At 44.2% G+C, this 72,089-nt stretch overlaps 3 protein-coding genes and 1 pseudogene across 4 annotated transcripts in view; all 4 read right to left on the bottom strand.

Moving 5' to 3' along the window:
* Window positions 1–16,852: 16,852 nt before the first annotated feature.
* On the bottom strand, window positions 16,853–23,095 carry LOC123043319 (putative F-box protein At1g47790). 2 transcript variants are annotated; one of them, XM_044465736.1, is made up of 3 exons: window positions 21,776–23,095; window positions 19,572–19,783; window positions 16,853–17,203 (listed from the first exon to the last, which is right to left on the bottom strand). In XM_044465736.1, exon 1 carries the CDS (start codon window positions 22,996–22,998, stop codon window positions 21,823–21,825), a length of 1,176 nt encoding a protein of 391 aa, XP_044321671.1. In that variant the 5' UTR covers window positions 22,999–23,095; the 3' UTR covers window positions 16,853–17,203; window positions 19,572–19,783; window positions 21,776–21,822. The 2 variants fall into 2 exon arrangements, with proteins under 2 accessions (XP_044321671.1, XP_044321672.1); XM_044465737.1 differs by having other exon boundaries at window positions 19,572–19,769.
* A 1,097-nt stretch (window positions 23,096–24,192) lies between these two features.
* On the bottom strand, window positions 24,193–24,331 carry LOC123047832 (uncharacterized; annotated as a pseudogene).
* A 1,834-nt stretch (window positions 24,332–26,165) lies between these two features.
* Window positions 26,166–30,368, bottom strand: LOC123043320 (putative F-box/kelch-repeat protein At3g22730). Its single transcript, XM_044465738.1, has 2 exons — window positions 29,021–30,368; window positions 26,166–26,546 (listed from the first exon to the last, which is right to left on the bottom strand). Exon 1 carries the CDS (start codon window positions 30,226–30,228, stop codon window positions 29,068–29,070), a length of 1,161 nt encoding a protein of 386 aa, XP_044321673.1. The 5' UTR covers window positions 30,229–30,368; the 3' UTR covers window positions 26,166–26,546; window positions 29,021–29,067.
* A 38,548-nt stretch (window positions 30,369–68,916) lies between these two features.
* The window catches only part of LOC123043318 (peptidyl-prolyl cis-trans isomerase FKBP62), a 4,952-nt gene continuing 1,779 nt past the window's right edge, over window positions 68,917–72,089 (bottom strand). The window contains exons 3-12 of the mRNA XM_044465735.1: window positions 71,334–71,594; window positions 71,179–71,253; window positions 71,013–71,093; window positions 70,746–70,940; window positions 70,390–70,655; window positions 70,181–70,306; window positions 69,936–70,082; window positions 69,713–69,840; window positions 69,359–69,470; window positions 68,917–69,256 (exon numbers count right to left, since the gene is read on the bottom strand). Of these exons, the coding sequence (XP_044321670.1) occupies window positions 69,062–69,256; window positions 69,359–69,470; window positions 69,713–69,840; window positions 69,936–70,082; window positions 70,181–70,306; window positions 70,390–70,655; window positions 70,746–70,940; window positions 71,013–71,093; window positions 71,179–71,253; window positions 71,334–71,594 (1,586 nt within the window). The 3' untranslated portion in view covers window positions 68,917–69,061. The remainder of the gene's footprint in view (window positions 69,257–69,358; window positions 69,471–69,712; window positions 69,841–69,935; window positions 70,083–70,180; window positions 70,307–70,389; window positions 70,656–70,745; window positions 70,941–71,012; window positions 71,094–71,178; window positions 71,254–71,333; window positions 71,595–72,089) is intronic.

Here is a 72,089-nt window from a genome sequence, read left to right as displayed (position 1 = left end):
GCCTTATCCGTCATGTGTTTTTCCAAAAGATGACAAAGAAGACCTGATTCCTATCCACTCCCATGTTCCTCCTTCTCCCATGTTTTTGCCTCATTATGAAAAATCTCATGGGCCTGTGTATCCTCCCTTGTTAGATTATGTGAGCTGGCCCTCTCTGCCTCATATAGTCCCTCTTGAAGAAGGTTCAACAGAGGGGGGAGGGGATTGCAGTGCTTACACTGTTGAATCGCCCACTGGGTCTCCTCTCAGGGACGTGGTGATGTCTGAAGAATTGACTTCACGAAGGCAGTTTGAGAAGCTGGAAAAGATGGAGGACAGGGCTACTAATAGAATGAAGAAGCGTGACCTTGAAGGTAAAAATATGCTCAACACAAAAAATCAATTCTCTGTGTTATCTAATACTGAAATTGTCGTGCGTGCTTCCCTTATGGGAGTACAAATTCCTGATGACAACTTTGATACTGTTGATGTTATCCGTGAGCTAGAAATATCTAGGAATTTACTCCTAGACAAGAAAAATGAAAGAGATCCCCCCAAGATTGTTATTAATGATGGGTTGGGCAACAGTGTTCCACTATCCTTAACTTGGGAAGAAGGTAAAGATGAGGAGGAACCTTTCATTCTTGTCCAATCCAAACAAAAAAAGAAAAGAAATCAGCGAAGACGAACAGTGGTCATTTCGCCTCATAAAGACCATGTTAGACCCATGACTAGAAGTCAGAAGAAGGAGGGGGAGGATAGGGCTGCTAAGAATCATGGCAGACCTACCAGGGTGAGAGATAAACCTGATCGTTATAAATGATTGGCCTTTTTTGGAATTGTAGGGGGGCAGGTAAGAAGGGCATGTCTACCTGTCTCACTGATTTGATTAATGCCAATGAGGTGGACTTCATTGGGTTACAGGAAACTATGAAGAGTAGTTATACTCCTTCTTTTTTTAGAAAATTGGATCCACACAAAAGATTTATGTGGGAATGGAATCCTTCTAGGGGAAAATCTGGGGGCATCCTCTATGGGGTCAATAGGGATAAGTTTGACATCATAGAAGTGAAGCATGGGAGATACATTTTGCAAGTTAATCTCCTTGATAAGAGCAAAAGTTGCAGTTGGGCCCTGCTGGTAGTTTATGGGGCAGCTCAGGATGAGAACAAACCGGAGTTTATAGCAGAGATGTCATCTATGTGCCACAAAACCTCTGTTCCTTATATAGTTGGTGGAGATTTTAACATCCTTTGTCACAGTGGAGAGAAGAACAAAAAAACTCCTTTGTCTCATTTCTCTGATGTCTTTAACTCAGTTATACACCTGCTGGGGCTAAGAGAGATTCATATGTCAGGAGGATGTTACACTTGGTCGAACAAACAGGAGCACCCTACTTTGGAAAAGCTGGATAGAGTTTTAATGTCTTCAGACTGGGAGGACCTTTATCCTCTTGTTTCTGTTAAAAAATTAGTCAAGGAGATCTCTGACCATAATCCCTTACTCCTGGATGGGGGGGTGGCTTCTCCTAGAACCCCTGGTAGTAGATGTTTTAAATTTGATAACGCCTGGTTGAACAATCCTGAGTTTCTTCCTCTAGTAGCTGCAATTTGGGCGCAGCCTGTTTACACTAGTGATCCTATTGATGTGTTAAATATCAAGTTGAAAAGAATTAAGAAATTCTTCACAGGATGGGGATCTAACATTTTTGGTCGGAATAAGATTAGGAAAAACCTTATCAGACTCGAGCTTCAGGAGCTGGAGAATATGGAAGAAGAAAATGACCTGTGTGGGGAAGCCTATACTAGGAAGTTGAATGTCCTAGTAGAACTTAATGACATGTATACTGAGGAAGAGACCTATTGGCACCAGTTTTTGAGTGGGAGATGGCTCCTAAAAGGGGACAACAACACTGACTTCTTTCACAAGGTAGCCAATGGGCGTCGTAGGAAAAATTCCATGGTTTCATTGGAGTGTGGTTCTATGGTTATAGAAGGGACTAAAAACCTGCTATCCCATGCTACCAATTACTACAGAGAGTTGTTTGGACCAGCCCCTGGCAACATTTGCCAAATCGATGCTTCATTATGGTCCCAGGATGAAAACATCATGCCTGAGGATAATGAGTACCTGACCCGCCCTTTCTCTCTTGAGGAAATCAAGACAGCATTGTTTGCGATGAAACCTAATCGCGCTCCTGGACCGGACAATATTCCTGCAGAATTCTATCAACATTGCTGGGACGTTGTGAGTCCGGAGTTGTTCAATCTCTTTGAGTGGTTCTATGAGGGAAAATTAGATGTTCAACGCTTGAACTATGGGGTTATCACATTACTCCCTAGATCTGCGGAGGCAAATAGAATACAGCAATATCGACCTATTTGCTTGCTGCGGTGCCCGTACAAATTGATCACGAAAGTTATGGATCTTAGAGCTACGAAGGTTGCTAACAAAATCTTTAGCATCCAGCAGAATGCTTTCATTAAGGGGAGACACATTATGGATGGCATTCTATCCTTGCATGAGGTACTGCACTATACTCATATAAAAAAGGATGTGGGAGTAATATTTAAGATTGACTTTGAGAAAGCTTATGACAAAGTCAACTGGGAGTTCCTACTGGATTGTCATGTTAAACGGGGTTTTAACTCAAAATGGTGTGGGTGGGTGGCTCAAATCCTTAGGAATGGCACGGTTAGTGTTAAAATCAATGATGAGATAGGACCCTATATCCAGAGCGCTAAGGGGGTGAGACAAGGTGACCCACATTCTCTGTTCCTTTTTAATCTTGCGGCAGAATGCCTAACTAAGATGGTCATTTCAGCGCAAAAAAATAATCTCATTAAGGGGCTAGCTTCTGGGCTGATAGAAGGAGGGGTAGGCATCCTTCAGTACGCGGACGATACTGTCCTGTGCTTTGAACATGATGTTGACAAAGCTGTCAACATCAAGCTGTTGTTGTATCTTTTCGAACTCATGTCTGGTTTAAAAATTAACTATGATAAGAGCAAAGTGTTTGTGGTGGGAGGGGATAATGACACGGACAGTATATATGCTGATCTGTTTGGCTGTCGTGTGGGATTTTTACCTATGAAATATTTGGGAGTTCCAGTTACATATTCCGCTCTTAAGAACATTGAGTTGGATTCCCTGGATGTTAAAATGGTCAAGAAATTGGATGCATGGGTAGCATATGCAGCCTCCTCTGGTGCTCGGCTCATCCTGCTTGACTCCAGTTTGGATGGTATCCCATCTTACTTGATGTCGATGTTTCTTTTTAACAAAACCTTTATAGAAAAGATAAACAAACATCGCAGACGTTTCTTTTGGAGGAGGAGGAATAAGAAGCGAGCTTATCATATGGTTAAATGGGCTAGAATTTGCCGATCGAAAAATATTGGTGGCTTGGGTATAAAAGACCTTCACAAACAAAATATCAGCCTACTTGTGAAGTGGTGGTGGAAGCTGGAAACTGGTGATGGGCTATGGCAGCACATCGTCCGTGCAAGATATTTCAGAAACAAAACGGTCGCGAACATTTGCAGTCGTTTCTCTAATTCTCCCTGTTGGGAATCTATCATGAAGGTCAAAGATGTTTATATGGCCGGGAGAAAAGCCAACATTAACAAAGGGGACCTGGCAAGGGTTTGGCATGACCCATGGGTGGATAATGGTATCCTGCGAGAACGCTTCCCTGTTTTGTATGACATCTGTCAAGATCAAGACTGTACTGTTGCCTCCTTTGTAGACACTGACTATAATCTTCCCTTCAGACGTAGGCTCTTTGGAGAGCTGGAGGATCAATGGAATTGGATGGTGTGTGAGGCTAAGAAGATGCCTCTGAATGAGAATCCTGATGCTATCTCTTGGTCCCTGAATAGTGGAGGTAGATTCACCACTAAATCTGTATATAAATGGCTGGAGAGAGATCTATCTGGCCCTAATTATAAATGGGTGTGGAAAGTGGCAATCCTGTTGAAAATAAAAATATTTCTATGGCAATTATTCCAAGATGCTGTTCTCACGCGCGATAACATGCGGCGGAGGAATTGGCCCGGAAATCCTATGTGCTCTTTTTGTACTAATGTGGAAACTGCTAACCATCTTTTTTTCGCTTGCCCTCTCGCCCGCACAGTTTGGGGGGTGCTGGGGTTGACTGTTGGGGCTTCCTGTGCTCCCAGATCAATCTGGCAAAGTCTGGCTTGGATGTACAATTTGCTTCCTGGAGGCAAAAAATTCTATATGATGATCATTGCTACAGTGTGCTGGGGGATTTGGTGCCTTTGCAATAAAACTACTTTTGATAAGTATAATGCTCGTTCTCCGCTGGAGGCTGTCTTCACCGCTTGCTCTTTTATGTTATACTGGGCAGGGCTGCTTAAGGAGGATGACAGGAGGAAATTCCAGGATGGTGTGAAGAGGCTGGCTCATGTGGCAGCGGCACTGGCGGACAGGCCTTATGCGCGTGGCAGGCTTCTTCTGGGAAATGAAGATGGCATACAGATTGGTTAGATCATGTTAGTCTCCATCTTAGCATGGCCTATATCCACTTGGGTTTGATGCCCGCTGGATTGCTTTTTTTGGTGTTGGTGGTCCTATCCTTTCAAGTTTAGCCTCTAGTCAGGTTAAGTCTGTAGCAAACTTTGGTTGATTGTGTCGCCAGGTTTTCGCCCCACGGCTGATAGTCTGTTACAGGGCTATCATGCAGTGGGTTTCCTGGCGATGCACCAACCGCTCTCCCCTTTCAGTCTCCTTTGCTTGGTAGTTGGCCTTATTCGGCTCGATGCTCATTTTGCGATACTCTCCAAAAACAGTAATAGACTGATGTATTTCCGTTGATTGCAAAATTAATGGAAAGGGGTGTGAGCCCGGTTGGAAAAAACTCCTGAAGATCTCATTTTTTTGTCATGTCAAATGGAAGTAAGTTATTTCTTTGTTACTTCTAAATTCCAACTAGCACATTGCGCGTGAAACGTCTTTAATCATCTCTAATTTATTGAGCACACATAGTTTATGCATTATCATGCTATTTGTAAGAACACCAACTTACAACTGAATATTCCGCTTGTATGTACTACTAGTTCATTAGATCGCTACTAAGTATTGAAGTTGAGATTACAAGCTAGCCAATGTAGTTGGCAAGAGCCTTTTATGCGGTATAGTTGTGCAAAAATAGTCTTCCTCTGCAGTATTGCAAGTATCACAACTTCAAAACTGACTTCAGATTTTCTTCCAACAAATTTCATCAATCGCAATCTAGGTGATGGATAGTTTATGTTGAACTTCTATCTTCTGATTTTGATCGTACCGCTGAGGCCTACCGATCCCCATATAACCTGATTTGTATCAGCAGGAAGATTGATACATTTGGTATGTTTTTTTGCAAATTCATACCAAATTGTTTTTCTTTTAATGGAAGACACAAATCTATTTCTGATTACAGATGCATCTCCATTTTCTTAAAAAACAAACGATTATATATTTTGTTTTTCTGCACATTCAGAATTTTTTTAGTTATGTTGTGTAGACCGTTTTGGTGTTGGTAGTACTAAACATCTTGGATGTTAGCAGGACATTCTCCAAAATGGGGCTTATTAACATAGTACTAGTATGTTCTGAAGTTTGAACCATGGAAAATTGATCTATGTACACTGGTGTTCTCCTGATTAATTTGCTTTCATATATTTTCATGGACCTGGCTTGGATGAATTACCAAGAAATAAAGTTATTATTCAAAGTGGTAATTCTGCATGTTTCACCTTAACACCAGTGCAAGGAACCTTACTTCCAGTACCAAAACAACTTAATCCTTTTCATCGATCCATTGCACAAGTATCTCATCCAGTACAACAACTGATTAACCCTGCATTCGATCCAAAATAAAAACTTGTCTAGCTAAATTCTCCAACAAACACGAGCCACAGCCCACAGACAGCGACTCAGTAGATGAGCGTGGTGGTGCTGTTGCCAAGCAGCTCCTGCTGCGCCCTGAACTGCTTCCACTCGTCGAGCACGCCGGCGAGTGTGTCGATCTCTTTCTGCAGACCGATGAGGCAGTTGGCATGGTAGGTGCACACCTCGTAAAAGTTCTTCTTGTTCTCGCACACGCCACTGAAGTAGACGGTGTCGATCAGCATATCACCGTCACCCCGTGCCGCGCCGACAGCTCTTTCTTCACCTCCCCGGGGTACCGGTTCCTCGCATCGTACCAGTCCTGGAAGAAGGCCAGTGTCCGTTCGTTAGGCCTCGCGTACACAAACCCGCCGTTGGCCGCCTTGTCGAGGTCATAGGGGTTGTCACCCAAGAACTGGTCACACGCCAGGGCGATGTCGGCGCCCACGTGGGAACCGTAGCAGCGGGTTCCGGAACCACACGATGTCCACGTCCGTGAACACGAAGCCGAAGCCCAGCCCCAGCACCCGCGCCTGGAACCGGTTCCGCGCCCACATCAGCTCCACGTAATCCTTGCTCATGAACGTCACCTCCCCCGCCGTCGTCGTTCCTCCAGGCGCAGGCGCGCCACCGCCGAGCGGGTAGCAGAGCGGGTGCATGTGCTGGCACGATCACCAGGTGCTTCAGCAGGGGCTGCGTCCGCACGCCCAGCCGGAAGCTCTCCAGGAAGAGCTCCAGCAGCGACCCGGGCAGCGTTAGCGCCTCGTTGACAAAGGTCAGTATCACCGTCTTGTCCTCCATGGCCGCGCTTCTCAGAAGCTCCGCAAGGCTGTCTTATTCTTTACCTTTCACGGCCAAAGTTCTGCAGAGTCAGACTTAAAGGAAAACTAGTATAACCAAGAGACAAGGATCAAAAGAAGAAGATAATGCATGTACCGTGCTGAGGTTATTTGTGCTCATGAGATGTGCTTGGCTTCCATTGTTGTCCAACGCCAGCTCGTGGCCGCACGGGCAGTTGGGAGCAGACGACGGCACCAGCAGGTGTTCATCAAACCCTAAAACGTCCGGGTTCGTCTATATAAAATAGGAACAGCATGTTTGTACGATGTGCGTGACAGACGGCGCCTTTGGGAGCAGACGGCGCCATATGGTTTTCTTTCAGTCAAATAAGAAAAACATTAGTCAGTTACTACATGACTTTCACCGCGTGATGCAGCTGATTAAGCACAAATATAAAATTAGTACTATGAACAGGAATCATTCGTGCACGCAGAAACCGATGAATCTCACTGAGCTAGATCCGTCAATTGCTGATCTGGATTGTTGTGAGATGCTCGGTTTAGCAAGTTTACTGGGAGCATATGGTCAGCTTATTCATGGCGTGACAGAGAAAAATCGAGGTCCTGAGGTAGAATTGGTCTGACCAATATAAAATAGGAGAAGATGCAGAAAACTGATAACAGGTTCACTATTATAACTGGGTTTCTGTTTAGTGTGGATTTTATGCTGAAATTTGCATGGAGGGACAATTCTGATGGATTAATTACACTACACTATGTTTCAGCTACTTTGTACAGGTTTTGTTCTTGAGTTGGTCAACTTGGCAAGTTATTTACTGGGAGTGTCTTCTCAGTTTATTCGTGGGATGGCAGATAAATCGAGGTGCTGACATTGAATTGGTCTAACTAGTACTCCCTCCATTTTTATTTACTCTGCATATTTTTTTGCGAAATAACTCTTTTATTACTCAATCATAAGGAATTACAATCTCGCGAGGCAATACATAAGACTTCATCACGAGCTGAGCCGAGCCAAACCATAGTTCGCCCCTGCCCACTACCAAAACTAGCCATAGCATGACTAACACTATTGCCCGTGTGGCGGATATGAGTAATACAAGAGTCCCGTTCCCCCATACTTTGCTTGATCTCTCCAATCATAAAGGCATATCTTGAAAAGTTGCGACCCGCATCCTTGATCATTTGGACGGCCTCGAGACAGTCAGACTCAACGTCTATAGGAAGAGAGCTCCATTGCAACGCCAAACTGATGCCCTCCTTGATGGCCAATATCTCAGACTCGAGTACATCTTCACAATCGCACACAAACCTACAAGCACTGAAGATAATATTTCCAGCATGATCCCGCAAAACCATACCAGTTCCGGCATTGCCATTCAAGACAGAACCATCCGTATTTAGCTTCACTCTTCCTTCGGTTGGGGGGATCCAAGGGCTAATGTTTTGTATCTGTACATCACGGACCACGTTCGCTTCTAGGAAGACCTGAGCAGGAACTATCTTGCCCTTGGCATAATCAGCATCTTGGTTAGCGGTCAAGCTTGCCAAAGAATTCAAATAACTTTCCAGGAACAGGGCAGATACATCCACAGGAGGAGTGGGCTTTGCATGGACAACTTCGTTTCCGACGTGCCAAATTCTCCATAAGAGCATAATTAAGCGGACACGCTGGTGAACTTCAGCTTCGCATATTACCTGGATGAACCAGTCATCATGCCGCTTTATATCTGTGAGCTTGGGCAGCTCCCACACCTTCGCCATTGCCCACTAGAGCTGCTGAGCATTATCACATGCACAAAACACATGAAACAAGTCCTCAACTTCTCTGCCACAGACTGGACAAGTGTCCCGTTCCTCCAGAGTTCTCTGTTTCTTATTCTTCCATGTCGCCAGAGAGTTCGTTGCTAATCGCCAAGCAAACGACTTAACCTTCGGCGGTGCCGGACAAGACCAGATATGCTTCCACACTTCTCTGCTACTATCCGCAACAGAGCACGACGAAGGGATCGATGGTTGTAGCATTTCGTTATCAGCAAGCCAATAAGCGCTCTTCACTGTGAAAACTCCACTCCTCTCCGGCACCCACGCCAGAAAGTCCTCCCCAAGCCGTGGCGAGGGTTTTATCTTGCAGATCTGTGCCATGTCAATCAGTAAGAAGAATCGTTGGAGCTTTTGCAAATCCCAGTTGCCATTATGATCAAGTAACTCAGCCACCCATTTGAGGCGGCACCGGCCTTTACTCGAAAGCAGAGAATTTGTGTTGCCTCTCATCAACCATTGGTCGCGCCATATTCTCACATTCTGGCCATTCGCAACGCGCCACACGAGCCCTTTCTTTAGCAACTCGAGCCCATGACAGACCCCTTGCCATGATTGGGATGGGTTACCCGAAAAAACAGTATCTTCAAGCCTCCCATTCGGGTAGTATTTTGCCTTTAGCAACCTTGCACACAGACTATCAGGATGGATCAGTAATCTCCACGCTTGCCTTGCAAGTAACGCTTGATTAAGGAATCTAAAGTCCCTGAATCCAAGGCCTCCTTGTGCTTTTGCTCGCAACATTTTCTCCCAAGCATACCAATGCGTTTTACGCTTTCCCTCTCTGAACCCCAAAAATAGTTACGGATCATGCGGTTCAAATCATCAGACCCCCAGTGGTATCTTAAAAACACTCATAATAAAGGTGGGGATTGCCTGCGCCAGAGATTTAATCAATGTTTCCTTCCCAGCTTGTGTTGGATGTCCATCAAAAGCAAACAACCTTTTACTAACTTTCTCCTGCAGGTTTTGAAGCTTGCCTTTTGTGAGCCGGCCATCCGGCGTTGGTAAGCCCAAATATTTCTCCTCAAAACCCGAGCTGGCCACCTCCAACACACCTTTTATCTCAGCTGCTATACTGGCCGGGCAAGAATCTCCAAAGAGGATAGATGATTTTGCCAGATTCAATAGTTGGCCAGTGGCTTGCTCATAAGTCTTAATAATCTGCTTAACAGTATTCGCCTGTTGCCCAGTGGCCTTAAAGAATAAGAGAGTGGCATCTGCGAATAATAGATGTGATATTCCAGGGGCTCTCCTCGTGATCTTCAACGGGGACAACTCAGCTGAGTTTATCCCATTGTCAAATAGAATTGACAAACCATCAGCCACCAGTAGAAATAAGTATGGGGATAAAGGATCACCTTGCCGTAATCCACAAGACGGTGCAAATGAATCAGAGATGGCTCCATTGAATTTTATTGAATATCTCACCGAGGTTACGCATGACATTATCCAGTCAACCCACCGATGAGCAAAACCAAGCTTTTGCATCATTTGCTTAAGGTAATCCCAATCAACTCGATCATAAGCTTTGGATAGATCCAGCTTATAGGCACAAAAATTCCTTGAGGGATCCTTTTCCTGCTTGATATGATGAATACATTCAAAAGCAATCAAAGAATTATCCGTTATCATTCTCCCTGGAATAGAAGTACTTTGCGTGGGAGAGATAATCCCATCCAACACCGGCCTCAACCGGTTAACAAGGCACTTGGAAACCACCTTATAGATTACATTACAGAGGCTAATTGGCCGGAAATCTATAATCTTAACAGGGTTTTTAATTTTTGGAACTAGGACTATATTAGTGCTGTTTACCTCAGCCGGCATTACTCCTGACCGAAAATACTCCTGGACCGCTGCCACAATACTCTCCTTAATAGTGCCCCAATTCCTCTGGAAAAACCGCGCCGGAAAACCATCCGGTCCCGGTGCCTTTAAAGGCCCGATTTGAAATAAAGCATCCGAAATCTCCTTCTCAGTAAAATCAGCACACAAAGATGCATTTGTGTCCTCATCAATAACAGATTGAACTAGATTAATGATTGGGCTTGGATCAACCGAAGGAACAGAAGTAAAGATGTTCTTGAAATAATCCATTGCTGCCCGGTCCACAGCTTCCTCCCCCGTGAAGACCCGACCACTAGTGTCTACTAGCTTTTTTATACGGTCTTTCTAGCTCTCCACACAGCCTTTGATTGAAAAAAAATTGTATTTCGGTCCCCTTCCTTAAGCCAAGTAATACGGGATTGTTGCATCCACATTAACTCTTCTCTGTAGAGTAACTCATTCATTCTATCTGTTACCTTACGAATCTCACATCTGTCTGCATTCATCAACATGAGTTCCTCAAGCTGAGTCCTTGACTTTTCAATTTCCCGAGCTACACCGCCAAAGTTCTCCTTACTCCATTTGCACAACGCTTTCATAGTATCCCGTAAGGCCGCGTGCACGTCCCCTAGGGAAGCTTACTCTCCTGCCCCCAGCCAGGCCTTCGCAATCAAGTCCTGGAGCGCAGGATCTCTTTCCCACATAATCTCATATTGCCCGCGCCTTGGCTTAGTTGGCCTATCACCCACATCATCACAACACACATGAACAGGCACGTGATCCGAACAGGGGGAAGCAAGGTGGTTTACTAAGGTGTTAAAGAAAATATTCCTCCAAGCCGGATTCGCAACCGCCCTATGCAGCCGAACTTTCACGTTTGCGTGCCCGCTTCTCTTGTTATCGTATGTATACGGGACCCCAATAAAACCCAGATCGGACAAGTCACACGTCTCCAGGACATCCAGGAATAATTGCATCTGAACTGGAGCTCTCGTGGTTAGAGAAAAATGCTCGGAGTCCCACATACATTCGTTGAAGTCACCCACCACCAACCATGGTAAATCTGAGTTTGCACACAGGTTCTGCATCAAAGACCACATAAGAGGCCGATCCTCCACCCGCGGTTCACCATATACACAAGTCAGTCTCCATGGTTGTTCATCCGGCCCAGCTTGTACATGAACATCCATACAGCGGGCATTTGAGAATTTAACATCCACTTTCAGATCCTCATGCCAAAATAGTGCCAAACCTCCACTATTACCAATAGGATCAACACCATCAAAACCCTTCAGGCCCAATCTTGAGCGATACCTCTTCATCTTGCTAGCAGATTGTCTCGTCTCACACAAAAAGACGAGAGTAGGGGAATGCAACTTGACCAAAGTCGCGAGATCTCAAACTGTCCGGGAGTCCCCCCCCCCCCCCGGGGCAGTCCCAACTTAGTAGATTCATTACTCCCGGCGGTCCTCCACCGAGGAGGCCGCCGATCCACTAGTTGATGTACTGTCAATAGCAACACCTTCATCCGTCTTAAACTTCTTGCGATTCGCATTATTCTGTGGTCTACCCATATCTGAGCTGCTAGGCATATCCGACCCCTCAAACTGAACCACCTTCTTTGATGTAAACCCCACGGGAACGATGAACCCCATCTCTGCTGGAGCCGCCTCCACAGCCACTGGTACTGAAGCCGTTTGGGCGTCGTCTGGGCCTCTTTTACGAACAATCAGTGCATCATCCCGAGTCTCCGGTAAGGATCCATTCAACTCAGGGATATACCCAGGTCCTGGTTCACTCTGTGAGCTAGAAGCATTATACCGCCAGCTCGTGTGCATGTGCTCACCACCTGAACTTTTAAACTGGGATTCTCTAGCCTGCACGCCCCTCCCAAAGCCACGGCCCGGGCCACGAAGCCCTGCTAATCCTCCTCGCCTTCCACCAGCTTCGGCATCATCATCCTCACCACCAGCGTCCGGGCCATGGCCCGAGCCACGCTCAGCACCTCTAGCCGGGTTCCTGCTACCACCAGCCACTCTGGGAGATGCCATAATAAAGGAACCCCACTCCATATCCTTTTTATCACGCTCCCCCGAACCGCACTCCTCATGTCAATGACCAAGTAGGCCACACATAAAGCAGAACACAGGGAGCTTTTCAAACTTGACTTGGTAATACTCAGTCTCGCTCCCTTTTGTAAAACCCACAAACCTCGTCGATTTCTTGGCTACATCAAGTTTCACTCTGGCTCTGATAAACTCACCAATAAAACCACTAGGGAGAACGATCTGAACCTCCACAACCTCGCCTATTCGTTGTGCCATATTCTTTACAAATTGTTCCCTCTTCAGGACCATATCCGGTAGCTTATGTATCTGGCACCAAGTTTCAATCTTGTCCAACTTGACATATTTCGGTTTCTTAAAACCATCGTATTCTGCTATGATCAAAGCCATCCCCTTGAAGTCCCAAGGACCCTGGTGCAATGCCTTATTCCAATCCGCCAGGCAGTTGAATTGTATCGAGAACAGGTTGGAATTTATCCTTCTCCAGACTACATCCCTCGCGGGATTCCATGCAGCTTTCATGTCTGCGATCAAGGCCCCCTGACCAAAAGATTTTGTGGTCAGAACCCTAGGCAGCGCAAGCCACTTCGGTTTCTCATCTGGATCCTCCGCCTTCTCCTCCCAGACAAGATTATCCCGCTCATCATCCTGCAGATGCAGTCATTCCAGCAACACACTTGGATCTTCCACGTTACTCGCCCGTGATCCACTCGCCTCCGTCGCCATTGCCGCAGCCCAGCACAAAGCCTTCCGTAACCCTAGCCCCTTGGTCAAGCGCCAATGAGTTCGGTCGAGAAGAGAGGGCCACCCTCCAAACCAGCGCTAGAAGCACGAGATCAAGATCGATCCTCAAGCAGAGGAATCGGATCTACAAGAAACTCCCGGCGGCGATGCCTGGAGGACAGGGGAACCCTAGGCCTCGAGCGCTAGGGGAAAAAAGACAGAGAGTTATAGAACAGTACATGCATGTAAAAAAACAAAAATATTAGCTTTGATCAAAGTCAAACTTCATAAACTTTGACAAAGTTTACAGACAAAAATATTAACATATACAATAACAAATCTAATGGTTAGATTCATTACTGAATACACTTTCCCATCTTATAGATTTGCTATTGTAAATGTTCATATTTTTTCTATAAACTTGGTCAAACTTTATAAAGTTTGACTTCAGTCAAATCTAATATGCAGAGTAAATAAAAACGTAGGTAGTAGTATAAAATAGAGTTGCAGAAAACTGACAACAGGGTAAAAACTGACAACGGGGTGAGTAGCTTGTTGTTCAGTTGAGACTTTATGCTGTAATTTGCACGATAGTCAGTTCTGATGGATTAATTCCGTTACTCGTTATTCTGAGCCTCCTGTGCTGTTGATGTCTCCTTTGTTTCAGCTTCTAATTTGTACAGATTTTGTTGTTGTTTACAAACTGTACTGCAGCCTGAGTGAAATTTCATTCCACGGTTTGTGTATCGCTTTGTTAGCTGACCCCTGCACAGATCTAAGCTCCTATGGATATAAACGACTTTAAGCTTCAATTCATTGATCTGTGCAACTTACTCTCTGTTTGCTGCTTTCAGGCAATGGTGGAGTACCTCAATTGTTGACTTTGTTTGCTACAGTGAGAAGATCAATCTTTATGTTCACCTGCTGTGCTTACCAATTGTTGACTTCTTCACCCTTGTGCTACCAACTTAAAGTACATTGGTAATCATGTACGTTATGCCCGTAAGTAAATGGCCATGAATTCATGAACACAAAACTTTGTACCTTGCTGATCGCTTCCTAAGGTAATGTTACCGTGCTTGGCAGTAAGGAGAAGCATGCAATGCACATTGACATTTCAAATTATAATTGCATTTCTTTATCATTCATCCAAGTCAGTTACATAGACCAATTCCCCATACTTCAGACTTCAGAACATACATGATAGGGAGTAGTTAATGAGCACCATATGATGATACTACTCCCTATCGTATCTTAGATGATAGGGAGTATGCCAGATGCTACTGCAAACATCTAAGATGTTCAGTAGTACCAGCAACAGGAACAAAAGAAAACGGCGCTGGAGCCTTATGAGAAGAACAACATCCCTAAGAGTAGGAGGCTAGGATAAATGGATGGGGCTTGCTCACACCATCTTCTTCTTGCATCTCAAAGGATGGAAGGGGAAACATGCTCTCTCAGAGTAAATGCGGAGTAAGCAAACATTCATCCCATGCAGAACATCCCACAGACCTACAAGTGAACCCCAAGTAATCGACATCTTTACTTTCCACACTTCGTAAGAACTTGCCATCCGTGTCACAATGCAACAGACATCCATCCCCGGGAAGCTTCATCAGCAGCTCAAGATCGTTGACCGCCGCCACCTTGGGGCCGTTATATTCACTTGATGATGAATCGGGCAGGTGTAGCGAGGAATGGACCGGTAATGATGCTGCCATCTCCGACAAGTTAATTTGGATGATGAACGCCCATACCTCAACCTCGTAGTCCTGCATCACCCAAACATCTACAAAAGGCCAAATTTTCAATCGTGCTGGACAAAGCTAGTGCGCCGTCCATCTCTAGCAGCCATGCCGAAGGACCTAGCGTTGCGGGGCGCTGCATCCACCGGAATATCTCTGCCATCGTATCAAAAACCAATATGTTGTCGCATACGGTGTCGGTAGACCCGTAGGACCGTCCCATTTCCCAGTGCAGGTTGCCATGGTATTGTACTGGTGGATCACTGCAGGAAGGGGTCAATCCCAACCACAACGCTTGGTCTACATGACGTAACATGAGTGTTGATCCAATGAATGAAAACTCACCTGCCTTCTTACTATTTCCTTGGTAGATGCATCTTGGCTCATGGGATCCCACCGCTAGGATGTAGTAAAGCGCCTGTTGTCCCTGGTCCAACATGGTCCAGTAGAATAGCCGGTATTCTCCGGATGGGCGGTGTCGGTAGAAGCCGGCTATTGAAGGTGCGGAGAGAGTACCGTGGAAGCTCCGGCAAAGGAGCACACTGGCGAGTGGCCGGGTTGCGGACTTAGAAGACATTGTCGGCGAAAGGGTCGGTGTTGGAGACGAGGAGGATGCCGTCACAGGGTCCGCAGAGCACAGGCCAATTCGTGGTAGGGCTGGTACGGAGGGCCGGCCAGAGCTTGCAATCGGCTATGACAGCGTCGATGCGAAAGGCGTGTAACTGTGGCGGACATCCCCATTCTTTGGATTTGGAGAAGTGGGTGCAATTGCACTGCACATTGTTTGGAGAGGTGTCTATGAGCGGGAGCGCAGGCTGGCGATGGTGGTGCGCGAGTATGAAGTCGTTGGTGGAGGTGGCGCTGCGCCATGACTTGCGGATGGCTCGGCAGTGGAAGACATCCTTGGGCAGCAACCACACGAGTATCGCTTCCATGATGATTGACTCCGGCAGGTCGTCGAGGACGGTTTTACCGCTGCTGCCCGGCATGGTGACTGAGCGCCATCTTGCCGGGTGCTCCATCAGTCCGATCAACTGAAAAGACAACATATATGCAACCATTAAGCAAGAACACAGTACAAAATTAGTACCTATGTTGAACAAGATCGAAGAGAAGACTACGTAGTAGGATCTTCTAGATTCCATCCGGTGCGGCGTGATTGTTGTGCGATGTAGAGTAAGTGAAGTGGAGCATGTATAAATTGGGAGGGAGGGAGGGAGGGTGCATGTTTCTTCTTTGTTGTGGAGATAAAACGGGATGGGTGGAAGCCTAAGAGCTTATAAATACGGCTTTAATCTGTACGAGTCTTTCAAGGAGGGCACTTGCATGCGGCGCAACCGTACCTACTGACGAGAAGAACAAAAACAGAATGGTTCCGCTTACTCACAACTCAGAGGGTATGCCTCTTACTACACAAATCCACGTAAATGCAAGAGTTGCGCTTTTATATGCAAGAAGAAGACTTTGAAAGAACAAAGAAATTTGGATCCGTAAAAATATGCTTAGGCAGCTCCTTCGCCGAGCACAACAGAATGAAGAGGAATTTGTTTCATTTCCATGGTTCTGCTGGGACTATCGTTGCTAGTGTAGTGCATGCAGGCAAGAGGACTTGGACCCAACAGTAGTACTACCAAGACAAGCATGTCCATCACAGAGAACAGAGAGCTAGTGCTGTCCTTTTCGTTTTGGAACCGGCAGAAGAGAACTGTCCCATCTCTCTCCCGTTAGCTCCTCTCTTTGCTTGTATCCCTTTCTTGTTCTGCCCTAAACCTTTTTTTTCAATTTCTCTCTAAATCACCACCAATTACTTATGTGGTTTGTATCTACTAAGCAGCCCCAGCCCGTACATTTCAACTTTTCACTTGGGGCAACATACACCAGAACCCTGGTAACATAGGCTGATAAACAAACACACATCACATATATGGCAAAATAGGATCATAGCATGGCAGTGCCTAAACCTTTCACATAAGTTGATAAACAGGAGAGTTGAACAACAACAAAACATTTTGTCCCAGGCAAGTTGCGCTGGGCGAACAGGACAGTTGAACATAACTGGAGCAGAGGACACCTACACATAGGCGCGAGAATTGAACTACTTCAACATCGCCAGTGCCTCGACCTTTCACATGAGTTGATAAACGGAAAAGGTGAACAACAACAACCACGACGACAACAACAACGACAACGACGACAACCACGACGATGACGACAACAACAACAACAACAAGAACAAAAATGACAACAACAACAAAGCCTTTTGTCCCAAGCAAGTTGGGGGAGGTGAACATACAGATCAATCTTCTCATCTCCTAGACATATTGCACAATTTGAGGTACTCCAGCATCGCCTGAAAGAAGCAAAATAGAGCCAGACTAAGAATCAGGTTCACTAAGTTAAACAAGATGAATGTGTTGAAGCTTAAAAGCCTTGAAGTCAAATTTATATCCATGGACAGTTTAGGTCTATGCAGGGGTAAGCTTAAAGCAAGATATTCATATACTGGGAGGATATCTCACTGAGGTTGTAGCACCAACTGTAAACAACCGAAATAAATATTTTTTTTGCATAACACTAACCCAACATTCAAATATCATCTCAACAGTGGGATTGAATAGCCGGCTCGAATAAGAGTACACACTGCTGCCCGCCCTAAACCAAACAGCTGAACAGAGTGGGACACAGATCGCGGTACTATTTCCTATTCCTAATCCTTTATTGCCCTTATTGGTCTATCTGCATTTAAGGAGTTGAAACAAAAGAGGCATCAACCCGCAAGAGGCTCAGATTGATGATAACGGAATTAATCAATCGAATTTGTCAGTCTTGCAAATTACTTGCAGCATAGAGTCTGGACGGAACAACAATCTTGTTTATAACTATAATAGTGCACCCAGTGATCCAAGTGTTCCCACATAACAATTCAGTGAAAGCTTCAAAGCTAAGGTTAGCTTTATACATCATGAACGGCAAAGTAACTGACAAAAATTCTGAATGTGCAAAACACAAAAGATATAATCATTTGTTTATATGAATAAAATGTAGATGTGCCTGTAATCACAAACAGATGCATGTCTTCCATAAAAAAAATCATATGAGTTCGCAACAACATAAACTGAATGTATCAATTTTCTGGCTGATATGAATCCGTGAATATGGGGATAGGTAGACCTCAGCGGTACAATCAAAATCAGAAGATACAAAATGAACAGACAATATCCATTATCTATACTGCGTTGATGAAAATCCAAAGCCAATTTCAAAGTTTTGATATTTCCAATATTGCTATGGAAGAAAGTTGCAATAAATCGACTTTATTGTTGTAATGGTCCAGCAGGTTTCGTCCCACATAAATGGCTGCCCACTATTGACTGCTTCTATAATTAGATGACAACTATAAATCTCACTAAAAGAGTGAATGATACCACAGAAAGCTCTTGCGTGAAAAAAAAAATCTTAGTAATAATTAAGATCCATCTGGTCAACGTGTTCGGACTCCCTCACCATTATCCCGAACAGATGACAATTGATAAATCATAATAATAAATATTTATAAGCTTACAGCCGAAAGACCTTTTTTTACGGAAGCCCATAGACCTTCATAAGTAGACACAAAAAGATATTATCGCTTAGCAGCACAATGCCATAGGTTCAAATTATGCTACTAACAAATAAAGATAACAACTCAGTCAAAACACACTGTGAACTAATTATTAAGTATATTGTGCTTAGGGTTTTTACAAAGTTAGGGTAGTCGATAGTCATCATTACCAATAGATTACCTAAAATCACACCAATAGATTTTCATAATTGTAATCACACATATCATAACCAATGGATCATCAATAAGTGCTCTTGAACATAGCTGATAAATCTTCATAACTACCAAAGTAGGTCATGACCGATAAATCCCGTAACTACACCTAAAGATCCTTAAGCATCTGATCTGGTAGGTCCTTATTATGATAAACCCCAAATGGTGGATTGCCATAAGTGTAATTAACATTACCTGATAATCAATCTTTTAGACCTTAAATATTATCGACTGATACACATAATATTTGTAACTTCATACTCATTCAATACATAATAGGGGTTTAAGTCCAACAACCCATGATATGTACCTTAACTCCGTATATTGATATATATAGTATCACACGTACGATGATGAATCGCGTAATACACAAAACATCAATTGACCCGGTAGTGCAATCTTTATCTACGTGTACTGATCCATTATATATATATCACGTATAAACAATCGGCCGGCTCCTATTCTGAACTCTATTTCCGTGCAGTGGTTTGATATCATACACACGCAAAAAGAATGTAGGTTCGATACAGATAACCATCCAGCCCGGCTCTATAACATATTCAGAAAATTGTGGGCTCTATTAGTTATTCATATTAATATATCAACATCACGTGCAAATGAGCAACCACTTAAATGATCCAAAGACTAATTTTGCGTAATTATACCACATAAAAGAGTCTTCCCAACTACATCAGGTAGCTTTTAATCTCAGCTTTAATTCTATGTACGGATCTAATAATCAAATAGCAAATATGAGTGGCATGCATATTCATTTCTGAGCTTGTTATCTTATAGATAACATGATAATGCATAAATAATAAATTAAAGATGATTAAAGGTGTTTCCCGCACAATTGCATGGACACTGTGCTAGTTATAATTTAGAAGTAGCTTAAAAAACTTACTTAGATTTAACATGACGCGAAATCAGATATCCAGGAGTGTGTGCGAATCAATTCTTCTTCTTTGTCTTTTGGAAAAATGTATGCTGGAGAAGACTCTCTTTGAACTTGTGAGGAATGACCATCGGCATGTCATCATCATACTTGAACTTAGCTACCAAATTACCCTTCTTGTCACATTGTAGGAGATGGCCACAGCAGCTGACAAGTGAAAGCTTCAAACCTAATGTTAGCTTCATACATCATGAACGGCAAAGCAACTGACAGAAATTCTGAATGTGCAAAACACAAAAGATGTAATCATTTATTTATATGAATAAAATGTAAATGTGTCTGTAATCACAAAAAAATGCGTGTCTTCCATAAAAAAATCATATGAGTTCGCAACAACATAAACTGAATGTATCAATTTTCTGGCTGACATGAATCAGTGAATATGGGGATAAGTAGACCTCAGCGGTACGATCAAAATCAGAAGATACAAAATGAACAGACTATCCATTTTCTATAAGTCCAAAGTCAATTTCAAAGTTTTGATATTTCAATATTGCTAAGCAAGAAAGTTGCAATAAATCGACTTTATTGTTGTAATGGTCCAGCAGGTTTCGTCCCACATAAATGGCTGCCCACTATTAGCTGCTTCTATAATTAGATGACAGCTATAAATCTCACTAAAAGAGTGAATGATACCACAGAAAGCTCTTGCATGAAAAAAATAATTCTTAGTAATAATTAAGATCCATCTGGTCGACGTGTTCAGACCACCTCACCATTATCCTGAACAGACGGCAATTGATAAATCATAATAATAAATATTTATAAGCTTACAACCGAAAGACCATTTTTTTCAGGGAAACCCATAGACCTTTATAAATACACACAAAAATATATTATTGGTTAGCAGCACAATGACATAGGTTCAAAGTGTGCTACTAACAAATAAAGATAATAACTCAGTGAAAACATACTGCAAACTAATTATTAAGTATATTGTGCTTAGGGTTTTTACAAAGTTAGGGTAGTCGATAGTCATCATTATAGTACCTAATAGATTACCTAAAATCACACCAATAAATTGTCATAATTATAACCACACATATCATAACCAATGGATCATCAACAACTGCTCTTGAACATAGGTGATAAATCTTCATAACTACCAAAGTAGGTCATGACCGATAAATTATGTAACTACACCTAAAGATCCTTAGACATCTAATCTGGTAGGTCCTTATTATGATAAACCCCAAATGGTGGATTGCCATAACTGTAATTAACATGATCAGATAATCAATCTTTTAGACCATCATAACTATACCAAAGTAGGTCACGACCGATAAATCATCATAACTATACCAAAGTTATAAATCTTCATAACTATACCAAAGTAGGTCACGACCGATAAATTCCATAACTACACCCTAAAGACCATTAGACATCTGATCTGGTAGGTCCTTATTATGGTGAACCCCAAATGGTAGATTGCCAACTGTAGTTAACATGACCAGATAATCAATCTTTTGGACTTAAATTAAATATTATTGGCTGATACTAGTAATATTTATAACCTTATACTCATTCAATACATAATTGAGGTTTAAGTCCAACAACCCATGATATGTACCTTAACTCCGTATATTGATACATAGTATCACACGTACGATGATGAATCGCATAATACGCAAACCAACAAATGACCCGGTAGTGCCATCTTACGTGTACTGATCAAATATATATAGCCCGTATAAACAATCGGCCGGCTCCTATTCTGAACTTTATTCCAGTGTAGTGATCTGATATCATACACACGCAAAAAAAATGTAGGTCCAATACAGATGACCATGCAGCCCCGCTCTATAACATATTCAGAAAATTCTGGGCTCTATTAGTTATGCATATTAATATATCAATATCATGTGCAAATGACCAACCACGTAATGATCCAAAGACTAATTTTGTGTAATTATACCACATAAAAGAGTCTTCCCAACTACATCAGGTAGCTTTTAATGTCAGCTTTAATTCTACATACCGATCTAGTAATCAAATAGAAAATATGAGTAGCATGCATATTCATTTCTGAGCTTCTGTTCTTATAAATAACATGATAATGCATAAATAATATAATAAAGATGATTAAAGGCGTTTCCCGCACAATTGCATGGACACTGTGCTAGTTATAGTTTAGAAGTAGCATAAAAACTTACTTAGATTTAACATGGCGCGAAATCAGATATCCAGGAGTGGGTACAAATCAATTCTTGTTCTTTGTCTTTTGGAAAAATGTATGCTGGATAAGACTCTCTTTGAACTTGTGAGGAATGACCATCGGCATGTCATCATCATACTTGAACTTAGCTACCAAATTACCCTTCTTGTCACATTGTAGGAGATGGCCGCAGCAGCTGACAAGCACGTCCCCCTCCTCGGAGACAACCTTCGCCCACCAATCACCTTGCTCCTGGAAGCGCCTGATTTCCATCACGGGCAGTTTGATCCGGTACTGGAACGACCAGACATCGTGCTCGGGGTCCTGCAGCACAAAGATGGACATCCCAGTCATGCCATCGTTGCTGGTGGACGCAGCAAGCTTGCCACCCTGGTCAAGCAAGTGCATAACATGGCAGGGGTTCACAGGAGGCGGAATCATTAGCCGCGACGTCTCTGCCACTGTGTCAAACACCCGTATCCTGTGGTAGTGGACACCTGACCGTCTCCTCCAGTGTATGTGCAGGCTGCCGTTGAGAAGGACGGGCGCGCCAAAGATGGATGGTTCCTCGGCCAAAACCTCTGTTAACGGACAATCGACGCGCCATGAATTGTTGGTTCCCACCGTGAGCATGTAATACTCCTGCCGACAGATTAACTCCATAGAGTTGTTTCTCCAGTACATCACACGGAACTCCCCTGAAGGTTGGTGCCGGAAGAGGGCGATGAGATTTTCTATGGGCTTGCCGTCCTGCCGGAGGGTAGCCCACTCACGCGTGGCCGGGTTGCAGATGATGTAGTTGAAGACGACGAAAAGGCCGTCGCAGGAGGCGCTGATGGCGAAAGAGCCACCGAATGGGAACTGGAAAGAGGGGCCGAGCTTCGCGGACCGGAGGTGGATGGCGTTGAGGCGGGATTCAAGGCCGCGGCCGGACACGTCGGAGATCCGGCAGGACCTGATCAGGGGAAGCGCCGGCTGGCGGCGGTGGTGGTCGAGGAGGAAGGCGGGGTCGGACGCGAGGCTGCGCCAGGACCGGCAGACGGCGCGGCAGCGGAGCACGGACTTGGCCGGGAGGCGGGGCAGGATCTCCTGCTGCAGGATCTCATCGGGGATGCCGGCGAGCCGGTGCCGGTCCGACCTTGCCCTGCTTCTCCTCCTCGGCGAGGCCGTCCGCCCCGGTTCTTCCTGGGCGACCAGGCGCCGCCCAGAACGGAGGAGCATCGGCGAAGTGGTTTTGGTGGAGTCGAGGAGAGTGGAGACGGGATCAGCGGCGGCGCCCGGCAGGCCCAAGCGGAAATGGAATTGGAAACCCTAGACGGAGTACTACTCTGACAAATGGGTCCACTGAAGCGTGTGCGCCCGCTGTACGCACCTACACCCTTGCAAACTCATCAGCATCCCCATTGCAAAAAAAAACACATCAGCGCCTAAGGAATTGAGGATGTTTTTTTTAATAATAATTGTTTAAAAGAAAATTAAGAATTGTGATCCTCAATTTGGTAAATTTCACATATGCAACCTTAGAGCATCTCTAGCAGATCCTGTCGCGGCACCACAAATTTTCGTTTTAGGAATCCTGCAAAATGAATTTATGGTACCGCGGAACGCCCGGCAGAACAGATCCGATATACAAATACTGCATAATTTAAACTTAAACTCCATGTCACCATAGTTCGCCGGAGTTCATGAGACACAAGCTTAAAAACATAGTATAGATAAACCTAACTCTAAACTACTCTAGGGGTTGACATTGATCAGGTAGTACTTAGCGGAGCGGTAGAGACTACACGCGAGCTGGTACCCCTCCTTGGCCACCTCGAGCCGCACAGCGGCGCCCTCTTCTCCTGCCTCGAACGCCTCTTTTGCCACGTGGAGCTCGATCTTTGCCTCGCGGAGACCCTTGCTGGTCGGCCAAAGGTTCTCCTCGATCTCATCGAACTTGCTCCATGCCCTCCGTCCACTGTTGCGGGAGAGGGCGCGACGCTCCCTGGCCTACTTCAAGCGCCATGCCTCAATCGGGTTGCTGGAGCTGCCGGCCTCAGCGTCGTGGCGGGCTCGCTTGTATGGTGGTGAGCCGTCGCGGCCCCCCCGACCTCTGCTCGAAAAGGGGTTGTGCGTGTGAGAAATGGTCACCGGAGTGGAGGGATATGCGACGGAGGCAGGTCCGCTTGGCAGAGGGATTGTTGGTGTAGTTCCCACCACCGCCGCCATTGTCATTGTTGCCCCCGTTCACACGGTTTGGTGGGTTGGGCGGCTTGGGGAAGTTGCCACGGGCGCGATCACCACTGCCTCTAGTCTGTTTGTTGGGGAAGTTACGGCCGCGGTCACCACCGCCGCCATTGTTCTTGTTGAAGCGGCCGCGAGTTGCGGCGTTTGCAGATGACCGGGAGGATCCGCCGCGCAGACTCATGTGAGTCTCGAAGCTCAACATCTGTGAATACAGCTCCGGGACAGTGACCGGTTCGACCCTGGAGCACATGGCCGAGACCACGGGGTCGAACTCCTCGTCAAGTCCAGCAAGGATGTGAGAGACAACATCTTCTTCATCGACCTTCTTCCCTGAAGCCATTAGTTCATCACACAAAGCTCTAATCTTACCAACGTAATTAGGGATGTTGTTGTTGCCCTTCTGAAGATTCGCCAATGCGATCCGGACATTGACTGTACTTTCAGGCGTGTGTGATGCGAGCATGCCTTGCACCGTGTTCCGCAGCTCTGCTGCGGTGTGGCATGTAGCCACCTGAATTGCCATCTTGCGCGGGAAAGAGGTCAGCGGGTAAGAGAACACATGTTGATCCCTCGCGTACCACGTGGAAAACTCCGGATTGGGAGCTTTGGACTTGGTCTTGCCGTCGGCGCCGGTGACCTCAATGGTCTGGGGCGGCACCGGCTGCTCGACTTCGAGGAACTCTGCCATCCGAGCCCCCCTGATTGCCGAGAGAACGGTGGCACACAATAGAGCTTCGTTACCTCTCGTAAGCTTATCTATTGCGGCGTGCACAAATGGAGAGGATAGCAAGGAAGTGGAAGAGCTTGTCATGGATGATGTCGAGGCCTGCTCTGATTACCATGAAAGAATCTGGTGGGAGCGTATACCTCTCTGGCAGGGACGCGTACGTGTTAAATAGCCATCACAAGATACAGGGGTCGGCCGGTGATTACTAGACTTGACCTCTACTCCAAGCTAAACACAAGGAGATAAAGATCTATCTAGCCTAACCACCTGCCATGTACAACAAGTCACACGCATACACCACAATGTTTACAAGTTGACACGACACAACAAGCCTATCGTCTAACACAACCATTCCAATGTTCATCCTTGTTCTTGTCGTCCATTCAGTTCAAGATGTCCCAGCGATGCCTCTACTGCTCTGTGTCCTTTGCGCCTGAGAGTGCGGTCATCTACTTCTGCTAGTTGTGCTTTATCTCTGTATCTCTAGTTACTAGCTTTCCGATGTGTTGTAAATGGTGCAGAGTGCCCCCTTGTATCTTTTTTCGCGAAATACGCAAAGCTTGCGTACCATTCCATTGATAGAAGAAGTTAACAGTGAGTACAGGGGGTACGACACATGACACGAATGCAAGAGGTGTGAACATGGTGACCGGAGCAGAGAAACATGGGATGCTCAGCCCAAAGAAGAAAAAACACGCCTAAACTCGCCACACTGGGACGCAACCCAAACCAAACCAACAAGACGATTGACATCTTCGAATCTACCGCCGAGGACACCGCGAGCAAAATAGTACGGCGCCTTCACGAAGGAGAACGACGCCGGGGTGCCGTCACCGTCTGATCCGCAAAACCGGATCTAGGGTTTCCCTTGATGCTCGAAGATATCCCTTGTATCTTTCAGGTGTTTCGTGTTGTTTCTTGTCGTGTGTTCGTATTTCGTTCGTGTAAGCATGGCTGGTTGATGGCTTTGTTAATTCAAAGCCGGATTAGGTCCAAACCTACTTCAGACTCAGGCTGAGCCTTTTCTCTAAAAAAAGAGGAGTCGCACCCAACTACTGTCCTTTTCGTTTTGGAACAGGCACCCATGTCTTAGATTGTATCCCTCTCTTGTTCTGCCCTAAACCTTCTTTTTCTCAATTTCTATCTGAATCAGCCCCAGTTACTTGTGTCGTTTGTAGTATCTACTAAGAAGCCCCCCGCCCCGTACCACAACGTTTCAACTTTTCACTTGGGGCAATATACAGCAGAACCCTAGTAACATAGGCTGATAAACAAACACACAACACATGTATGGCAAAAGAGGACCATAGCATGGCAGTGCGCCAGTGCCTAAACCTTTAACATAAGTTGATAAACAGGAGAGGTGAACAATAACACAACATTTAGTCCCAGGTAAGTTGAGCTGGGCGAACAGGACAGTTGAACATAACTGTAGCAGAGGACACCTACACATAGGTGCAGCAATTGAAGTACTCAAACATCACCAGTGCGTCGAACTTTCACATGAGTTGATAAACAGGAAAGGTGAACAACAACGACGACGACACAACTATGACGACAACAACAACGACAACCACGACGACAACAACAACAACAAGAACGACAACGTCAACGACAACAACAACAACAACAACAACGAGGATGACGACAACCACGATGACAAGAGCAACCACAAGAACGACAACGTCAACGACAACGACAACAACAACAACAAAGCCTTTTGTCCCAAGCAAGTTGGGGCAGGTGAACATACGGATCAACCTTCTCATCTCCTATAGACATATGTGCACCAATTGAGGTACTCAAGCATCGCCTGAAAGAAGCAAAATAGAGCCAGAGTAAGAATCAGGTTCACTAAGTTAAACAAGATGAATGTGTTGAAGCTTAAAAGCCTTGAAGTCCAAATTTGTATCCATGGACAGTTTAGGTCTATGTAGGGGGGTAAGCTTAAAGCAAGATATTCATACAGTGGGAGGATATCTCACTGAGGTTGCAGCACCAATTGTAAACAACTGAAATAAATATATTTCTTAAATAACAGTAACCCAACATTCAAATATCAATAAAATAGTCAACGAAGCATCTCAACAGTGGGATTGAATAGACGGCTCGAATAAGAGTTCACACTGCTGCCCGCCCTGAACCAAACACCTGAACAGTAGGAGTGGGACACAGGTCGCGGTACTATTTCCTATTCCTAACCCTTTATTTCCTTTATTGGTCTATATATCTGCGTTTAAGGAGCAGAAACAAAAGAGGCATCAACCCGCAAGAGACTCAGATTAATGATAACGGAATTAATCCATCGAATTTGTCAGTCTTGCAAATTACTTGAAGCGTACAGTCTAGACGGAACAACCACCTTGTTTATAACTATAATAGTGCACCCGGTGATCCATGTGTTCTCACATAACAATTTAGTGAAAGCTTCAAAGCTAAGGTTAGCTTCATACATCTTGAACGGCAAAGTAACTGACAGAAATTCTGAATGTGCAAAACACAAAAGATATAATCATTTGTTTATATGAATAAAATGTATTCACTCCATCCCATAATGTAAGACGTTTTTTGACTAGTGTAACTTCAAAAAACGTCTTACATTACAGGACAGAGGGAGTAGATGTGTCTGTAATCACAAACAGATGCGTGTCTTCCATAAAAAATCATATGAGTTCGCAACAACATAAACTGAATGTATCAATTTTTGAGCTGATATGAATCAGTGAATATGGGGATATGTAGACCTTAGCGGCACGATCGAAATCAGAAGATACAAAATGAACAGACTGCCCATTATCTATAAATCCAAAGTCAATTTCAAAGTTTTGATATTTCCTATATTGCTAAGCAAGAAAGTTGCAATAAATCGACTTTATTGTTGTAATGGTCCAGCAGGTTTCGTCCCAAATAAATGGTTGCCAACTATTGGCTGCTTCTATAATTAGATGACAGCTATAAATCTCACTAAAAGAGTGAATGATACCACAGAAAGCTCTTGCATGAAAAAAATCTTAGTAATAATTAAGATTCATCTGGTTGACGTGTTCGGACTACCTCACCATTATCCTGAACAGACGGCAATCGATAAATCATAATAATAAACATTTATAAGCTTACAACCGAAAGACCATTTCTTTCCAGGGAAACCCATACACCTTTATAAATACACACAAAAAGATATTATTGGTTCACAGCACAATGACATAGGTTCAAATTGTGCCACTAACAAATAAAGATAATAACTCAGTGAAAACAGACTGCTAACTAATTATTAAGTATATTGTGCTTAGGTTTTTTACAAAGTTAGGGTAGTCGATAGTCATCATTATAGTACCTAATAGATTACCTAAAACCACACCAATAGATTGTCATAATTGTAACCACACATATCATAACCAATGGATCATCAATAAGTGCTCTTGAACATAGGTGATAAATCTTCATAACTATACCAAAGTAGGTCACGACCGATAAATTCCGTAACTACACCTAAAGATCATTAGACATCTGATCTGGTAGGTCCTTATTATGATGAACCAAAATGGTGGATTGCCATAACTGCAGTTAACATGATCAGATAATCAATCTTTTGGACCTTAAATATTATTGGCTGATACTCGTAATAAATACTAGTAACTTTATGCTCGTTCAATACATAATTGAGGTTTAAGTCCAACAATCCATGATATGTACCTTAACTCTGTATATTGATATATAGTATCACACGTACGATGATGAATCGCGTAATACGCAAAACAACAGTTGACCCGGTAGTGCGATCTTTATCTACGTGTGCTGATCCAATATATATATCACGTATAAACAATCGGCCGGCTCCTATTCTGAACTTTATTCCCATGAAGTGGTCTGATATCACACACACGCAAAAAAATGTAGGTTCAATACAGATGACCATGCAGTCCCACTCTATAACATATTCAGAAAATTATGGGCTCTATTAGTTATGCATATTAATATATCAATATCATGTGCAAATGGCCAACCACCTAACGATCCAAATTAAGACTAATATTGCGTAACTATACCACATAAAATAGTCTTCCCAACTACATCAGGTAGCTTTTAATCTCAGGCTTAATTCTATGTACCGATATAATAATCAAATAGAAAATATGAGTGCCACGCATATATTCATTTCTGAGCTTGTGTTCTTATAAATAACATGATAATGCATAAATAATAAATTAAAGATGATTAAGGGCGTTTCCCGCACAATAGCATGGACACCGTGCTAGTTATAATTTAGAAGTAGCATAAAAAACTTACTTAGATTTAACATGGCGCGAAATCAGATATCCAGGAGAGGGTACGAATCAATTCTTCTTCTTTGTCTTTTGGAAAAATGTATGCTGGATAAGACTCTCTTTGAACCTGTGAGGAATGACCACCGGCATGTCATCATCATACTTGAACTTAGCTACAAATTTACCCTTCTTGTCATACTGCAGGAGATGGCCATAGCAGCTGACAAGCACGTCCCCCTCCTCGGAGACAACCTTTGCCCACCAATCACCTTGCTTCTGGAAGCGCCTGATTTCCATCACCGGCAGTTTGATCCGGTACTGGAATGCCCAGACATCATGCTCGGGGTCCTGAAGCACAAAGATGGACATCTCAGTCATGCCATCCTTGCTGGTGGACGCAGCAAGCTTGCCACCCAGGTCAAGCAAGTGCATAACATGGCGGGGGTTCACAGGCGGCGGAGTCATCTGCCGTGACGTCTCTGCCACTGTGTCGAACACCCGTATCCTGTGGTAGCGAAGACCTGACCGTCTCCTCCAGTGTATGTGCAGGCTGCCATTGAGGAGGACCGGCGCACCAAAGATGGATGGTTCCTCGGCCAAAACCTCGGTTAACGGACAATCGACGAGCCATGAATTGTTGGTTCCCACCGTGAGGACGTAATACTCCTGCCGACAGATCAACTCTGTGGAGTTGTTTTTCCAGTACATGACGCGGAACTCCCCTGAAGGTTGGTGCTGGAAGAGGGCGAAGAGATTCTCTATGGGGTTCCTGTCCTGCCGGAGGGCAGCCCACTCGCCCGTGGCCGGATTGCAGATGATGTAGCTGCCGACGATGAAAAGGCCGTCGCAGGAGGCGGCGACGCCGAAAGAGCCGCGGAATGGGAACTGCAAAGAGGGGCCGAGCTTGGCGGACCGGAGGTGGATGGCGTTGAGGCCGGATTCGAGGCCGCGGCCGGAGATCTGGCAGGACCTGATCAGGGGAAGCGCCGGCTGGCGGCGGTGGTGGTCGAGGAGGAAGGCGGGGTCGGACGCGAGGCTGCGCCAGGACCGGCAGACGGCGCGGCAGCGGAGCACGGACTTGGCCGGGAGGCGGGGCAGGATCTCCTGATGCAGGATCTCATCGGGGATGACGGCGAGGCGGTCCGACCTTGCCCTGCTTCTCCTCCTCGGCGGGGCCGTCCGCCCCGGTTCTTCCTGGGCGGCCAGGCGCCGCCCAGAACGGAGGAGCATCGGCGAGGTGGTTTTGGTGGAGTCGAGGAGAGTGGAGACGGGATCAAGCGGCGGCGCCCGGCAGGCCCATGCGGAAACCCTAGCAGGAGTACTACTCTGACAAGGGAAACCCTAGACGGAGTACTACTCTGACAAATGGGTCCACTGAAGCGTGTGCGCCCGCTGTCCCCACGTTGCATAAACTCACGCACCTACACGGTACACCCTTGCAAACTCATCAACGTCCTCATTGCAAACAAAAAAAAAACATCAGCGCCTAAGGAATTGAGGATATATTTAAAAAAAATTCTTTAAAAGAAATTTAAGAATTGTGAACCTCAATTTGGTAAATTTCACATATACAACCTTAGAGCATCTCTAGCAAATCCTGTCGCGGTACCACAAATTTTCGTTTCAGAAATCCTGCAAAACGAATTTATGGAACCGCGGAATGCCCGGCAAAACAGATCCGATATACAAATACTGTATAATTTAAACTTAAACTCCACATCACCATAGTTCACCGGAGTTCATCATACATTTACAGACACAAGCTTAAAAACATAGTATAGATAAACCTAACTCTAAACTACTCTAGGGCTTGACGTTGAGGTAGTACTCGGTAGCGGAGCGGTAGAGACTACACGCGTGCTGGTACCCCTCCTTGGCCGCCTCGAGCCGCGCGGCGGCGCCTTCTTCTCCTGCCTCGAACGCCTCTTTCGCCTCGCGGAGACCCTTGGTGGTCGGTCAAAGGGTCTCCCCGATCTCGTCGAACTTGCTGAACACCCTTCGGCCACTACTGCAGGAGAGGGTGCCACGCTCCCTGGCCTGCTTCGAGCGCCATGCCTCAATCTGGCGGCTGGAGTTGCCGGCCTCAGCGTCGTGGTGGGCTCGCATGTGCGGCAGTGAGCCGTCTCGGCCACCGCGACCACCACGCCCACGACCTCTGCTCGAAAAGGGATTGTGTGCGCGAGAAACGGTCGCCGGAGTGGGGTGATTTGCGGCGAAGGCAGGCGGGGGGAAATGCCTGATAGGAACTCTAAATCGGCCTCTATCTGGTAAATATAGCAACAGAGCATGGATTTTATGGGTTGCTCGTATAATTTTTACAGGTCGTGCTTTTATTTTACTGGGTCTGCTCGAGCTGAAATTTTACCAAATCCTGTAAATTGGCGGGAAATTATAAGGGCCCGCGAGGTTTTATAGGATCTACTAGAGATGTTGTTATATTGTATCCAACTGCAACAATTACCTAGTTATCATTTGCATCCGCAAGGGCAGGAAGTTGGTCCTTGTCACCCCTATGTCGTTGTTGCTTCAAGTAATAGCACCATGTCGGCGACGTCCGCCGGCGGCGGCAAGGGGAGGAGCGGGCGGCCGAGACTGAGCAGCGGCGGCTAGGGTTCGCTCCCTGGCCGCCCGCAGGGTTTTCCTCACCTCCGGCTTTGGCGGGGGTGGCGCGGGCCGTTTGCTCCGGCGGGAGCTCGCGCGGATCTGGCGGGAGTGGCCGCGGTCAGGGGCGGCGCGGCGTGCTGCGGGGTTCTCCTCATCTGGCGGCAGGCGCTCGAGGTGGGGGAGGCTCGATCCTCTTTCTGTTGCGCGTCTCGGCGGCTACAGGCGGGGTGGTGGCCTCGGCAGCGGCGCCAGTAGGCCTTTGGGGCACGTCCCCGTGGCTCTTCTCCGGCTTGCCGGCCTATAGCAGCGTCTCTCGCGGGTGCCAGCCGCGGTTTTCTTCGTCGGCGGGCCCCGGTTCTTCGACCGGATGCCCATCTCTGGCGAGTCGGGGCGGGCGCGGCCCTCCCCTTCCTGCTATGAGGGGCTCGTCTTCGCAATGGCTGGCGGCGTGCTGGCCTTTGGAGGTCTCTGTGCTGTTGCAGCGGCAGTGGGATGCCAGATCTGGCCGTTTTCTGCCGGATCAGGCCCGGCGGCGTCTTTCTGGCCGTCGGTGAGGTATGTGGTGGCTTCTACTTGGTCATGGCGCGATGACTTCGTGGGAGGTGTGCGGGTCAGCGGTGCAGTGCTTCGCATGTGGGTGTGGTGTTGGAAGGTGCTTCGGGCGAAAGCTTGCCAAATCTTGCTGGCCGTTGGCGTCTGCAGACGTCGTGTCACCTCCTTGGAGGCGCCACCATGGAGTTCACCCCCTGCACACCCTCGGTTCCAGCTCTTCGGGTGAAAGCCTAAGGCCCTGTCAGGTCGGACGACGGCGTCGACATCGTCGCTTCCTTCTTTGGGGTGTCGTCTTGAAGAGCTTTGGATCCCGTTTGCGTGCTCCATGGGCTGGGCGCTCGCGGCATTGCGGTCGGCAGGTGTGCGTCCGGCAATGGTGATGTGGCGTGACTTCTTGTGTGGCAACGACGGCGGCTTCAGGCGGAGTTAAGCTCCTGCTGAGCTTTGGTAGTCGGTCTCATCCGGCGTGTTCGAGGGGTTGCCGAGCCTCACTTGTCTTCCTGAAGTCGGAGCTGCAGAGGAGGTGCTCCCGAGGTGACGATGACACGAGACGGGTGGTCAGTTCCGGCGCTGGCTCGGCGCAGGTACAGCGCTTTCCCCCTACAATGCTCGTCGCCAGAGTCGGAGCTGCCTGGTCTTCGGCGCGTGCGGTGGACTATTTGGTGTTGTCCGGTGCAAGCCTCGACGCTCGTTTTTGGTGAGGGCTCCATCGGTGGTCGTTGATGGTGGAGTCAGAGTCGCCCATGACAATGACACCGGATTGCTACCTTGACGCTTTTCTCCTCGACGGCGTGTGTGCGTTCTTATGTGGGTTGCCAGGTTGCCCTGTGTGGGCATGCTGTAACGGTTTTCGTCCGGTTTTCCGTTAATTAACCGGGCAATTATCTTCTTCTTTATTAATGAGATGAGGCAAAACTTTTGCCTCCGTTTCAAAAAAAAAAGATAGCATCATGCCGTTGCTGCCAGGAACATGACCATGGTGGCCTACACAGTCGCTTAACATCACCATGAAATTGTATGTCGTCTCCACCACCAACGTCTAGCATATTGTTGACGCTACGAACGACAATCCAATTTTATTCATTTTTCTTCGACGTGACTAAGACTCATCACTTCTCTCCCATTCTTTTTCCGCCACTTAGCTGCCACTCATTTCCCCCCATCCGAAGCGAGCAAATAGCCAAAAACTATCAAAATTGGGGCGATGTGGCAAAAAAAAACTACCACAATTTGGAGAACTAACAATAAGATACCATTTTTGGGGTACAATTTTTATAAATAGCTACCATTTCGCGTTAGTGACCAATTGACTCGAGATAAAAACGATTATAACTGGGATGGCCCACTCATAAGCGCTGACGTGGCATTGAGGTGTTTGACCGTTTAGTTGAAGGTAGGCCTCACTCATTAGATTCAACAATCCTCTCTTTTGACCGTTTTCTTCGTGACATTATAAAAGATACTTTGTGGGTACCCCGGCACCTTGTGTCACCGACGAGGACGAGGAAGCCGACCTCGGTGGTGGCCTAGAGGTCAACGTTGCAGATGCCCACACCATTGTGGCCGACGACGCGGAGCCGCCCACGCACCGCCTTCAAGACCTCCTGCGTCAACCCCGTCACGTTGCGCACCACCAACGCGTCCACCAGCGACACCTTGGTGCGCAACTCCGCCGCCATGAGCTTGTACAGGGGCGGAGTCAGGCTAGCCCTAGGCCCCGGGCCTGCTTCAGAGCTACAATAATCTACAGTGCAAAACAGTGCAGAAATTGCTACACTGAACAAAGACTTTCTATGCCACGACCCGGGCCCAGGCCCCCCAGGCCTGGGGTGTAGCTCTGCCACTGAGCTTGTATATGCACGCAAATAGCTCCTTGTCACCTGCGGCCGTCCCGGAGCACTGAGCCGCTCCATGGCCTCCACGTGGTTGGCGCTCACCTTCTCTACCACCACTTAGCTGTTGCTCACCCCTCCCCCCACGCCCTTTTACCATGCCATGATCAGCACCATTATGTTGTGTTGCATCGGTATTGTAATTGTGCTTAGAATATTATTAGACATGTATGGCGATGCTTTAGTTTGTGGTTTTACTCCTCTTATCCCACAAGGATTTTGAAAGGTGCCATCAAAGTAGAGGGTATTCAATTAGGGAGGGTGTGCCCCCCCCCCCAAACATAATCTATAGTAAATGGACGCGACTAGGGAGCACACGTGTGCTCCCTAGCATTACGGAGCACACACCCAAAAAAGGTAAGTTTTTGTCCTAGTGCTATGATGCTTCTGAAGGAAATATGTCCTAGAGGCAATAATAAAGTTATTATTTATTTCCTCATATCATGATAAATATTTATTATTCATGCTAGAATTGTATTAACCGGAAACATGATACATGTGTGAATACATAGACAAACATAGTGTCACTAGTATGCCTCTACTTGAACTAGCTCATTGATCAAAGATGGTTATGTTTCCTAACCATAGGCATGTGTTGTCATTTGATTAATGGGATCGCATCATTAGGAGAATAATGTGATTGACTTGACCCATTCCGTTAGCTTAGCACTTGATCGTTTAGTATGTTGCTATTGCTTTCTTCATGACTTATACAAAGTTCCTGCAACTATGAGATTGTGCAACTCCCGTTTACCAGAGGAACACTTTGTGTGCTACCAATGTCACAACGTAATTGGGTGATTATAAAGGTGCTCTACAGGTGTCTCCAAAGGTACATGTTGAGTTGGCATAATTCGAGATTAGGTTTTGTCACTCCGATTGTCGGAGAGGTATCTCTGGGCCCTCTCGGTAATACTCATCACCTAAGCCTTGCAAGCATTGTAACTAATGAGTTAGTTATGAGATGATGTATTACGGAACGAGTAAAGAGACTTGCCGGTAACGAGATTGAACTAGGTATTGGATACCGACAATCGAATCTCGGGCAAGTAACATACCGATGACAAAGGGAACAACGTATGTTGTTATGCGGTTTGACCGATAAAGATCTTCGTAGAATATGTGGGAACCAATATGAACATCCAGTTTCCGCTATTGGTTATTGACCGAGAATAGTTCTAGGTCATGTCTACATAGTTCTCGAACCCGTAGAGTCCGCACGCTTAACGTTACGATGACAATTTTATTATGAGTTTATAAGTTTTGATGTACCGAAGGTTGTTCGGAGTCCCGGATGTGATCACGGACATGACGAGGAGTCTCGAAATGGTCGAGACATAAAATTGATATATTGGATAACTATATTCGGACACCGGAAGTGTTCCGGGTGTTTTCGGAGAAAAACCGAAGTACCGGAGGATTACCGGAACCCCCCGGGAAGTAATGGGCCTTGATGGGCCCTAGTGGAGAGAGAGAGGGGCCGGCCAGGGCAAGAGACGCGCCCCCTTCCCTTGAGTCCGAATAGGACAAGGAAGGGGGGGGCGCCCCCCTTGCCTTCCCCCTCTCCCACTCCTTCCTTCCCCCTCCTTCTTGGAATAGGAAAGGGAGGGGGCAAACCTACTTGGAGTAGGTTTCCCCCTCCTAGGGCGCGCCTCCCCTTAGGCCGGCCCCCTCCTCCTCTCCCCCTTTATATACGGGGGAGGGGGGCACCCCATAGACACACAAGTTGATCTACGGATCGTTCCTTAGCCGTGTGCGGTGCCCCCTCGACCATATTCCACCTCGGTCATATCATCGCAGAGTTTAGGCGAAGCCCTGCGTCGGTAGAACATCATCATCGTCACCACGCCGTCGTGCTGACGGAACTCATCCCCGACGCTTAGCTGGATTGGAGCCCGGGGAACGTCATCGAGCTGAACGTGTGCTGAACACGGAGGTGCCGTACGTTCGGTGCTTGGATCGGTCGATTCGTGAAGACGTACGACTACATCAACCGCGTTGTCATAACGCTTCCGCTTAACGGTCTACGAGGGTACGTAGACAACACTCTCCCCTCTCGTTGCTATGCCATCACCATGATCTTGCGTGTGCGTAGGAAATTTTTGAAATTACTACGTTCCCCAATAGTGGCATCCGAGCCTAGGTTTTATTCGTTGATGTTATATGCACGAGTAGAACACAAGTGAGTTGTGGGCGATACAAGTCATACTGTTTACCAGCATGTCATACTTTGGTTCGGCGGTATTGTTGGATGAAGCGGCCCGGACCGACATTACGCGTACGCTTACGCGAGACTGGTTTTACCGCCGTGCTTTGCACACAGGTGACTAGCGGGTGTCAGTTTCTCCAACTTTAGTTGAACCAAGTGTGGCTACGCCCGGTCCTTGTGAAGGTTAAAACAGCACCAACTTGACAAACTATCGTTGTGGTTTTGATGCGTAGGTAAGAACGGTTCTTGCTCAGCCCGTAGCAGCCACGTAAAACTTGCAACAACAAAGTAGAGGACGTCTAACTTATTTTTGCAGGACATGTTGTGATGTGATATGGCCAAGACGTGATGCTATATTTTATTGTATGAGATGATCATGTTTTGTAACCGAAGTTATCGGCAACTGGCAGGAGCCATATGGTTGTCGCTTTATTGTATGAAATGCAAACGCCCTGTAATTGCTTTACTTTATCACTAAGCGGTAGCGATAGTCGTAGAAGCAATAGATGGCGTAAACGACAATGATGCTACGATGGAGATCAAGGTGTCGCGCCGGTGACGATGGTGATCACGATGGTGCTTCGGAGATGGAGATCACAAGCACAAGATGATGATGGCCATATCATATCACTTATATTGATTGCATGTGATGTTTATCCTTTATGCATCTTATCTTGCTTTGATTGACGGTAGCATTTTAAGATGATCTCTCACTAAAAATTATCAAGAAGTGTTCTCCCTGAGTATGCACCGTTGCCAAAGTTTATCGTGCCCAGACACCACGTGATGATCGGGTGTGATAAGCTCTACGTCCATCTACAACGGGTGCAAGCCAGTTTTGCACACGCAGAATACTCAGCTTAAACTTGACGAGCCTAGCATATGCAGATATGGCCTCGGAACACGGAGACCGAAAGGTCGAGCGTGAATCATATAGTAGATATGATCAACATAGAGATGTTCACCATTGAAAACTAATCCATCTCACGTGATGATCGGTTATGGTTTAGTTGATTTGGATCACGTAATCACTTAGATGACTAGAGAGATGTCTGTCTAAGTGGGAGTTCTTAAGTAATATGATTAATTGAACTTAAATTTATCATGAACTTAGTACCTGATAGTATTTTGCTTGTCTATGTTTGTTGTAGATAAATGGCTCGTGTTGTTGTTCCGTTGAATTTTAATGCGTTCCTTGAGAAAGCAAAGTTGAAAGATGATGGTAGCAATTACACGGACTGGGTCCGTAACTTGAGGATTATCCTCATTGCTGCACAGAAGAATTACGTCCTGGAAGCACTGCTGGGTGCCAGGCCTGCTGCAGGAGCAACACCAGATGTTATGAACGTCTGGCAGAGCAAATCTAATGACTACTCTATAGTTCAGTGTGCCATGCTTTACGGCTTAGAACAGGGCCTTCAACGACGTTTTGAACGTCATGGAGCATATGAGATGTTCCAGGAGTTGAAGTTAATATTTCAAGCAAATGCCCGGATTGAGAGACATGAAGTCTCCAATAAGTTCTACAGCTGCAAGATGGAGGAGAATAGTTCTGTCAGTGAGCATATACTCAAAATGTCTGGGTATAATAATCACTTGATTCAACTGGGAGTTAATCTTCCGGATGATAGCGTCATTGATAGAATTCTCCAATCACTGCCACCAAGCTACAAGAGCTTTGTGATGAGCTATAATATGCAAGGGATGAACAAGACAATTCCCGAGCTCTTCGCAATGCTAAAGGCTGCGGACGTAGAAATAAAAAAGGAGCATCAAGTGTTGATGGTCAACAAGACCACTAGTTTCAAGAAAAAGGGCAAAGGGAAGAAGAAGGGGAACTTCAAGAAGAACAGCAAACAAGTTGCTGCTCAAGAGAAGAAACCCAAGTCTGGACCTAAGCCTGAAACTGAGTGCTTCTACTGCAAGCAGACTAGTCACTAGAAGCGGAACTGTCCCAAGTATTTGGCGGATAAGAAGGATGGCAAAGTGAACAAAGGTATATGTGATATACATGTTATTGATGTGTACCTAACTAGAGCTCGTAGTAGCACCTGGGTATTTGATACTGGTTCTGTTGCTAATATTTTTAACTCGAAACAGGGACTACGGAATAAGCGAGCACTGGCCAAGGACGAGGTGACGATGCGCGTGGGAAACGGTTCCAAAGTCGATGTGATCGTAGTCGGCACGCTACCTTTACATCTACCTTCGGGATTAGTTTTAGACCTAAATAATTGTTATTTGATGCCAGTGTTAAGCATGAACATTATATCTGGATCTTGTTTGATGCGAGACGGTTATTCATTTAAATCAGAGAATAATGGTTGTTCTATTTATATGAGTAATATCTTTTATGATCATGCACCCTTGAAGAGTGGTCTATTTTTATTGAATTTTGATATTAGTGATACACATATTCATAATGTTGAAACCAAAAGATGCAGAGTTGATAATGATAGTGCAACTTATTTGTGGCACTGCCGTTTAGGTCATATCGGTGTAAAGCGCATGAAGAAACTCCATACTGATGGACTTTTGGAATCACTTGATTATGAATCACTTGGTACTTGCGAACCGTGCCTCATGGGCAAGATGACTAAAACACCGTTCTCTGGTACTATGGAGAGAGCAACAGATTTGTTGGAAATCATACATACAGATGTATGCGGTCCGATGAATATTGAAGCTCGTGGTGGATATCGTTATTTTCTTACCTTCACAGATGATTTGAGCAGATATGGATATATCTACTTAATGTAGCACAAGTCTGAAACATTTGAAAAGTTCAAAGAATTTCAGAGTGAAGTGGAAAATCATCGTAACAAGAAAATAAAATTTCTATGATCTGATCGTGGAGGAGAATATTTGAGTTACGAGTTTGGTTTACATTTGAAACAATGCGGAATAGTTTCACAACTCACGCCACCTGGAACACCAGAAAGAAATGGTGTGTCCGAACGTCGTAATCATACTTTACTAGATATGGTGCGATCTATGATGTCTCTTACTGATTTACCGCTATCGTTTTGGGGTTATGCTTTAGAGACGGCTGCATTCACATTAAATAGGGCACCATCTAAATCCGTTGAGACGACGCCTTATGAATTTTGGTTTGGCAAGAAACCAAAGTTGTCGTTTCTTAAAGTTTGGGGCTGCGATGCTTATGTGAAAAAACTTCAACCAGATAAGCTCGAACCCAAATCGGAGAAATGTGTCTTCATAGGATACCCAAAAGAGACTATTGGGTACACCCTCTATCACAGATCCGAAGGCAAGACATTCGTTGCTAAGAATGGATCCTTTCTGGAGAAGGAGTTTCTCTCGAAAGAAGTGAGTGGGAGGAAAGTAGAACCTGATGAGATAACGGTACCTGCTCCCTTATTGGAAAGTAGTTCATCACAGAAATCAGTTCCTGTGACAAATACACCAATTAGTGAGGAAGCTAATGATATTGATCATGAAACTTCAGATCAAATGTCTACTGAACCTCGTAGGTCTACCAGAGTAAGATCTGCACCAGAGTGGTACGGTAATCCTATTCTGGAAGTCATGTTACTTGACCATGATGAACTTACGAACTATGAGGAAGCGATGATGAGCCCAGATTCCGCAAAATGGCTAGAGGCCATGAAATCTGAGATGGGATCCATGTATGAGAACAAAGTATGGTGCCCGATGATCGGCAAGCCATTGAGAATAAATGGATTTTTAAGAAGAAGACTGACGCTGACGGTAATGTAACTGTCTATAAAGCTCGACTTGTTGCGAAAGGTTTTCGACAAGTTCAAGGGGTTGACTACGATGAGACTTTCTCACCCGTAGCGATGCTTAAGTCTGTCCGAATCATGTTAGCGATTGCCGCATTTTATGATTATGAAATTTGGCAGATGGATGTAAAAACTGCATTCCTGAATGGATTTCTGGAAGAAGAGTTGTATATGATGCAACCGGAGGGTTTTGTAGATCCTAAGGGAGCTAACAAAGTGTGCAAGCTCCAGCGATCAATCTATGGTCTGGTGCAAGCCTCTCGGAGTTGGAATAAACACTTTGATAGTGTGATCAAAGCATATGGTTTTATACAGACTTTTGGAGAAGCCTGTATTTACAAGAAAGTGAGTGGGAGCTCTGTAGCATTTTTAATATTATATGTGGATGACATATTGTTGATTGGAAATGATATAGAATTTCTGGATAGCATAAAAGGATACTTGAATAAAAGTTTTTCAATGAAAGACCTCGGTGAAGCTGCTTACATATTGGGCATTAAGATCTATAGAGATAGATCAAGACGCTTGATTGGACTTTCACAAAGCACGTACCTTGATAAAGTATTGAAAAGGTTCAATATGGAACAGGCAAAGAAAGGGTTCTTGCCTGTATTACAAGGTATAAAGTTGAGTCAGACTCAATGCCCGACCACTGCAAAAGATAGAGAGAAAATGAAAGGAGTTCCCTATGCTTCAGCCATAGGCTCTATCATGTATGCAATGTTGTGTACCAGACCTGATGTGTGCCTTGCTATTAGTTTGGCAGGAAGGTACCAAAGTAATCCAGGAGTGGGTCACTGGACAGCGGTCAATAACAACCTAAAATACCTGAAAAGGACTAAGGATATGTTTCTCATATATGGAGGTGACAAAGAGCTAGTCGTAAATGGTTACGTCGATGCAAGCTTTGATACTGATCCGGACGATTCTAAATCACAAACCGGATACATATTTTTATTAAACGGTGGAGCTGTAAGTTGGTGCAGTTCTAAACAAAGCGTCGTGGCGGGATCTACATGTGAAGCGGAGTACATAGCTGCTTCAGAAGCAGCAAATGAAGGAGTCTGGATGAAGGAGTTCATTTCCGATCTAGGTGTTGTACCTAGTGCATCGGGACCAATGAAGATCTTCTGTGACAATACTGGTGCAATTGCCTTGGCAAAGGAATCCAGATTTCACAAGAGGACCAAGCACATCAAGAGACGCTTCAATTCCATTCGGGACCAAGTCCAAGTGGGAGACATAGAGATTTGCAAGATACATATGGATCTGAATGTTGCAGACCCGTTGACTAAGCCTCTCTCACGAGCAAAACATGATCAACACCAAGACTCCATGGGTGTTAGAATCATTACTATGTAATCTAGATTATTGACTCTAGTGCAAGTGGGAGACTGAAGGAAATATGCCCTAGAGGCAATAATAAAGTTATTATTTATTTCCTCATATCATGATAAATGTTTATTATTCATGCTAGAATTGTATTAACCGGAAACATGACACATGTGTGAATACATAGACAAACATAGTGTCACTAGTATGCCTCTACTTGAACTAGCTCATTGATCAAAGATGGTTATGTTTCCTAACCATAGGCATGTGTTGTCATTTGATTAATGGGATCGCATAATTAGGAGAATAATGAGATTGACTTGACCCATTCCGTTAGCTTAGCACTTGATCGTTTAGTATGTTGCTATTGCTTTTTTCATGACTTATACGAAGTTCCTGCAACTATGAGATTGTGCAACTCCCGTTTACCGGAGGAACACTTTGTCTGCTACCAAACGTCACAACGTAATTGGGTGATTATAAAGGTGCTCTACAGGTGTCTCCAAAGGTACATGTTGAGTTGGCATAATTCGAGATTAGGTTTTGTCACTCCGATTGTCGGAGAGGTATCTCTGGGCCCTCTCGGTAATACTCATCACCTAAGCCTTGCAAGCATTGTAACTAATGAGTTAGTTATGAGATGATGTATTACGGAACGAGTAAAGAGACTTTCCGGTAACGAGATTGAACTAGGTATTGGATACCGACAATCGAATCTCGGGCAAGTAACATACCGATGACAAAGGGAACAACGTATGTTGTTATGCGGTTTGACCGATAAAGATCTTCATAGAATATGTGGGAACCAATATGAACATCCAGGTTCCGCTATTGGTTATTGACCGAGAATAGTTCTAGGTCATGTCTACATAGTTCTCGAACCCGTAGGGTCCGCACGCTTAACGTTACGATGACAGTTTTATTATGAGTTTATAAGTTTTGATGTACCGAAGGTTGTTCGGAGTCCCGGATGTGATCACGGACATGACGAGGAGTCTCGAAATGGTCGAGACATAAAGATTGATATATTGGATGACTATATTCGGACACCGGAAGTGTTTCGGGTGTTTTCGGAGAAAAACCGGAGTACCGGAGGATTACCGGAACCCCCTGGGAAGTAATGGGCCTTGATGGGCCCTAGTGGAGAGAGAGAGGGGCCGGCCAGGGCAAGAGACGCGCCCCCTTCCCTTGAGTCCGAATAGGACAAGGAAGGGGGGGGGGCGCCCCCCTTGCCTTCCCCCTCTCCCACTCCTTCCTTCCCCTTCCTTCTTGGAATAGGAAAGGGAGGGGGCAAACCTACTTGGAGTAGGTTTCCCCCTCCTAGGGTGCGCCTCCCCTTAGGCCGGCCCCCTCCTCCTCTCCCCCTTTATATACGGGGGAGGGGGGCACCCCATAGACACACAAGTTGATCTACGAATCGTTCCTTAGCCGTGTGTGGTGCCCCCCTCCACCATATTCCACCTCGGTCATATCATCGCAGAGTTTAGGTGAAGCCCTGCGTCGGTAGAACATCATCATCGTCACCACGTCGTCGTGCTGATGGAACTCATCCCCGACGCTTAGCTGGATTGGAGCCCGGGAAACGTCATCGAGCTGAACGTGTGCTGAACACGGAGGTGCCGTACGTTCAGTGCTTGGATCGGTCGATTCATGAAGACGTACGACTACATCAACCGCGTTGTCATAACGCTTCCGCTTAACGGTCTATGAGGTACGTAGACAACACTCTCCCCTCTCGTTGCTATGCCATCACCATGATCTTGCGTGTGCGTAGGAAATTTTTGAAATTACTACGTTCCCCAACAGCTTCCACTTCAAAAAAATGAAAGATTTTGTCCCATGTGTAATTATTTTGTGTTTTCAATTTTTTTAAAAAGTCATAGCTTTTGAACGGAGCATCAAAATTAAGATCCGTTTTCACCGTTAGATCCCTGGCAACGAGCTCTTCAAAACTAGATCCAATATCGATATGTTTCGACGAACTTTTTTTCTTCAGGCAACTTTGGTGTCACGGGGAGGCAACTTATGTACTACTGTAGGCAACTTTCGGTTAGGGTGTGCATCATGGTCACCTATCACTCCGGATGTTCTTTTGAGTTGGTTATGATGACTACCAAATTGCCTAGCATCACGTGTAAGTTGCCTACCATGACTAGCTATCAACTTTGCTGCTATATGAAGCACTTATTGCTAGGTTGCCTATCATGACTACGTATCGACTCAATGCTCTTATAAAGTTGGCTATCAGGATTGTCAAGTTGCATGGCGTCACCTATGAAGTTGCTTTTGATGAACTTATCTTCTCAAGCAACTTTTTTGCCACAGAGAGGCAACTTTTGAACTACAGTAGGCAACTTTCATCCCTAATGTTCTTTTGAGTTGGTTACAATGACTACCAAATTGCCCTAGCATGACATATAAGTTGCCTAGCGTCAACTATGAAGTTGCTTTCGCCGATCTTTTTTTCTCAAGCAACTTTGGTGCCACAGAGAGGCAACTTTTGGTTAGGTTGTGTATCATAGTCATCTATCATCCTAATGTTCTTTTCAGTTAGCTATGAAGACTATGAAATTGCCTAGCATCACTTTTAAGTTGCCCACCATGACTACCTATCAAAGTTGTTGCTACGTGACCCACCTTGTTTCTTCTCAGGACTACCTATTATCAACTCAATGCTCTTATAAAGATGGCTTTCATGACCTCAAGTTGCTTAGGTAGACAATGAAATTGCTTCTGATGAAGAAAAATCTCAAGCAACTTCATGCCACGGAGAGGCAACTTTTTTATTACAGTAAGCAACTTTCGCCTAGGTTGTGTATCATGGTCACCTATCATCAAAATGTTCTTTTAAAGTGTCTACGATGACTACCAAGTTGCCTACCATCACCTATAAGTTGCCTACCAAGCTGCCTACCATCACGTGTAAGTTTCCTACCATGACTACCTATCAACTTTGTTGCTACATAACACACCTCGTCGCTAGGTTGCCTATGATGGCTACATATCAAATCAATGCTTTTATAAGTTGGCTATCATGAACCTCAACTTGCCTAGCGCCGCCTATGAAGTTTCTTTTGATGAACTTTTTTTCTTGTCAGATATACAACTTTGGTGGATGGGAAGGCAACTTTTGAAATAAGGTAAGCAACTTTCGGTTGGGTTATGTATCATGGTCGCCTATCAGCCCAATGTTCTTTTGAGTTGCCTAATATGACTAAAAGTTGTCTAGCATCACATGTAAGTTGCCTGCCATGACTACTTATCAACTTTGGTGATACATAAAGCACTTTGTTGCAATGTTGCCTATAGTGACTACCTGTCAACTCAGTGCTCCCATAAGTTGCCTATTATTACTGTCAAGTTGACTAGCATCACATATTAAGTTGCCTTCTACAAACTATTTTTTCAAGGAATTTTGATGCTATGATGAGCAATTTTGGTGCTACAAGAAGCAAATTTGTTGTCAAGTTGCCTATTACGACTATATTAAACTAATGATTTTCTAATATGGCTATCATGACTCTCAAAATGTGCTTCTCCAGGCAACTAGCTAGTAAACGTTGGCCACAGGATCAGAATGATCGACCGTAATGTGGGCGAGGCGGCGGTCGGGGCATGCTGGGGGCGGGGGGAGGGGGTTGAGGACCACAACGGTGAGTTGTCCGTCACAGAGCACGGAACGGGCAAAAGGTGTAGCTTACCTGACAAGACGACTTTGCGGTGCCATGTATACAGAGCAAAGCAATGACCAGAGCCAAAAGGGGCAAGAACGAGCAGCTAGCTAGCTTGGCCCTTTAATGGTGGAAGAATGAGCATCTCCTCAAGCAAAACCGCACGTCCAGGCAGAGGTGACGCGGCTCAATATGGGGCCTCCTCCATGCTGGGGCTGACGAGCCGCATCGACCGACCCAAAAACCGATGAGGATGCTATCGCCATCAACCCAAAAACATCGCCACAAATTATGACGAAATGTGAAAAAGGAAAAATAAACAGACATCACAGTTCCATGTTAAAACCTAGCATCTCAGTACCAAAAACTAACAAAGAAAACATCTACTCGTGCCCCTCTGCCAGGAAACTCGTGCCCCTGTGCAGGCAAGTTCTCTGAAATATGATAGGGCATCCGCATATCTGGCAACTTGTGCCCCTGTGCAGGCAAGTTCATGTCACGTGCTGAATCGGTGATTGATGGACCCCTGTTGGTTTTGCACCGGTGAAGTGTAGATGCTTCTGTTTTTTCTCAGTTCTTCAAGTAACAGTAACATTGAAGCAAGTAAGAGAGAGTGGAGATAAAGTGTTGTTGTAATTGCAGCTGTCAGTTGGCTGAAAGCATAAACTAACTTGTAGTAAAACGTCCAATAAAATTCTGACATAGAGTAGTGCAGTGCATCAAAATGAAAGCACAACAATGTGATCTCAGACTTGAAATGCACCATTAATCTGCAGATTATTGTTCCTACATGACAGTACCATGTTAATAGGGGATGCACCGTAAGATAAGTACAGAAGACAAAATGACCAAAGTTTGTCGAATCTCAGGAGAGAAGACCGTATCTCACATATGTACATCAACCACGCACACAACACGCATCAATTTCACAAAGATCCATGGATGCCGTGCACTAGAGGCAGAGAGAGATGGTACCTCACACACGTCTTGCATGTAGCACACAAGCAGAATCATCTCAAATGCGCCGGTCTTTGCTCTTCTCAATGGAGATTATGAAGTCACCATCGGCTGAGCGATCCGATTTTTGCTTTGCTCGACGGATCCCGCCGCACCCGTGTCCTGAACGAAGCTGCCGCAGGCCGTCCTCCCTGCTCCACCCTGTCCCATCCTCGACGTTGAGCCACGATGCATCTGGCCGCGGTGCCCATTCCCTTCACTCCCAGCCTCCAGTATCAACGGATCCGGAGGGAGGCGACCTCCTACCTGCAGGTGCCCTTCCAATAACTCTCTCCGGCGGTCGTTTCTCCGGCGGTCGTGATTTCCACAACAAGTCCACCGCAGCGTCACCGGCGACCTGCGTTCCGCACCAAACTCCTCCTTCCGCAGACACGCCGCGCGCACCACCGCAGCCTCGCGCTCCTCCGACGCACGCACCACCGCAGCCCAGCACTCCTTCAGTCGCGCGTACACCGCAGCCCAGCGCTCCTTCAGCCGCGCGCGTGCAGACAACCGAAAGCCAGGCCCTCCTCAACCGAGCGCGCACGCACCACCGAAGCACCCGCCCTCCTCCGTCGCGCGCACACGAGGCCCGCGCCACGACCTCCGCTTTCTGCGGTAGCGTGCAGATGTGGCGAGCGAGGAGGAAAGGATGTGGAGGGGATTGGGAAGAGGGCGAGGAGGGCAAAAGAGGATTGGGAGAGACAGCGGCGCTCTCGGCCCCACCCATGCGATATCGTGTCGTGGGCGAACGACGAACGGTCCCGACAACAAAACACCTGGTCGCAATCGCGCGCCTATGCCCGACTAAGTTTTTTTACCGGTGGCGGTAGCTACCGGCACAGCTCCAGCCAATCACCTTGCACCACCACACACTGTAGTTTATACCACATGCACTATAACACTGTTTGCTCATATTTACTAAATGTTGGTATTCAACCACCCTGGCCCATCACGTGATGTCATCCACATGCATGTACGTCAAGAATGTGACAGCTCTCTTCTCTCTTCCCTTACATAATAAATTCATACTTTTATTTCAGCTTTGCTAATTTAACTCGTCCGTATCTTTTAAACCATAATTTCATTATTGAAACTTTTTATATATATGAACTCGTGGCGTTCAGACCTTTAAAACAAGATCAATCTTGAATATATTTCAAACACATTTGAATTTCAATGTTTCAATCGATTTATTTCATTTCAACTATTTCAGTCAGTTGAAATTCTGATTTCATTTATTTCAAAAAATATTTTGAATAATTTCAAGCAATCGTTTCAGATAAAAAATTCACATATTATTTCACTCGGTTCAAGAATCCGGTTTCATTTTTTTCTTACAACCATTTCAATTATTTCAGACGTACTACACTTTTTCAAAATACTATTTCATTTACTTCGGACAAGTCTCCACTATTTCAAAAAGAATGAGCTAATATATTTCAATAATTTCTTAACATATTTCACGTTTTCAAAATAATTTTTGTAGAAACACTTTTGTGACACAAACTGATTTCACTACAAACCCTTCACCCCATTTCAAAAACACATGTTTCACTCATTCCAAAAAATAATTTCACAAAAAATGAAAACGCATTTCACTCATTGGTCTTGTTCTAAACAGCTCCAAACACCGTATTTACTTCAACTATTTCAAAAAATAGATTCACAAAAAATTTCACTCAATTCAAAAATCCAGTTTCAGTTTTTTCTAAAAACATTTCAGAAAAATTCAGACGTATTTCACTCACTTCAAAACATTAGTTTCACAATTATTTCAAAAGTAATTTCACTCTACTTTTTTCAAGAAATAGACTGCAGTTCTTTCAAAAACTATTTTTCAATAAGTGATTTCATTCATTTTAACATACATGTTTCACTCGTTTCAAAAAATCAGATTCCGCTCATTCAAAAATGCATTTCACTCATTTTAACAAAATTGTTTCACTCATTTCAAAAATCAGATTTCACTCATTCAAATAAACGTATTTCACTCGTTTCAAAAGTTATATTTAACTCATTTCAAAACGGTTGATTTCAATAATTTGAATGAATGATTTCACCCAATTTAACTCGCATATTTCACTAACTTAACAGATTTCACTGATCAATATATAACTGAAATGGAAATATGATTGAAATAACAAAACTGAAAGTAGATAAAATATATTCAATATTGACCTTGTTTTAAAGATCTCTGCGCCAGGAGTTCAAATATATAAAAAAATTCAAAATTGAATTTTTATTTAAAAGATATAAATGATTCAAATTAACAAAGATGAAATAAAAAGATGAATTTGTTGTGTAAGAAAGGAGAGAGACTGCACCAGTACTTTTGCTGTCATGCATGTGTACTATTGTACGTAAGAGAGGAAGGAGCATGCATGCATCTGATTAAACAACAGTTTCAGTGGGGTCCATTCACTGTGTTTGGCTAGGTATAGATACTGTATAGCAAAAATTGAAAATTAATGCGTGGCAGTCACACGAATCTTGGCGTAGTCAATGAACGATGGATACCTAACCGGTAGGTACCAGCTCCAGTAAAAAGAGCTTTGCGCGCCTACGCCTCGCATCGGACGCTGTCCATGCGAGTGCTCGCGACGGCAAACGAGCAGCCGTGCACATTTTAGCATTTAGGATAGTAAATACGGGAAAAAGTCCATTTTAAACCCTAAATTCGTAGAGGTTTGGTGAAATGAACCTTCAAGTCGAAATTCCAGTTGATTGCACCCTGAACTACACAATCCCGGTCTAAATCGAACCTTGACATCATTTGAGACATAAAAGCGCTGACGTGGCAGGGATTTGTCTGCCTCGCGGGCCAAGCAGCAGCGATGTTGACCACAGCGCGCACTGGGCCGGCCCATCATACTCTTTTTTCTGTACGTTTTTCTGCAAAACATTTCAAAAAACATGCGCCGTGACGTTTCGAACCCAGCACCTCACAGGTAATGTACGAGCGCCCTAACCATCCGGGACAACATCCGCTTCGAGATAGTTTATTTTTTTATTGTATTTTTAATAACGATCATTTTGTTGTGCTAGATTACAGCTTGTTTGCTTTTTTGGCCGTTTTTCTTCTTTTTTAATTTCGTGAACTTTTCTTGAGTTTATGAATTTTTTTCGTTTCTGTGAACTTTTTTTCGAATCTTTTGAATTCATGAACTTTTTTAAAATTATGATTTTTTTCTAAATTTGATGAACTTTTCAAGTCGACTAACATTTTTCAAATTTGATTAACTTTTTCTAACTTTGATGCAAATTTATCCAAATTTGTGAACTTTCCTACAAAACGTAGGGTGCAAAAACTGTCCTTACCAACCACGCCACCTCTCCTCTTCTGAATAATTTATTCCAATTTCTTAGTTTTTTTCGTTTTAATCTAATGCGCGAATTTTTTTACAAAACTCGTGGACTTTTTTGTGAATCCGTGGACTTTTTTCAAATACACGAACTCTTTTCATTTTTACAACTTCTTTCAAAATTCTGAGAACTTTTCTTTTGAAAATTTATGAACTTCTTTTGAAAACATTTGAATTTTTTCTAAATCCATGAAATTTTTATAAAAAACCGCGGCCTTTTTCCTTTTGAAAAATTGGTTTATGAGGGTTTTTTTTCGTTTGGTATTCCCTACTAAGATGTCCACGAATTTAACAAAAAATTAAAAACGAAAATATAAATAAAAAGATTAGAAAAAGAACCGAAAAAGAAAGAAGAAAAAGAGGAAACAGGGAGGAAGTGATCAATGATGTGCTGTCCTGGTGGTTACTGCCGTCGACTAACGGCAGCAGGTCACGGGTTTGAGTCACCCTACGTTCTCTTTTTTTTGCAGTTTTAAAGAATAAAAAAACTGCGAGTTTTAAAACAAGGAAAAAGAAAACTAAAGCGGGCCGGCCCAAGGGGAACAGTGCGGCGAAATGGCACCAATCCCGGCCATCCTGTGACACGTTGTTGATCCTGGTTTGCCAAACGACTCCAGGGTTCAGTTTAGACCGGGATTGCATAGTTCAGGGTGCAATCGACCGGGATTTCGACTTGAAGGTTTGTTTTGCCGAACCTCTACAAATTCAGGGTTTAAAATGGACTTTTTCCGTAAATACGGGTGCATGCTCTCGTCCAAGGAATAGGTGGTGCACATTAAGGTAACTGGAGGATACCCCACGCGTTGCTGCGGGAATTGTTTGATAAAAACTTGGATTTATAAATGAGAACGAAAATTAAAAATACATGTAACTTATTATGTTAGATTATATACATGAAGACAATACAACCTTTGTACAATAAAAGGGAGATGAGATGAATTGTACAAAAAATAATGTCCTTTGCACCGGGGGATGAAAGACTTTCCATTGGCCTTGTTAAACACACAGTAGGCATAACAAAGAAGGAACGCCAGAATACTATGCATCAGTATGAAAATAACAGAGATGGGGAGCAGCACAAAGCTGAAACCTGACATGGGTAATAAAGAAGATTATTTTGCTTAGGAAGAGTACGCCAAATATATTTTTTCAAAAAGAGGCGCTTTATTACTTAAAAGATTTAAGCATTACACTCCGCCTCTGCATAACTAAGATGAACACAGCCAAATAAGGTCTTCTCACACAAATGAAAAATAAAAAGGCGAAAAACAAAAACATGAAGAGTCCGTATAACGCCTAAAGCGGAGAGAGGTGTGGGGGGGGGGGGGCAATCCTAAGATCATGCTGCCACCCATATTGGGTAAAGTATCCCTCGTTCTAGCCTCCAATCGTGTACACACCTCCGTAAACAGGTCTCGATTCTCCACGCGTTGTAGAGAGGACCATAAAAGAAGAGTCACGGTACATCTGTAGATAACCCTGAGTAGAGACATTTGAAAATTGAAATCGACCGGAGCTTTTTCGAACGGAGGGAGTATGAATCTAACCAGGGAGGATGTAATACTGGAGCGGCAAATCAAATGGAGGATGTAACTGATTAGAAAATAAAAAAACTCCTACCCAACATTAGTTTCTCGCGTACACTTATCAGGACACACATGTTAATATCTCTTGTTTGCAACCCATACCTGATATGTCCTGCAAGCAAATAAATGGTAGCAACGACACAACAGACCACATAGTCTAATATCCTGAGAAGACTTTCCACTGCCTTGACTTGAATCTATATACAGATAGAGTAGTAATCTAATGTCACACGACTAATTTTCAGTTGCGGCGTTTTACATGCCTGGATTTCCATGAACCGCCTCCAAGTGAACAGTCATGTCCTGACATTCGTTTTGTTGCTGGTAAGTCTGAGTAGTGTTGGTCTCGATTATTTTTCTTGCACTGGCTTCGCTTCTTGGTGTCTACGAAGATTCTGTCTTTTGTGTCGTTGCTACCAATTTGAGTGAATTCAGAGATCGAACCGTAGCATCAGAAGATAACTATAACAAAATCAGCATACTGAATATAGGAGTGACATAAATAATCAACAGGTACACGACAACATGCATTAGGGGGGAAATCTATGGTGACCTTATTTGGCGAGCCGTCGTCGCCGGCTAGGTCTCAGTATTAGTTCCATCCAGCATGCAGGTACCACCGGGCGATGAGTGTGGATGACACAGCCAGCAAATCTGTCTCGCCAAGCAAAAACCTGCTCAATCAGAAACAGAAAGAAACTCATCGAGATTTCGTAGATTGGGGAGGGGATTTAGAACGGACCAGGGGCACACCAGACTCCCAGCTCTGGTGGAGGTGACAGGGACAACACAACTGAGGAGGTGTATGGCTCCGTGCCCGTGGTGGGGAATCAGGTAAGAGTAGGGGCACTGTCTCCCAGCTACGGCGGAGACGACTGGGACAATGCACAGCTTTAAGGGCAGAGAAGGTGTTGTGATTGTTCCGTCAGTTACTGCAGTTTGGAGGAGACGAAGAGGAAAGGAATTCATCAATGCGATGCGTGAGAGAGGAGAAACCCACAGATAGTAGAGGAGACCAAGAGGAATAGGAATAATAGAGGAGATGAATAGACAGTGGTCCTTGGGATAGGAAGGTGGGACAACGCCATCCAGGGAAGGTAATGAGATTTTCTTTGCGTTGTTCATCAGAACACAAAGGAAAATTAAATTGGAAAAGGTATGATGACGAAGCTTGGCTGCATGATGTGGACCAATCAGAAGCTTGCTGATGTGTATAGCTTGCATGTGTAGAGAAATAGGTTAGTGGGGATCATCTATTTAGTTATTATAGATTTCTTTGCTAAATTAGTAGGGAGTATCATAGTTGGAATATTTTTTTCATCTTGCTTAATATTTGTGGTGTCTAGGTTTACTCTAAGGTCAAAGAATTTCTGAATAGAAAAATATATGAGTCCACATGGATGAAAGTACTATGAGAAACATTCGGCAGGCGTTAATTAATAGTCATTCGACATTGTTCGCCGATGTAAGATTGTTGGATCATCTAAGTGTCCAACGCTATCCAAGGGTGGTGCATCATCTAATGGTAGCACAACTTCTAAGTGTGCTATATGAAGTAAGCGTGGTGCATCATCTAATGGTGCCGCAATCTCTAATCGTGCTAGTAAATGGTATGTCGATGATGATTATGATTCCACGGATGAATTTGTGGAGTGCCATGCAGGCCAAATTTGGGTCAATCGTAACATGACATATATATAGGAACGATGTTAATGATAGTGATGATGACTTCACATAGGAGCGATGTCGTAGCCTTGTATTGTATCTTTATTGGAGGTGTATTGTGTTGTAATGAGTCTTATTTATTTATTAATCAAAAAATGTTAGCCTACTTATGGAAAAAATAGTTAAAAGTCGACATAATAGAAGTCAGGTGCACAGACAAAGGTCACATCGGGCCAGCCATAACAATATATTTTGGACGAGGTTAATGATCATACTGAAGGTGAATTCATGTAGTGTTACTGCAGTTATGTGGTAGCGTTGTGTTGTATATAAATTTGAGTTATATGTTTTAATTCTAGCATTTAGATGTATCCTAATTTCACTTGCTGCATGTCATAATGTACTTTTGTTGTTAGTAGTCACAATGAATGTTAGCTCACTTATAGAAAAAGAATAGTTAGGAACTCGTCAAATAGAAATTTGATTCATAGGTAAAAAGGTGACAAAAAGGTAGGAGTCTCGTACCTAAACAAAATGGTGTGATTGTGTTTACTCATAAAATGAAGTCTTGTGTCCATGGGCTCTTCCCATCTGCTCATTTCCTGCACCATGGCGGCGAGCTTTTTGGAGGCGATGTGGGAAGTGTGACCTTTACCACTAAAGGAAAAAAATAGTTCAAGTGTGCTGGGAATGAATGGCCCTTTGATATGCTCATGCATAGCACAGAAGTGACACAGGCTATGATCCTATAGATAATCTAGAGAATATGGAGCCTGCGCAACAATGTCTTCCCGGGAAGTGTGCTCCCCCTTCATTTATTCATTAATCACCAGAGTTACATCATTAACCAACAAACTATTAAAAAACTTGGAGCATCATCTAACGGTAACCAGCTATTACGTGGACGATCTAGCAACTCTAGCTATTTCATGGGCCACTGCATTAGCCTCACAAGGGCAATGTTCATATGTTACATAATGCATGATATTAATCACATGAACATTATCAGAGTTGATAATCATTCGATTGCAACCGATGGGTTGAGCAAGGTTCAGCCCAAATCTTAAGGCCAAGACTTCTTCCATAAAAGCATCAACACATATATCATCTGTTCATTTGATAATGCACCATTTTTACTATGATCCTGTCTTAGAATTGCCCTGATTAAATCATTTGAAGAGTCTGGGTCAAAAGCGGCATCAACATTCAGCTTGGTAAATCCACAACTTGGATTACACCATCCACCTCGCTTATCCGGCAATCACGTTTCCCTGCAGCTACTCGCCATCCAATCTGCAGTCCAAACTCCAGACAACGTGGAGTATATGATGTTTTGAAAAGGGAACCACTAGAGGATCTTGCTGAACGAGAAGCCCAAGAACGTACCAAAGTCGCCATTATCACATGTACATGAAGAACCATGGCCTTGGCCCCATGTGGGACGGGTGGTCTTATCTACGGACAGCTCATACATCGATAGTGTAGATGGCACAACAGGGGCGGGCATGGTTATGAGAAATTCCAGTGCTCAACTGATCTTTCTTGCTCCGTATGAGATTTTTATTTCATTGCAATGAAGCTTTGGAGGCTGAAATTAGTGCGATAATGCAAGGTGTCACGCTTGTACAACAATGGTATGAAAGCTCCTTTTTTTGCGAGATAATGGTATGAAAACTCCTACTCTGGTTATTCTGTCCGACTGCACGTGAACTTACAAAGCATGGAAGAGTTAGTGTGAGCACCTCCGTGCATTGCTTATATATTATAACTACTGGATGTAATTAGAGGACGCCGCGCGCGTTGCCGTGAAAATATTATTAAATGGTTCATACATAGTTGCTAATAAAGCAACTAAAACTTTTTTGACCAAAAAAACAACTCAAACTAATGAAAAGCAACTGTAAACTGAAAACAATATAAAAATATGAAGCTTATAAAAAGAGAACTTTTGAATTGCAGTTATAAGAATATAATTTTAACAAAATATGAATGATGAACCAAATAGGTATGCTGAGAGATATATTTTCAATAAATTTTTAATGCAAACAAAACTTATGACTAGCTAAGACAATATATGAAACACCTAAATTAACCCCCCAAAACCCCCAACCCCTCTCCCCTTTTAAAAAAACAAAAACAAAAACCCCAGCCCTGAAATGCTGACGCGTGGATGCCTTTTGGTCCCGGTTGGTGCCACCAACCGGGACCAAAGGCCCTCCTGTCTGGGCTCGGCGCACCGGCCACGTGGAGGCCCATCTGTCCCGGTTTATGCAAGAACCGGGACTAAAGGTTTAGGGCATTAATACCGACACTTTAGTCCCAGTTCAAAAACCAGGACAAATGGCCCTCACGAACCGGGACTATAGGTCCTTTTTCTACTAGTGTACCATGCATTATTTGTTGATGTGGCACATTACATGCATGACTGGGAAAAAAAAGATAGTGCGTTGCAGCTATTTTAGGAATAGAGGGTCACACCTTTCAAGGATAAATCTACATTCACCCAGAAAAAAGATTTTACAGGATTTTCTTTAATATTGAGGATTGGGCTGAGCCGTACTGTTTGGGCCTTGTGGCCGGCTGCTCCTCCCTAGTAGAGTTTTCCCTATTAATTGGATCGTCCTGTTTGAGGGCGTCCAAATTGCTGCCACGACACCGAAGGTAAACCACCTCTTGTTTGCGGATGATTGTTTGCTCTTCAGCAAAACTACTGTGGAGAATGCCTCGAAACTTAAAGAAATTTTGAGCTCGTATTGTCAAGCTTCAGGTCAGCGTATAAACCATGACAAATCTTCCATTTACTTTGGTAATGGATGTCCTGTGTTGCAAAGAGAGATAATTAAAGCTATTCTTGAAGTCCAGAAAGAGGCCATCTGTGAGAGATACTTGGGGCTACCATCTGATGTGGGACTAGCAAAGAATGGAGTGTTCTCCTATCTAAAGGACATAGTTTGGAAGAATATTCAGGGTTGGATGGAAAAGTGCCTAGCGGGAAGTGGCAAGGATGTGCTTATTAAGTCGGTGGTGCAGGCTATACCCACATACTCCATGGCTCTATTTAAGTTACCAAGGGGTTTATGTCAGCACATTACTTCATTGATACGCAAATTCTGGTGGGGTAGCAAGGCGGGAGAAAGGAAAATAGCATGGGTCTCATGGGAATCTATGTGTATGCCAAAATACAAGGGAGGTCTAGGTTTCCGAGATATGGAGATTTTTAACTTAGCACTTCTTGCCAAGCAGCTTCAGACATTCTTTCAGCCCAAGTGGGGTCTCGGCCATCACAAATTTGGCGCTCTCTCTGTGAAGGGAGGGATATCTTGCGCACGGGGCTGATTAAGCGTATTGGAGATGGTGAGAACACCAACATCTGGAATGATAATTGGTTACCTAGAGATTATAACATGTGCCCAATTAGTGTAATCTCTCCACACTACTAGAAAAAGGACCTAATATGAGACACATTAGTGCCGGTTTGATTTTGAGCCGGCACTAATGTGTCCAATAGTGCCGGTTCCAATGGCTAGCCGACCGTTCTCATTAGTACCGGTTCGTGGGTCAGGCCAGCTACGCTCTTACCAAAGAAGAGAAGGAAATCTTCTTCGAATGCCTGCTCAGCATGAATGTACCGTCTGCCTTCTCGTCGAATATAAAGGGAATAATAAATATGGCAGAGAAAAAGTTCCAGAACCTAAAGTCTCATGACTACCACATGATTATGACGCAACTTCTTTCGGTTGCATTGAGGGGGCTTCTACCGGAAAACGTTCGATTAGCCATTGTGAAGCTATGTGCATTCCTCAATGCAATCTCTCAGAAGGTAATCGATCCAGAAATCATACCAAGGTTACAGAATGATTTGGTGCAATGTCTTGTCAGTTTCGAGTTGGTGTTCCCACCATCCTTCTTCAACATCATGACGCACGTCCTAGTTCACCTTTGCAAAGAGATTAACATTTTGGGTCCTGTATTTCTACACATTATGTTCCCCTTTGAAAGGTTCATGGGAGTCTTGAAGAAATATGTTCATAACCGTGCTAGGCCAGAAGGAAGCATCTCGAAGGGGCATGAAAATGAGGAGGTCATTGAGTTTTGTATTGACTTTATTCCTGACCTTAAGCCGATTGGTGTTCCTGAATCGCGGCATAAGGGCAGACTGGAAGGAAAAGGCACGCTAGGAGGGCATCAAATAATATGTATGGACGGGCATTCTCTCACTGAAGCACACTACACAGTTCTACAGAATTCTGCCTTGGTGGCTCCGTATATGGAGGAACACAAGAATTTTCTACAGTCCAAACACCCGGAGAAGTCTGACGACTGGATTACACGCGAACGAACGAGGACTTTCGCTGGTTGGTTGCAGAAACGTGCCCTGAATGATGGCGATATTCAAAATGAAATGTACTCGCTGTCCCAGTTACCATCTTCGAATATAATGACTTTCAAAGGGTACCAGATAAATGGGAATATATTTTACATGATTGCCCAAGATAAGAAGAGCACCAACCAAAACAGTGGTGTCCGCTTTGATGCAACAACCAACACGGGAAAGGAAACATATTATGGTTACATAGAGGACATATGGGAACTTAACTATGGATCAGGTGATTTGAAGGTCCCTTTGTTTCAGTGCAAATGGGTCAATATGACACGAGGCGGGGTAACGGAAGACCCGCAGTACGGAATGACAACAGTGGATCTCAACAATCTTGCGTATGCAGACGAACCATTCGTCCTAGCCAATTGTGTGGCGCAGGTTTTTTATGTGAAAGACATGTCTACCAGGCCGAGAAAAAGAAAATATAAGGAAGCGAATGGATCATACGACGAGCCAAAGCGCCACATAGTTCTTTCAGGAAAAAGAAACATCATGGGAGTGGATGACAAGACAGACATGTCAGAAGATTATGAAAAGTTTGATGAAATTGCTCCATTCACAGTGAATATTGACCCGAGCATCCAGTTAAATGATGAAGATTTTCCATGCCTACGGTGCAAAGGGACACACGAGAAGAAAAAGTTTCACACCCAAAGATCTGGGATGTGATCGGCTTCACTATCATCACTTTCTTCTGTGTTTCACACCCAGGAGGGAATGTCTGTAATAGTTAGGGTAGTTAATTATGTGTTTTGGCATTTGAAACGCGAAGAAATTTTATGTGCAAACAAATTCTTTTCATGCATTTACTGATTTTTTCCAGCTAAATGACCCTGAAATTGAAAAGCATTTGAAATGAACTCAGAAAAGGTTGAAAGTTGGCATGGTATCATAATTTCATACAAATAGCATGTGCAAAAAAGTAGAGAGGGTTACGGCAAAATCTGGATACACTTCGTTTACAAAATGGACAATCTCTTTCGAAGTATCAGGGTTTCCGACAAAAACTGAAATGTTACAAAGGCATTTCATTTTTTAAATAACCTAAGCATTACCAAATTAAATATAATGATAAAACTCACTAATATTAAACATAAGAAAAAAGAATCACTGAAAAAACTTTTTTCAAAGTTAAGTTATTCACAAACTAGTGATTCATACAAATTTCAAATAATTCAAAATTTAAACTATTCAAATTTGAAAACTACCAGCACTAACAGAAAGTTTGTAATTTTTTATACCTAAAGCAAAAATATTCACAAAGAAACTCTAAATACAGCAAAAAACAACTCAAAAATAAATAAAACAAAAATAAATAAAACAAAAATAAATAAAGCGAAAAAAATTAAGAAAATAAAAAAGCCCGCCTACTGGGCCAAAGCAGCCTGCATACGACTAGGAACACAACCTTTAGTTGGGCCAGGATGCAGGCCCGCAAAGGCCTAGTAGGCCCACAGGGCAGAAGAGGACAGGTAGGCCCAGTAGGCCTGCTTAGGACAGGAGCTCGAGAGAGCTACCGCACTAGGGCTTATAAACCAATGCGGTAGCCCCTCGGGTAGCGAGGTGGGACTAAACTTGCGCACCGCCTGGAGCCAGCGCACCCCCTTTAGTACCGGGTCATGGCTCCAACCGGTACTAAAGACCCCCCCCCCTTTAGTACCGGTTGGAGCCACCACCCGGTACTAAAGGGGGTGCGCTTCCCGCCGCTTGGCCTGGCCAAAACAACCTTTAGTACCGGTTGGTGGCTTCAATCGGTACTAAAGGTCCATCCTATATATACAACACTTAAAAAAATTCAGTTTCCCTCTGTTTCCTCCCTCCGTCGCGCCGCCCTGCCCCGATCGACGCCGTCCCCGTCGACGTCGCCGCACCCGCCCCTCGTCGCCGACCCCGGCCGTCCCCGCCCCTCGTCGCTGCCCCCGTCGACGTCGCCGCCCCAGCCGTCCCCGTCCCCGTCGTCCCTGTCGCCGCGCCCCACCCCGCCCTGTCGTCGCCGCCCCGTCCTGTCACCCCGGCCGCCCCGCCCCGTCGTCGTCGCCGCCCCGTCCCGTTGCCCCATCGTCGCCGCCCCGTCCCGTCGCCCCGTCGTCGCCTCGCCGGTGAGCTCGCCCCGGCCGCCATGTCCACACACACACACACTACACACACACTACACACACACACACACACTACACACACACACTACACACACACACATTATTAGTTTGTTTGTTATAAATTTTTCTGTTTTTTAGTTATAGAAATGTTAGGAAATTATTCTATTTTTTAGTTATATAAATATTAGAAATGTTGGTTATATAGAAATGTTATAAATGTTTTCTGTTTTTTAGTTATAGAAATATTTATAGAAATGTTAGCAATTTTTCTGTTTTTTAGTTATATAAATATTAGAATTGTTATAGAAATGTTAGTTATATAATCAGGAAATTTTAGAATTAGTTTTAGTTAGATGAATTAGATTAATGTCAAATTGTTAGAATTTGCATATATATAGAATTTTAGTTATCACAATCCAATCATTTAAAAAATGTTACTTTTTGTGGGCCGTTCTCGACGATATGCCCGGCCCGCATCCTCGCCGTCGACCCGTTCGCGACGACGTCCTACTTCAGAGGACCCATGTCCGGGACTGGGCTCCGCCGGGCTGGCACTGGGAGGTGCTACCTGGAGGGGCGCGCCGCTTGGTGAGGAACCCGACCTCGGGTCCCGTCGTCGACCCTGATCTTCTTTGGTGGCGTTCGCGTGGGCCACATTCGGTGCAGAGGCAGCCGGCCCCGCCGGAGGTGGTGCGTCGCTGTGTCAGGGAGGAAGATGAGCACGTCCATCGCTACATGGCTGCTATGGACGACGTCAGGTTCTCCACTACTTGGCGGGTTCTTTGGGCAGATGACCGGAAATATGATCCTGTGATGGTTCCTTCTCTTTGGGTGTGCACCGCCCGCACCTCAGGAACCGCGAGTGGCGCCCTAGATTCTTCTGTAGTACTCGATCTTTATTAGGTACCTAGCCAGTGATGTATTTGATATATAATATTCGAGACGATGTATTCGAGATTATATATATTAAGACGATGATGTATTCGAGATTATATATTCGAGACGATGTATTCAAGATTCAGTTTTTCCTTATTGATTAATTGCATCCATGCATTGTAATTTGAATACTAAATTGTTTTATATTTCTTCGGTATTAATTAGTAAAGTAAAAGCTATGGCGGACAATACCGGCAGAGAGAGAGAAGAGGAATTGTTCGAAATCATACGCAACCCTCATAGGCTAGATGATCTGAATGAAGATGACGGCTCCCAATATCTGAACAATACCGGAGAGGATGATGAAAAGATATTCGATCTCGACGACCGAGCTGATGAAGTCATGAACTATGATTATGATGACACAGATAATGTTAGTGATGACATAGACAATGCTGATCTTCAAATAACAAAGACTTCCGGCGAGGTATATATTTATATAAGCATGCATCCTGGTGATCATCACATGTTTTTTTATTGAAGATATATTAACAAATCGATCTTTCTTCTTTCAGCCCTCCGGATCGAGCAAATCTGCTTCTACAGACAGCAAGACAAAGCGAGGCCCGGGCAGATTGTTGAAGGATGGTGTAAAGTACCACATGGAATCCACCAAACTTAGTGGTGAACCCCTCACGCCTAAGAACGTTGCGGACAAGTGGACTCGTCAGTGCGGAGTTCTTGTGAAGGACAAACTCCCGATCTCCATTCAAGAATGGAAAGAGCCAAAGACTAAACGTCCAGGTGTTACTTGGGTCGATGACAGAGCCAAAAAAGACCTGGTGAAATCTCTGATAGAACATTTCACCCTACCAGATCATTTCACTAAAGCAGATGTGGAGAAAGTCAAGGCCGCTGCTCTTAAGGAGATGGCAATTGCATTCAACACCCACAAGAAAACTGTATGGGCCAACTACCTCGCTAATGAAAGGAAGACTCTAGATTTCAAGAGAACACTGGAGAAGCAAAGAGAACACTGGGACGATTTCGTGACCTTCAAGGATTCAGAATTATCTAAGGAACGGACGATGAAAAACAAGGCAAATGCCGCAAGAAAGACGCAGTTCCATAGGCTGGGTCCAGGTGGCTATGCGGTGGGATTGCCTAAGTGGGATAAGTCTGAACAAGAGATGGAGGGTGCAGGGGTCACTCCGATTACTAGGAGCTGGCCCCCCAGGTGCAGAACTTGGTTCTATGCGCATGGGGGGGGGGGGTTGGACCCGAAGACAAGCCTGGTTTCAAAGAAGGCAAGTCTAAAAGGAGCCGAACAAAAGATACTTGACGCAATAGAAGAAGCTCGAGCGGGGGTGTTCACGCCCAACAGAGAGAACGACGAGCTTACGCGCGCCCTGGGAAATCCTGAACACCCGGGAAGAACACGAGGCATGGGCGTTATTTCCTGGTATGAGGGCTTTTTGGACTGGAATGACGACTACAGGTCCCGTGCAAGAAAGAAGATGGAGGAGGAGAAGAAGAGGAAGCTGGAGGAGGAGCAGAGGAAGCAGGACGCAGAACGCCTTCAAGGCCTAGAAGCAAGGCACGCGGACCTGGCACTCAAATTCCAGCAGCAGCAGCAGCAGATCGACTCACTTAGCTAGGAAAGGGGGTCTCAGTAGCGGCAGCAGCAAGCGGATGATCGTCCAGCATTGGATAGCACCGTCCCATCCATGCCGAGAAGCAGCGTTGGTTCTGCCCCGGGCGACAAACTGCTGGATACATACCCTGTGGATGACATCATAGAGAACACTAACTGTGAGCTACACTCCAAAATGAAGAACATATCCATGAAGGTGGCGGACGGCATTGCTTTTCCAGTGACCCCCGAAGCAACCTACCATTGCATCCCGATTACAGAGGGCTATGCTCGTGTCATGTTTGATGAAGTGGTGGACCCATATTCGGGGCTAACGCTTGACATTCCTGGAGGTGAAGACGAGCGCACACTGGGAGAGGCCATACATCGTATCATCCTATGGAGAAAGGATTGCATCATCTTTTGAAGTCCACCGACACCGCGTCGTCTGCCGACTCCTCGAAGTCCGCCACCGAGTCAGCAGACTCCCGCTCCTCCAAGTCCACGAACGCGTGAGATGACTCCTCCTTGAAGTCGCCACCTCCTCCGCCGGTTTCAAGTCCGGCACCGTGTCAGGCCACACCTCCTGCTTCAAGTCCGGCACATCGTCAGGCCACTTCTCCTGGTCCAACTCCACGTCAGCCGTCTCCGCCGTCTCCGCCGTCTCAGCAATCACAAAAGAGACATGACGCAGCTTTGGTGTGTAGCGGTACGAGTCGAGGTAGTTCAGGAAGTATAGGCGGAGACAAGCGATATAAATATGGTCCAAGCCTCGCTCCTCTTCGTCAGAGGCCTTACGACATGACCGAGGAGCAAAACGCAGCCATAGTGCTGGCCCAAGTGGACGCCCATTTTGGACCGAAACCGGCACCGCCGCCAAAGGAGAAAGTGCCTCAGAAAACGATTGACCACTTCATTCATATGGCTAGAGCACCAGCTCCCAAGCCTGTTGACTCAGACTATGAGCGTCAAATCAGGAAGCTACATCGAGCACGGCTACAGAAGGAAGCGAGCTCGAGCTCGAGCCAACAAGCAGCTGGCAAAAAATGCGGGAAAACCGTTCCCCAGCTGGGCGATGTGGTAATAACGGAGGAGCATATCATGCAGGCTGAAATGCTCAAGATCTCTGTTGGACAACTCCTTGAAATCGAGCCCATGTCTCCGCTTAAAGAATCGGAAATAAAATGGAAATATGCCTGGGGCCAACCTTTGGTCCATCCAGACAAGGTCAAGGACCTCCCAACGAGAATGTATGAATTGCATCAATGGTACATGAACATGACCAAGATTTCCAATCGAGTGTCCCTCATGGTGAATGTCAAGAAGGAGCATTATTACCATGAGAAAGCTCTGTTCATTGAGTATACAGAACTTTTTCAGTTATACAATCAAGATGCACTCGACAAGTCTATCGTCAGTTGCTATTGTCTGTAAGTGATTTCTTTCTGTAATTTAAGTCTCAAGCTAATTATGTAGTGATAATTTTGATCAATCATTACATGTAATTATCCTCACTACATTCTTTTCTATGGTATTATATGCAGGATGAAGATGTATGAAATGAAAAAATCTGGACGCTATGGCATTGGGTTCATTGACCCAAATACCATTAATGAGTACATATGGAAGCTTCCAGTTTATCAAGCAAATGTAGAGGAAAGCATGCTAGAGTTCTTGAAGCGCCTCAATACCAATGAATATATATTACTTCCTTACAACTTCTCATGAGTCACACTGTCTTGTACTATAAATTCTGTTTTTCTTTGCCGGCTTAATTAAGACATGCAAACGTGTGCGCATGCAGTTGACACTGGATCTTGTTAGACATTAAAGTTGAGGAAGGAAAAGTTGAATTACTGGACTCACTAACTAAAGAAGATAAGGACTACACCATCGTGAAGGGGATAGTCAACAGGTAATTTCAATCATTATTAACTATATTTTGGCCTATTATTAGTTCGTCATTTCCTGATAGGAACTATTTAATAGCCCCTTTATTAATTTTCTTTGCTGGCGGGCAGGGCATGGGCAAAGTTCATCAAGGTGACTCCAGGCAAATGGGCAAAAAAGTTGTTTTGGCATCGACCAAAGGTAAGTAATTAAGTAGTACTAGCTAGCTACCATCTCTTCAATTCTTGTTTCAATATCATTAATCAATTATCATGCTTGATTAATCATTATCTGATTCAATTCCATTCTCGTAAAGGCCCTGAAGCAGGCGTCGGGGAATAATCTGTGTGCATTCTACGTTTGCGAGAACATTCGCATGATGGCGTCCGAAAGGGGCAGATCTGATAGACAGGACTGGGTACGTTTGTCAGAACACTATTCACACCATTATCAATATCTAGTCACACAACTAATACATATGCATATTGATCTCCTTCTTAACAGTTCAGAGAGGTGCGGGATAAGCTCCTACCATCGGACCGCATACTAACACTTCAAGAGGAAATAACCGGATTTTTGCTCGACCAGGTCATAAATCCCAAAGGAGAATACTATTACCCGCTACCGCCCCTATGAACCACTTGTCATTGCTCCGGAGGCACCAAGGCAACACATGTAGGAGAAATTGTATATGTATATACATGTGTATGTGTGAATAATGGTGTTGGTTGTGAGACATATATATATATATATATATATATATATATATATATATATATATATATATATATATGCGGTTCTATACGTACGAGAAAATCTATTTATATATATGCATAACGTGTACAATTTGTAGTATCGTGCTCGTGCCACGTATTCGCACTTTAGCGCCGGTTCGTGACGAACCGGTACTAAAGGGGGGGACCTTTAGTCCTCACTCTTTAGTGCCGGTTGGAGAACCGACACTAAAGGCCGTTACGAACCGGCACTAAAGGCCGGTTCTGCACTAGTGCCAAACCCTCCGGAGAAAGTTGGAGACCTTATATCACAAGTGGACAGAACTTGGCACGAGCAAGCATTGACTGAACATTTGCTTCCGATGGATGCTGACATAGTGCGCCAAATCCCGCTCAGCCACACAGATCAATGTGATTTCTATGCATGGCCATGTGAGAAATCAGGAGTGTTCTCTGTTCGTTCTTGCTACAAGATGGTGATGGAGACAAAAATGAGGCGGGAGAAGTGGCTTACTGGAGGAACCGATCCGTCAAACACTTTTCAGCAGGAGAGTAATTGGAAGAAGCTTTGGGGTATCCAGGTTCCCGCCAAGCTCCGTATTTTTGCATGGCGCCTAGCTCGGGCGTCCCTGCCGACTGGCCAAGAGAGACAACGTCGCCACATGTCAAAGGAGGTCGTATGTCCGATCTGCCAAGCTGCATGCGATACTTGGAGACATGCCCTCCTAGACTGTAATATGTCGAAGAGCGTGTGGTCCCTCCGAGACGATGATGATGATTCACTGCTACCTGTATACGGCGATGAGACGTCTGATCCGAAGCTATGGCTGCATGGTCTCTGTAACACGTTGAGCCAAGACAGGTTTGTTGCTGTTCTTACCACCCTATGGGCGATATGGTGGGCGCGCCGCAAGGCCATTCATGAGCAGGAATTTCAAAGCCCACTGTCCACGCATTTGTTCATTGAACACTATTTACAAGATTGAGAGAACTGCCGGCCAAGAAGCAAAAGATCAAGAACACTAGTGGAGTTGCTAGTACATCAGCGCCTAGATGGATACAGCCTTCACCAGGAGAGACCAAACTGAATGCTGACGGGGCTGTGGCCAAGTCATCAAATATTGGTGCCGTGGGTGTGATCTGTCGCAACGCAGAGGGACAGTTTCTTGGCGCTTCTGCACTGGTCTTCAAGGGAGTAACCGAGCCTGCAACGCTTGAGGCTTATGCATGTAGAAATGCTCTAGCTTTGGCAGAAGATATGGTCGTCACCAAAGTGCGTATAGCATCCGACTGTCTGAGAGTCATCAACGACCTGAAAAGCCAAATGCACCGAGGAGAATATTGCATGATCTTAAATGATATACATGAGACGAAGTCGAGTTTCCTTAGTTGTGAGTTCGTTCACGAGCAACGCGCTAGTAATAGCGAGGCACATAATTTAGCGAGGATGGCCACTACCTTAGATATCGGCCGTCATGTGTGGCTCAACGGTCCTCTGGACCACCTTTGTATTCCCCAAAACATTATGATATGAAATAAAGCGTGTTGTTCTTATCAAAAAAAAAAATGGATCGTCCTGTTGGGCTACGTTACTGCGACTCGCCACGCCGCTGACAATGGCCGGGAATCCCCTATTTGCCTCGTTGCGTCGAACTATCGACGCAACGCACAGAGCTGCCGATCGAAGCGCTCAAGTGGGCCGGCCCGTGGCACTTTCCGGTTTTGGGAACCCTCTAGAGTTTCCCAGCCGGGTTTTCTGGTTTTGGGAAACTTCTAGAAGGTTCCTTGAACCTTTTTTTCTTTTGTCGATTTTTCTGTTTCTTTTTTTTCTCTTTTTTCTTTCTTTTCTTTTCCTTTTCTATTTCTTTTTTTTTGTTTCCTTTACATTTCAAGTCAATTTTTTAAAAACAAATCAGGTTTCAAATTTACTTCCGAAACTGAAAAAATGTTCGTACTTTTAAAATATTTTCAATTTTCTAAAAACTGTCGTGCTTTCAAAAATTGTTCACAAATTAAAATAATGTTTGCATTTTCAAAAAATTGTTCGGGCATTCCAAAAATTGTTCTCATTCTCCAAAAATTGTTCGGAATGTTTTTGTTCATATTTTTGGAACTTTTCAAATAATGACCGGGATTTAAAAAAATGTTCATGTTTTCAAAAATCGTTCATGTTTCCAAATTTTGTTCACGTAAAAAAATGTTCATGTTTCAATTTGTTTTGGAATTTTTAAAATTGTTCTCCGTTTCTAACTTTGGTCTAAAATAAAAAATATGTTCATGATTTGAAAAATTGTTCCCATTTTGAATTTTTGTTCATAAATTCAGAATATATATATATTTTGAATTTTGTTCAAAATTCATAAAATATACTTTCATTTTCTATTTTGTTAAAAAAAATCAAAGTTTGTTCAGATTTTCAAAAAATGTTCCTCTTATGAAAATTTGTTTAAAAATTCAGCCTTTAAATCTTGTTCAAAAACCCAAAAAACGCAATTCAAAATCACTTCCCGTTTCCAAAAAAATCACAAATTCAAAAATGTTCACATGGTTAAATTTTGTTCTCAAATTAAAAAATGTTTGGGAATTTCAAGAATATTCATATTTACAAATATTGTTCACAAATTCAAAAACTACTTTCCTTACCAAATTTGTTCACATATTCAGAAAATATTTATGTCTCAAAATTGGTTTACAAATTCAAACAATGTTTGCATGTTTCTTTTTGTTCACAAATTATAGAAAGTCTGCAGATTTCAAAAAATATTCTTGTTTCCAAAATTTGTCACATATTCAAAAAATGCTACAGTTTTCAAAATTTATGCACATATTAGAAAACTATTCATGTTTTTAAAATGAATTCACAAATTAAAAAATGCTCGAGGTTTGTAAAAACAATTGTTTGTAATTGTGAAAAATGTTCACTTTTTTAGTTTTGTTATTGCTTTTTCAATAAATGCTTTGTGTTTACAAGAAGTAGTTCATAATTTCGAAAAATGTTCTCATATTCAATTTTATTTTCCTTTTTTTGTTTCGCAAATAACGTTTTTGTTCCAAAAAAAATTTCCTTTTTCAAAATCACGTTGTACAAAATGAGAATAACTGGATTTGCGTGGGAAGTTGTACCATATACCTGAAATTAACTGCACATCCCACACATAGCAAACCTTGTATAATTGCTATTATATATTTTTCTCTCTTTGTGTGTCCTTTACCTTTTGGAATTAAGGGAGTTCTTATCATTTGGAATTTCTTTTGGAAAATCGAAGATTCAGTCTACCTTGTCCCTGCGGGCTGACCCTGTGTTGCCGGTGCCCTCACGGCGTTGCCATGGTACAACGACGGATTCATACTTCTACGTACCTGAAAATTTATGATGTGCGGTTCATACAGGTGTACATAACACACACACACACACACACACACACACACACACACACACACACACACACACAAAATGCAAATTTAGTTGTCATAGTGCTAAAATTGTATATGTTGTGCTATCGTCTTGTTAAAATTGATCAATTTGAATTATAGTTCCTTATGAGGCAAAGGAAAACAATGGATTCTTATTAAAAACACAATTTATTCTTGTAGGAACACTTGGAAAACATGGCGCATTATTGTTTTTAACTACGTTCTGTTCAGTACACCTTTTGCAGAAATTCGCATGGGCTGGTTCCATTACTCGTTGTTTTGCCTTCTGAAGCTCATGTGCAGTTTGATGCCTCCTTTGTTTCAGCTATTTTGTTGATACTTGAATACATGTTGGGTCGGTGTTGTTGTGCACGGATATATTTTGTTGTTTGCAATTGTACTGCAGCCTCGTTGGAATTTCTTTCCATAAGCTCTAGAAAGAGAGCTGCTATGCACACGGCATTTTTGTAACGATGCATCAACGATGCTCCACATCCAGCCATTCAACCGTAGAATGAAGTGCTCCACATCCATCTGATTGTGAACCGTGCATGCATCGTGCGTGGAGCGTCGTCTGTTTAGTAGTTTCGCTGTAGAAATGAGTTTGAGCTTCAGTTGACAGATCTATTTAAGTTACTGACTCTTACTCTGGCTCTATTTCCTGCTTTCAGACAATGCTGGAATACTTCAATTGTTGCACCTATGTTTAGGAGCTCTCTGCTACGGTGGGAAGATTACTCTGTGTTCACCTGTTGTGTTTACCAAGATATGTGTGACAATCCTGTTATGTTTCATCAGCATTGTTTGTGCCTATCAAGCCATAATCATGTACCCCAAAAACATCCAAGAAGGTCAGTAAGACATGAGCAGCAAATCAATGCCGCGACAGAAATTCCCGAAGGGTCTCAACTTCCAAGAGTGCAGGGCAGTACCTGTCAACTGGACCCCGGTGCACAACAATGCGCCATGTGCCGACTCACCGAGTCACCAGCGAAATAGATAGGCAATAGACATTCACCATGCCAAAATGGTAAATGGTTCATGCGAGACACGGGCAAGAGAAGAACGCAAAAAACATATTCATATTTACCCATGAGAACAAGGATACCCAGAGATCAATGAGACACACCACGATATGACACTAGGCGACCTGTGCTACGATGGACTATGATGTGTGGTGTAGTACTTGTGTTGTGAACTGGACTACGATGCACAGTAACATCATTATGCGGACTCACCAAGTCACAGCGAAATAAATACGCAACATTGACCAGGACAAAATGATATAGTTCATGAGACCCTGTCAAGAAAACAATGTCACAAATATATTTACCATGAGCAGTTGACCCACCACAACATTAACACTACACGACCCGGGCATGTCGACCAACACGACGTCGTCAGCAGTTGACGCAGTCGATTTCATGAACTCCGCTCTGCACATAGTAAGCAACACAAAGCGCGACCAAGATCATGACGGGGATCAGCAGCCTTAGCACGAGCCAGAGCTTGCTGCCATCGGTCGTGAAGAAAGGCGCCAGAGGCCACAGGCTGCGCGGCTTCTTGCTTGGCCCCTGGCTACTCCCGCAGCCCTCCTGGAAGCACCAAATAACAATGAACCAACTGTAAAAACGACGGCCAGAGTAGTCTCCTAGTGACAAAGTGGCGCAAACGGTTTGTGGAAATAGGAAACTCACATCATCTTCCAGCTTGCTCAGCTTGTTGATCATGTTGCCGTAGAATTTGGCATCCCTCCTCTCGTACTCCTTGACCTTCTCCTTTAACCTCCGATAACCCATCTTTACGTCCCTGGGAAAACACAAGGAACGTTAATTACTTCTCCCAACAACCAGGATTCTTGGTCACCGGTGATCAAATAAAATATGGTCAGTGTCATAACATTCCATATAACAACATTAGCTACCCAGCCTAATGAGCTAGACCCTCACGACAGGATTTCTTCAAGTTAACATGAGATTCAGTGTTTTTCTAGATACTAGACTACACTAGTACATCAAGACTCGACCGTATCCTGTGGCACTAAGACTAACCTGTTCTCTGGATCTATTTCAAGTGCTCTCTTGATATCCACCTCTGCCAAATCAAAATCAACAAGATGCATGTGTGCCTGCGCCCTTCTGTACAAGGCCTTCACGTTTGTGCTGTCAATTTCCAGGACCTGATCATAATAATTTATAGTCAGCCCTGATAACATCTCTTATGATAACTATATACACTCAACTAGATGTTTCAGTTTCCGTGTATCATAATTACCTTGGTACACAGTTCCTTCGCTTCCTTGTAGTCTTTAAGTTTCAGTTTGCATGCTGCCTTGTTGAGCTTGCAGCTCACCTTGAGTGGTTTGGACAGCTGTTTCTCTTCTTCACTGAAGGAGCTTTCATACTCTATGAAATCCAAAGCCTAATAAAGGGCACAACATACTAAGGGTCAGAATTTGTTTAATGCAAGGCATCCACACTGCAAAAGGTTATGTTACGCGATAGGTTTTAAACTATAACCTTTCCATATCGCTTAGAAGCCCTAGCATACTTGCCCATCTTAAACCACACATTCCCTTCATCTTTTTTCTTAGCAGCCGCTTCGATCTTCTCAGCATTATCCTTTAACTCCCATGATTCCTTCTCCTGCACAACATGACATGCAAGATTTCAATTTCACAAGTGACTAATAATTATCAGTCATACACAGTCTGACGTTAGGACCCTACCTTATCAAAGGACACAAGTTCAACGTCATAATAAACAGTTGTGTTAGGAGGAACAATAGCTAGATCTTGCTTGGTTTCATCTGATCCAAATGCATGCTCTGGGGGAATAGTCACAAAGGCAATTTCTCCTCTCTTCATGCTAAGCACTGCTGCGTCAAGCCCTTGAATCACCTGATCCTCATCAGTCTTGAACTCGAATGGCTCTTGACCATCATGACCTTTCTTGACAAATATTGTACCATCATCCAACTTCCCAATAAGTTTCACTGTAGAGTAACATTGCTACACTTAATTAAAAAAAACATGACAGGAGTACCATTCCAAGATTATCATGGAAAAGAACATTCAAATTATACCTTTGACAGTTGAACAATCTTTGGGACGATCATAGCCTTCACCCTCCTGGAGGATCTTCTTCAGGATTGTCTTGTCATTACCTATTTCCGCAACAGTCTTCCAGGACACCAACTGAAGATCAATGTGCAACATAGCATTAGGGGGAACTGCAGCTTCGTCTCTAGAGGCTGGCCTGCCTTGCTCACCAAAGCCATCTGTTCACAGCACGTGACGGATATTAACTACACTACAGAGAAGAGTCCATATTTACATTAATATAAACTCACATTGTGGTTTGACAGTAAGGAGGGCCTTCTCATTCTTCTTCATTGTCTTGACAGCCTTCGATATAGCAGGGCAGAAATGCCCTGAAAAAGAAAATATTCCTAGTAAGAAGATGCATTCCAAACCTAAAATTACAATGCAAATGTTCAAAAATGGCAAACGCTATACCTTCTTTCACAGTGAACTCAATACCATCAGATTTTGTAATAAGAGTCCCATCCTCAAGCCTTGCCTCATATTTAACTGCACCAAGTAAGTGAATAAAACCCTGACGCTCACTGGAAAAGCATTAAGGCACAACTGCAACGAGCAAGGTATGGTACCAAAAACTTCATCACGGTCTTTGGGATTCTCCCACTTCTCGCCTTCAGCTAGTATCTTCTTAAAGATGCTGCTATCTTTGCAAATGTCCTTGACACTTGCCCATGAGAGAAGCTCAACATCAAACTGCAGCTTCGCATTTGGAGGGATGACTGGAGGGGAGCCATCCTCACCATATGCAAGCTCTGGTGGGATGGTGAAAATAGCATTCTCGCCCCTCTTCATTGTTTTGATGCCCAAATCCCATCCCTTTATAACTTGGCCTGCAATTAGAGGTTCACGACAGCATTTCACTTAGAAACACTTGCTTATCGACGGAAGCCTAGAAATTTACAATTTAAAAACACACATGTTTGTTGTTTGGCTTCTAAAATGATGTTTAAATTACACTTTGTAGTTACTAGAAGAAGATGACTCAGAGCGAACAAGTCTTATGAAATATACAGCCACATAAGCACAAAAATAGGAAACTTGAGCTATGCTTTCTGTACAACTAGCAGCCCCATGACACAAACAACACTTCTTGTTTCTTCAGCTACTATGGTGGCCTTTGTTTGAGCTACAGCTACTGATTCTCGGATTGTAGGCCTCATCAAATCTAAATCTCAAACAAACACACAAATTATCACCTTAGATTCCTAGAATCAGTTTTAGAAAATGAACTACCACGGTTGTCGAAGCCGAAGCTATGAATTTGGTGATTCTGGTGATTCCCGAGCGGCCACATACGCAACTTAAAGTCTAGCCCAAGTTCTGCT

The sequence above is a fragment of the Triticum aestivum genome, chromosome 2B (assembly GCF_018294505.1).
Source record: "Triticum aestivum cultivar Chinese Spring chromosome 2B, IWGSC CS RefSeq v2.1, whole genome shotgun sequence".
In the NCBI taxonomy this organism is placed as follows: Eukaryota; Viridiplantae; Streptophyta; class Magnoliopsida; order Poales; family Poaceae; genus Triticum; species Triticum aestivum.
Note: the sequence above shows the minus strand (reverse complement) of the source record. Positions and strands in the feature narration are given on the sequence as shown.

Bases quoted from the DNA above. Each gene is read 5' to 3' on its own strand.
- LOC123043320 (XM_044465738.1), bottom strand. From the start codon at position 30,228: ATGCTCCTCCGTTCTGGGCGGCGCCTGGCCGCCCAGGAAGAACCGGGG.
- LOC123043319 (XM_044465736.1), bottom strand. From the start codon at position 22,998: ATGCTCCTCCGTTCTGGGCGGCGCCTGGTCGCCCAGGAAGAACCGGGG.